We start from the raw sequence: 72,089 nt of genomic DNA, 5'->3' as shown, positions 1-72,089 counted from the left end.
TCCAGCATTTTGGATTTGAGATCAAATGTTTCATATGAGGCGACAGTACAGAATATTACCTTTTTTTATGGTTATTTTCATAGATATCTGTTTTACCATTTAGAAATGAAAGCACTTTATGCATCTAGTCCCCCCATTTGAAGGTGTTACTGTATAAGTATTTGGACAAACTCACTTATAGTGTATTAAAGTAGTGAAAAGTTTAGTATTTAGTCCCAAATTCCAACACACAATGACTACATCACGCTTGTGACCCTAGAAATGTGTTTTGGATTATGTTGTGCCCAATAAAAATGAATGATAAATAATGTAATGTGCCGTTTTGGAGTCACTTTTATTGTAAATAAGAATATAACATTTTTCTCTTTGCTTCAACATTATTGTGAATCCTACCATGATTACAGATAATCATGAATGAATCGTGATCAATGATCAGTGATCAAAGTAACAGAGGCAGAAAGATCATATCCCCAAAACATGCTAACCTAGCATTTTTTTGGCGTGTATGATACTTATGCCTCTGAAACTTTCACACTCCCCATTATTTATGATTCATTCACGATTATCCATAATCATAATTATCCATAATCATGGTAGCATCCACATGAATATAGAAGTGTTCAGAAACATAGAAGTGTTCAGAAACATTTATATTCTTATTTATAACAAAAGTGACATTTTCTCTCCTTGTGAATATGCCAATATCCTCTGTTATGTCTTCAACACTGCGGGTTACCCATTCGACAATAGCACACAGTCTTGAAGAGGCGGCAGTGGCAGAAAGCGCAGTGCTCACAACACACATTATCGGGGGTTTTGCAGCTTCCCCACAATGGCACGCAGTTGGGGGGAGGAGGTGGACGCTTGTTTTTGATGCTGAATTTGTTCTGCGGAAGAAGGTTGACGATTTAGCCTCGGCCTGCACACTATGGGTACACCAATTAACATTAATAAATGCTATAGTTAACTAATTATGAATGACATACAGCACTTTATAAAGCCTTACTAAGGGCACTCCTTAGCAAAGGAGGAAAGGTGCCAACAAAACAAGCCATTTGAAGCCATTTTCACCTCTTTATATGTGTCATCATGAATATGTCTTTAGTAATAGTCTTGTCAATATAAGAATATAAATTGCTTTGTAAATGCATTAATTAATGATGCATGAATTCATGTTAACTCCTGCATTTACTCATGTTAATTAATGTACCCTAGTACCCACATGTTAATAAAAGTGTTACCACCTCACTCTCATACTTATCATCATGGTGTCTGCACATGCGCTGAAATGGTTTTTTCATTCAATATACCTTTTTAAACTATTGGCTATGTGTATTTTAGACTTTAAATATGTCCACTAACTTAACAATATGATACAAACATGAATAATGTAGGCTAGACACTTATTTTTACAGCATAGTTTACCTTTCTTGGTTTCTTGTTTTTTTTCTTCTTTGCGGTTTTGGGTAACTCTGAAAAATAAATAGATTTGACATGTGTTTAAGGTATATAAATATGTCTATTACATATATTTATATTTGGTATATAATGTAGCAGCTTATCAAGATTGGTGTTACGGTCATATTGTCGGTTTGGGTTTTGAAGTCAACCTTGGAATACTTAAATATACCTGAGCAAAATGTATCCTGTATCCAACAACAAAATGACACAATATAGCAGCGCATATCAAGGAATGCAGTGATAGTTTTTCTAGAAAACATCTAGCAATTTTTTTTATTCCAAATACTGATTATATGCCAAACCTAAGGATTAACTGACCTACAATGACGATGGGTGGTGCATCTGACAGGCTCCCATGCTGTAGAACCGAGGAAGAAGACGTATTGGTGTAGAGCTTTTCCTCCAGTATCATGTGTGAGTACACTATAAGATACCAGGTGGAGCTTAGACAGCTCAGGAGAAACAGGGAATTCATCACAGTGCTTTTCTGTCAGCAAGGTGGGCCTGAGGACTGTAGTGAGGACAGAGTGTTACAAGACTATAAGAGCCCATTGTGACTGTAATGTGGTTGCATACATAGTCATAACAGATATGGAATTTGAATGTCACATAATTTACACAGCAGTTCAAGATTGTTATTGTATAGAAACTGAACTATACTTGGCACAAAACTGACTACACTAGCACATGCACAGCAAATCCATGCAATAAGATTCACATCTAATAATATCCAGTACAAACATTTATAAAAAATAATAAAATAATTTATAAGGAGATTTGATTTATTTATTTTTATTTAACCTTTATTTAACTAGGCAAGTCAGTTAAGAACAAATTATTATTTACAATGACGGCCTACCAAACGGAAAAAGGCCTGCAGGGAAGGGGGCTGGGATTAAAAATAAAATATAAATATAGGACAAAAGACAAGAGAGGCAACACAACACTACATAAAGAGAGACCTAAGACAACAACATAGCAAGGCAGCAGCACATGACAACACAGCATGGTAGCAACACAACATAACAACATGGTAGCAACACAACATGGTACAAACATTATTGGGCACAGACAACAGCACAAAGGGCAAGAAGGTAGAAACAACAATAGATCACACAAAGAAGCCAAAAACGGTCAATAAGTGTGAATATATATAGCCTACAAACAAATGTCATGGTCAAACCAACTTAGTTTTCTTGCTATTATTCCACCCAGCACATATCCACTTCTTATATAAAGCTTTACATTGATGTTTAAAGATAGATATCTAGACCGACTCTGTAATTGTATCCAACATGCAGTTGCTAAAACAGTGCAACAACGGGAACATTTTGAAAACAATCTCAGGTCTTTGATTGCTTTGACTGTACAGCATGTCCTCAGCATAACTTCACTGTACGGTTTTTTTCAGATTGGATGAAGCTTTCTGTGGGAGCCTCTGCCTAGTCAAGCAGAGCTGCTTCTTATTTATAAAATTAGATGAAAACTGTACGAATGGAAGTCGTCTCCATAATAGTCTTCAAATAGACATCTAGGGGCTGTTTCCTGGACACAGACTAAGCCTAGTCCTGGACTGAAAATCCAACCCAAATATAGAATCTGTCTGGAAAACCACCCCTTAAAGTGTTTCTAAAAATGTGTAAAGCTAGAATTATTTAATGATTGAAAATCTGTATGAATTCCTCTAAATGTCTCTAGTTTAGTTTATTATTATATATAAATAAATGTATATAAATAAATGTGAAATCGTAATACCTAGTTATAATGAAATTTACAACAAGAATGTGAGGTTAACCATTACAGGAAATGTATGGAAATACATTTAATACTGGCAGCTTGTTTGCAAATACAATAACTATAACCACATTTTTGTTAGGATGACATGGTGGATTTTCACCCTGTGTGGGTAGGATTTTCAGTCTGATATTATGGAGGGAATATTCAACGTATATTCCAAAATGTAATACTTATACATAAATCAAAACAAAGCTGACTATCTAACATAAATTAATCTAAAAGGGAGGTACTTTTTAAATAACTTCTATGAATTGTATTGCCATTAACTTTAAGAAAATATAGCATTGACAAAATATTTTAACTTACTATATGTCCAAGTGTAAGTAATGTGCTCAATTTAAGATGTTTGTTGGTTGATATTATCTTTACTCCACAAATAATTTTAATTGTTTGCCCATATTTTTTTCTTTATTTAATTCTTAATTGAACCTTTATTTAACTAGGCATATGCTGGGTTACTGAGACAGATCTTTAAAAATATGCTAAACAAATCTATGTTAGTCAGGATTGAATTGAATGTAATGTTATTGCAACTGTTATAATGCATGTATTGATTTGGGTAACTTTTAAAAGAAAGTAACACATGCAAAGCCTTTTGCTTTGTATAAGCATAATAATCCAATGCATAGATGGCTTCCACCCTACAAAAAAACAACTTTTAATCCATTCATAATGTGTTGAAAACTTTTAAAGAGATGTCTTTATTTCAGAGATATATTAGCATTTATGGGGCAGTATTAACTTGACAAAAGTGCTAAATTGGTTCGGTGTCACATGTCAATGCAACATTTACTCATTTCGCAGTCAGTATCCACTCTAGTTTTATTCGTCCCATTAAAAATGAACGTTTTTGCTTTTGTATGTCCACCTAAATAAAGTCAATTCTCTCTCAGAGACTAATCTTCAGCCTCTAAAAAAAGTAGAGACACTGTGCTGTTTCAGTTTTCACCAAAATGTTTTGCTGGTTGATTTGTCTTCCACAGCCTTCAAAGATGGAAAAGCTATTAAAGCTTCCAGACTTACTTACCCTCTGTAGTTTCTGATTGTCAGGATCAACGTTTATCTCCCCCTTTTTCCTGCAAACTTCAAAGCTGCTCCTCACTTGTTGCCTGCTAATCGACAGAGAAATATCAACCAGATCATGTGGTCGGGCAATGTTTAAGATATGGAATCAGGCAGGGGCGGATCCACATCTTTCGAAAAAAGTCTAAAAGAAGTCCACCAAGCAGGCCAGCCCTTTTGGGACGATGCATGGCTACGCGCTGAAGAGCAGTGAAAATCCATTGTCCTCATTCGAAGGAACCTTTGGGAATACTGGGCCAAGCCATGCATGCCAACACCATGATTTTACATATGTGCCGGAGGAGTTGCAGGATCTGACGTTTACAACTACAGGTTATGACCTTATGGGGACGCCTGGGCTTCATTATGTAAAACCTTGTGAGGAGTCACATAATGAACATAATGAGCGGTCACACAAAGCTAATCCTATGTTTTCCTGTGAAATAATAATATGATCAAACTGTATTTACCCACCAAATGTACCGCCAGAGGTACAAACGGTGAAGTTACTGATAGGCCTCAAAATCATGCTATTTCCATTGAACATGCATCATATTCTGCATCCTATTCTACAGTACATGGAAAAAACCTTGCATTTGGTTTTCATTTACAGCAATTTGAATTGTTTTATGTTGTTTGTACCCTGCAGATGATGCAAAAAAGGTGGTGCCAAGAGCCTTTGCTAAAGAAAGACATTTGCTATACTGTACCTAAAATAATCAACATTTGCAAAAAGCACCATAGAAAACTGTTAAATGAGTTCTGGACATCCTCACAATGCTAAGCCAAGTAAAGTGTGCAACAGAGTATCACACAATCCAGTCAATTATTTGTACCAGCCTATTTAATAGGCCCTAAATCCTGGTTGAAAGAGTTACAGAGGGTATTTTGGCATCAGGAAGTCTTTAACCCAAGGGTGTCAAACATACGGCCCACAAAATCCAGCCCACGTGTGGTTTGAGTAAACCTCAATTTATTTTAAAATGACTAAAATCAAATCGAAACTGTATAGAAATGTTAATGGACCTACTACATTTATACAGTTTATTGACTGTGTCCAACTTGCTAATGATCAGCTAAATTTAAGCTAGACAGTCAGAGACAAGGCCGGCTTACCAAACGGGTACGCAGGGGACAAGCCCCGAGGTCCCCGACCTCCATGAGGCCACCAAAATCCCAAAATATTATATGATTGCATATGATAGCAATATCTGTAGAATCACAGGAAATTATACTGAACAACAATATAAACGCTCCATGCAAGAATTTCAATGATTTTACTGAGTTTCAGTTTATATATAGAAATCAGTCTATTTAAATAAATGAATTAGGCCCTAATCTATAGATTTCACATGACCTGGTAGTATCGCAGCATAGGCACACCCACTTGGGAGCCAGGTCCAGCCAATCAGAATGAGTTTTTCCCCACAACAGGTCTTAATTACAGACAGAAATACTCCTCAGTTTCATCAGCTGTCTCGGTGGCTGGTCTCAGGTTCTGGGCTGGTGTCGTTACACGTGGTCTGAGGTTGTGAAGCCGGTTGGACGTACTGCCAAATTCTCTAAATTTTGGAGGCGGCTTATGGTAGAGAAATTAACATTCAAATTATCTGCCAACAGTTCTGGTGTACATTCCTGCAGTCAGCATGCCAATTGCACCCTCCCTCAAAACCTGAGACATATGTGGCGTTGTGTTGTGTGACAAAACTGCACATTTTAGAGTGACTTTTTATTGTCCCCAGGACAAGGTGCAACCGTGTAATGATCATGCTGTTTAATCAGCTTCTTGATATGCCACGCCTGTAAGGTGGATGGATGATCTTGATTTAGGATAAATATTCACAACAGGGATGTAAACAAATTTGTGCAATAAAGTTGAGAGAAATATGCTTTTTGTGCATATGGAACCTTTCTGGGATATTTTATTTCAACTCATGAAACATGGGACCAACACTTTACATGTTATTTTATATTTTTGTTCAGTACAGCTTTAAAACAGCAACATTTCCCCTCAGTCTCATGGCAAAATGTGAACAAAATCCTGAGATTAGCAAAAAAACAGCAAAATCCTCATGGCAAGGAGTGTACACTTGCAGGAAATTAGCTTCAAAATTACGACATTTTATCTAAGCCTATGACAACGTGTAAATAGAAATATAAAACTCACTGGGCCCCAGTGGTAGTCCGGCGCCGGTCAGGGAGTAACGATGGATAGAGAAGTACTGTACATTCTGCAAATTTTGACTGCGAGGAAATATCAGTGCAGCCCTCCGGACCTCGTTGAATACCGAATGCGGTCCCCGAATACTCAATGAGGGGCAAAATGAGTTTCACCCCTGCTTTAACCTCAGAGAAACCTAATAACTTTACGGATCCAAGCCCACAACTAAGCTAAGTTAGCTATAGCTTTACACAATGTCAATTGAATGGCCATCCAGTGTCCTAACTAACACAGCTGAGTGGTACAGGTAAATCAATGGAGATAAATGGACCCCCTGCCTCTTCTCTCCACTGATGGAAAAAGGAGAGTTTCATGCTCAAACAACTGGCGTAGAGGTATAATGTTAAGTAATTGAATGATGCATCAGACGTAGAGGTGTGACACTCTCCATTATATAAAAATATGTCAATATATAAAAAATAAAAAAAGCCATATAGTGATAAATGATCATTTATTGAACATTTTCCGAGAGACGGTTGTAAGTAAAAATCCAATACTCTGTAAACATGCTCACTGAGGTGTAAACAACAGGATATCACTTTGAGGTTGGACCCCACACACTCCAAGGGCAGCAAGCCATGATAAATTGTTTTATGCTGATATAAAGTCATGAGGGAAAATGCCAATGAGGCATTGATTGACTCTGGTTTTCCCATCTCTTTTCCACCGGTTTAGCCTCCTCGGAAAATAACAACTTATGTGAAAGTATTGAATTTAACCGAGGAAATAAGCAACACTTTTCTGTTGCAGTTGTGTCAAGGCTTGCCATGGTCGAACATGACTGACTTGAGCTGTCTCGAGCAATCAAGGAGACCCACGTGCTCTGCATCGGCATCATAGTGGACAAGAATGAATAGCAGAGTTGCCAGCAGTAGGACAATGTACAATGGCACCAAGGCTTGTTATGTAAACATACAAGTGTTCTTAAGTTTCTTTTGCACAGATGCCAAATGCTGTTCTTCACAGACCATCACAAACTCTGCTCTGAGCATCATGGCCAGCAGCTGCAATTTGGTTAATGTGAAATTGACCTAAATCCATTCCAGAACCGGCAGTAAATTTAAAAGCCCAATTAAGTTGCCTTTTACTTTTTTTTCGAGGCTTTCAAAATCAAAATAAATCTGTGAGTGTAATCTGTGCATGCCTTTGTCCTGGCGAATGTGTGCATGTTTCTGTGTGCTCTCGTGTGTGTGTGTGTGTGTGTGTTTCAGGGAAATAATATTTGCAGTAGTTAAAAGAAAATACCATTTGAATATTAAAGACCTTACTAATAGGCTTACTCCAGGGGCATATTTTCTTAGCTCTCAAAAGTCACCCTGCACTGCCTTTTCTATTAATCTACAATATGTAACTTTTTGTGCAACCTGACCAAATTCACAAAGAAGTGTGACTTATCAATCTTTCATTCTCATTGAATGCTATTCAAGGAGGCATTAGATATGTTCTATGTGCTTCCTGTTCTAATATTTTGTTTTTGCATTTTTTTACTTTAGGTTTAGTACACCACCTTCAAACAGCTGAAATATAATATGTTTGGTTATGGAAAATATATTTCACAGAGGTTTAGATGGTACAATGATTCTCTACACTATACTTCCTTGTTTTGTCACATCATCTGAATTTACGAACTGTTTGAATTTTAGCAATCTGGAGCAATTTCTGCATAGAGATTTCTGCATAGTGCGTCTTTAAGTTTCTATGCAATTGTTTGAGCTCGAAGACCATTGCTCTCTGGGCTGGATTATTTTCTTCCACAAAAAATGTGCTTCTTGGAAAGCTAATGATCCATTTAGAAGAATGACAATTGACTCTACTATAGCCTGGAAATATAGACAATAGCAAAACATAATCCTTGATAATTGTCAGATTAATTGAGGGGATCAAATTAAGAAATAGTTTTGAAATATTTCCATAAATTCCCTGCCGGTTTCTCTGTTTTTGAACAATCAATGTAGGATGGCGTGTTGATTTCGTGTTGTTTGTTTCTTGCCGTGTTTATGTAGGCCTTGTAGGCCTAACGAACTACAAAAATCTCTGAAACTGGAAACACTTATATCCCTCACTAGCTTTAAGCACCAGCTGTCAGAGCAGTTTACAGATTACTGCACCTGTACATAGCCAATCTATAATTTAGCCCAAACAACTACCTCTTTCCCTACTTTATTTATTTTGCTCCTTTGCACCCCATTATTTATATCTCTACTTTGCACGTTCTTCCACTGCAAATCTACCATTCCAGTGTTTTACTTGCTATATTGTATTTACTTCGCCACCATGGCCTTTTTTTGTGTTTTTTTTGCCTTTACCTCCCTTATCTCACCTCATTTGCTCAGATTGTCTATAGACTTATTTCTCTACTCTATTATTGACTGTATGTTTGTTTTACTCCATGTGTAAATCTGTGGCCAGGTCGCAATTGTAAATGAGAACTTGTTCTCAACTTGCCTACCTGGTTAAATAAATGTGAAATAAATCAAATAAAAAATAAATAACTTGTGAGCTATGGAAAGAATTTACTCTTGAAGGACCAATCAACATAATCCATCAATCCCCAGGTTGTTGCTGTAAATGAGAATGTGTTCTCAGTCAACTTACCTGGTACAATAAGGGTTAACAGTAACAACAACAACAAAAAACAATCAACAAATCAGTTAATAAAAACATATAATGAAAGTTAGAGCTGCATAGAACTGTCTTTACCGTTAACCCCACTATTGCCCTACTATTGCAATATAAATTCCATAATTTATAACTTAAATATGAGATGGTTCCTCACTCTGAATGTAGTCTATTCACCAGGAGAAACTGTAAACCATGGTTTAGATTTCATTTAACAAATACTACGAACTTCACCTAACTTTAGCTACCGCAAGCTAAAAAGCAATGGGAGTAACTGTGCAGATTTGAACATGTCACATCAACTGAAATCAACTCAACAACTGGCTTTGACATTACGTATAGGAACGTGATTTGGTCAAACAGTTTGAACATGTCAAATCAACTGAAATCAACTCAACAACTGGCTTTGACATTACCTATAGGAACGTGATTTGGTCAAACAGTTTGAACATGTCAAATCAACTGAAATCAACTCAACAACTGGCTTTGACATTACCTATAGGAATGTGATTTGGTCAAACAGTTTGAACATGTCAAATCAACTGAAATCAACTCAACAACTGGCTTTGACATTACCTATAGGAACGTGATTTAGTCAAACAGTTTGAACATTGCACAGTTGCACCATCAGTCCCATTGATTTGTAGTTAACATTTGCTAAAACTGAATTTTGTATCTTAGTGGCCGTTTAACAAAACATGGATTAAAGTTTATCTTGGCTGATAGATTAAGTCTTGCACTTACAGAATTGCATTGAAACAGAGACACATATTGCATAAAGTGTGTATTATTTCAGTGAGCCTTTTCAAATATAATAATATATATAATATATTATTATATATAATAAATATATATAAGCTCCATATTTAATTCAGTTGTCTAATGGTACTGCTAACATCTTAACATTGATGGTGTCATTAATGACATGGTGGTGTTGACACACTATAATTCACTATATGGCAGTCCGCAGTGACAATCAGTCGTCCAGCAAACTAAAGGTCGTCTCACAGTCAAATTATTTCCTCATGACACTTCCACCTCTGTTCTTTGATGATGATCCTCAGATAAGAGAGAAATATTGCCCTGTGACAGCAAAACTGGTTCCAGTTTTCTTTATAATGATCCACAGCTTAAATAAATTCTATAAAGCACATGGAACTTTATATATGTGTTTTTGAAAGAAACCACCACATTTTGCCAGATAGTTTACTTGTCCGAACGCATACTAGCAGTTGAGGTTGAAATATACATGTGTTCTCTCAAGGGATTGCAAATATCATACTGCCTTAAATTAACTGACAAAAAACTTTCATACAGTTTGCATATGTTTCCATTTTAAGGTAATAGGTGATGGGCATTATGTAGTTTTGTAGATAAAGGGAGGAAAAATGTAGTCCAAAGGTATGGAAATATTGATTTCAAACCTACTTTAGAGATACTGTAAGCAAGAAAGATTATATTCATCGCAATGGATCGTTCCTTTCAATGTTACGCCTATGTGCTTCTATTACTTATTTGTTTATTTTGTGTATTTGTCCTTGACAAATACAACACAGTACACAAAAGAATAAAGCTTGTTTTCTGGTTGCATGCATCAATCATTGGAGCAAATCAGAGTTGGTTATCTTGGTTCAAGGACATTCCCCCAGACATCCATGTCCTACTTTGAGACAAGGCACAAACAATTCAAAGTCTGTATGCCAATGCATGTTTGTGTACCGTAAGTAAAAACAGATGAGCAGCTTGACAGCTCACTGTGGTCTACAGATAAATTGAAGGAAGTATTGTCACTTGAAGCACGTCACATAGTAGGAACGGTAGATATGGCTACATTTGGCTGTGTCTACACAGGCAGCCCAATTGTGATCTGTTTTTATGATAGAGCATTTTTAGGGATGCATCTAGATGAAGGTCAATGTAGCAGAATCCCGAGTGGCACAGCGGTCTAAGACACTGCATCTCAGTGCTAGAGGTGTCACTACAGACAACCTGGTTTGAATCCAGGCTGAATCACAACTGGCCGTGCGTCGTCAGGGTTTGGCTGGTGTAGGCCTTCGTTGTAAATAAGAATTTGTTTTTAACTGACTTGCCTAGTTAAATAAAGGTTAAATAAATAAGAAAACTATCAAACTATCTTTCTACAATGTGCAAGCCAATTTTATAACATAGAGAACATGTCTGATACTGTCATGTTCTGACCTTAGTTCCTTTATTATGTCTTTGTGTTAGTTTGGTCAGGGCGTGAGTTGGGGTGGGTAGTTTATGTTCTTTTTTCTATGTTGTGTTTATGTGTTTGGCCTGGTATGGTTCTCAGTCAGAGGCAGGTGTCGTTCGTTGTCTCTGAATGAGAACCATACTTAGGTAGCCTGTTTTTCCTACTTGAGTTGTGGGTGATTGTTTTCTGTTTTATGCGTCTTCACCATACAGAATTGTTTCGTTTTCGTTTCGTTATTTCACATTGTTTTTTGTATTTTCGTGTTCTTTTCATAAAAAATGACGAACACTTACCACCCTGCACATTGGTCAGATCTGTCATACTCCTCGTCAGAGCAAGACAAATTTCATTACAGAATCACCCACCACCAGAAGACCAAGCAGCATGGTGAGGCGCAGCAGAGCTATCTGGAGAAATGGACATGGGAGGAGATACTGGAAGGCAAGGGGCCCTGGGCACAGGCTGCGGAGTATCTCCGTCCACAGGAGGAACTGGAGGCAGCTAAGGCTGAGCGGTACGGCTGGCAAGGAAGCCCGAGAGGCAGCCCCCAAAATGTCTTGGGGGGTGGCACTCGGGGAGTGTGGCAGTCAGGAGTCAGACCTGAGCCAACTCCCCGTGCTTATCGTAAGGAGCCAAGGTTGGAACCAGAGCCGGTCAGGTCAAAATTGGAGGTGAGCGACGGAAGCAAAGCAGAGACAGTGAAGGAGTTAATGGGGAGATTGGAGGAGAGAGTAATGAGGGAGTTTCTGTGTTGGTGCATGAGGCACGACATCCGCCCGACGGAGCGTGTCTGGGATTTGATGTCACCTGAGTCAGCTCTCCATACTCGTCCTGAGGTGCGTGCTAACCGTCTGGTGAAAACTGTGCCAGCCCCATTCACCAGGCCTCCTGTGCGCCTCCCTAGCCCTGCACGTCCTGTGCCAGCTCGACGCTACAGTTCTCCAAGACGTGCTTACCATGGCGGGAATCGTACTGGTCAGGCACCGTGTTATGCGGTGGAGCGTACAGTGTCTCCAGTACGTGTTCTTAGCCCGATGCGCTACATCCCAGGCTCCCCGCAACAGCCGGGCTAGGGTGAGGATCCAGCCAGGACGGATGGTGCCAGCCCTGCTCTCCAGACCTCCAGTGCGTCTCCTCGGGCCAGGATATCCTGCCCAAGGATATCCTGTGTCTCCCATGTGTCTGCACAGCCCAGTGCGTCCTGTACCTGCGCCCCGCACGTGCCGGGTGAAAATCGCCATCCAGCCAGGACGGGTTGTGCAGACCCTTAGTTCGAGACCTCCAGTGCGCCTCCACGGCCCGGTTTATCCTGTGCCTCCTCCAAGGACCAGGCTGTCTCTCCGTCTCCTTCCTCCAGCCCGGAGCTGCCAGAGTCTCCCTCCAGCCTGGAGCTGCCAGTCTCCCTCCAGCCCGGAGCTGCCAGACTTCTATGTTCTTTTTTCTATGTTTTTGTATTTCTTCGTTTTTGGCCGGGTATGGTTCTCAATCAGGGACAGCTGTCTGTCGTTGTCTCTGATTGAGGACCATACTTAGGTAGCTCTTGCCCACATGGGTTTTGTGGGTAGTTATTTTCTGTTTAGTGTGTTTTGCACCTGACGGAGCTGTTTCGGTTGTTTCTTTTGTTCCTTGTTGTATTTAGTGTTCAGTTTATTAAAATAATGATGAGCACTTACCACGCTGCATCTTGGTCCTCACCTTCTTCCACCAACGGTCGTTACAGATACCATGGAAGTTATTACATTTCCTTTTAGTACTTATTCACTATGTACTTATAGTATCTCTGGGAAGCTTTAACTTTTTACTGCAGTGGGCTAAATCACGGTCCCAGTGATTCTTGGTAGTCTTAAACAAATCTACTTTGAAACAAAAGTATACATCTCACATGTGGTTATGGGCTTTTAAAAAAGAAGACAACTGTACCATATCAGATATAGAGTTGAAATGTATTCAATTTTGAGTTTGCATCCCAATATTGCACTTAATATACAGTACCAGTCAAAAGTTGACATACCTTCTCATTTAAGGTTTTTCTTTATTTTTACTATTTTCTACATTGTAGAATAATAGCAAAGACATCAACACTTTGAAATAACACATATGGAGTCATGTCGTAACCAGAAAAAGTGTTAAGCAAATCAAAATGTATTTTAGATGTTAGATTCTTCAAAGTAGCCGCCCTTTGCCTTGAAGACAGTTTTGCACAATCTTGGCATTCTCTCAACAAGTTTCATGAGGAATGCTTTTCCAACAGTCTTGAAGGAGTTCCCATATATGCAGTTGTTGGTTGCTTTTCCTACACTCTGCGGTCCAACTCATCCCAATTGGGTTGAGGACGGGTGATTGTGGCCAGGTTATCTGAAGCAGCACGCCATCTCTCTCCTTATCACTCAAGATTTGACCAAGATGCAGACACAGGAGGTGGATAGTAAGCAGAATATTTATTATACAAAAGGGGCAAGCAAAGGTTTATAATCCTAGGCAGGGTCAAACATGGGCAGAACGGCAGGCAGGCTCAGGGTCAGGACAGGCAGAAAGGTCAAATCCGGGAGAGTAGAAAAACAAACTCGAGAGCAGGAGAAACACGCTGGTAAGACAAGATGAACTGGCAAAAAAACAAACAGAAAACGCAGGTATAAATACCATCTGTACCATGAGTTGGGCTGTATCCTTGGCTTAGGATAACGTGGGAAGGCAGGTAAAATGGGTGGCTTTGGAAAACCTATCCACCACCGTAAGGATGGTGGTGTTGCCATCAGATGGAGGGAGACCAGTGACAAAGTCCAGGGATATATGGGACCAGGGGTGATGAGGAACAGGGAGTGGTTGTAAGAGGCCGGCTGGAGCTTGCCTCTGAGTCTTATTCTGAGCACACTGCGTGCATGCGGCGGCGAATGTGGAGACATCAGAAACCATAGTGGACTACCAAAACATTGTCGGAGGAAGGCCTGGCCTTTGTCGGGAGGGCAGGTTAGATTAGAGGAATGAGCTCATTCAAGGACCATGGACAAACAACCGGTTAGCCACCCCCCCCGCGCCTTGGGGACCAGGCACTCGATACCCCACATGAGTGTCTCTGCAAGACAGGAGTTAGGGAAGCAACAGAGCTAGGCAAGTGAGAGAGGGTGTCATGCGTCACATTCTATGAGCCAGAGCGGTCGGAGATAGTGAAATTGAAACAAGTGAACAACAGAGCCCAACGAGCCTGCCTGAGTTGAGGCGCTTGGCGATGCAGAGATATTCCAGAATGTTATGGCCGGTCCACTCTAGGAATGGATGTTCTGCCCCTTATAGCCAGTGTCTCCATTCCTCCAGCTCCATCTTGACTGCAAGACGTTCCCGGTTACGTAATAGTTCTTCTCCAATGGACTAAGATGATGGGATAGGAAAGTGCAGGGATGAAGCTTTTGGTCCTGGGCAGAACGCTGGGACAGGACGGCCCCCACTCCAATGTCCGAGGCATCGACCTCCACCACGAACTGACGGGACGGGTCCGGATGGATTAAGATTGGGGCTGTAGTGAACCGATGCTTGAGATCCGAAAACGCCTGGTCAGTAGCTGGGACCACATGAACGAAGGGGAGTGCAGAGAGGGGGGAAGCCAGCGTGCTGTAGCCACGAATGAAGTGGCAGTAGAAATTAGCAAATCCCAGGAAACGTTGCAGCTGCAGTCTGGATGTGGGTTGGGGCCGCTCAACCTTTTCTCTTTCCATCTCCGGATCCATCTGAATGTTCCTGGCAGTGATGATATATCCCAGAAAGGACATAGTGGAGCGATGAAATTCACACTTCTCTGCCTTGACAAACAACTGGTTCTCCAGGAGGCACTGGAGAACTTGTCAGACGTGGAGAACATACTCCTGAACCGAATGGGAAAAGACAAGGATGTCATCGAGGTAGACAAATATGAACCGGTTCAACATTGCGGGAGCGTTGGTCAGAACACTGCGGGAGCGTTGGTCAGTTCGAATGGCATAACCAGATACTCATACTGTCCACTAGCTGTGTTAAAGGCTGTCTTCCATTCGTCTACTTCCCGTGTCCAAACCAGACGGTAGGCATTCCGAATACGGTCGCCCCCTGGAGAGGCTCGAAAGCCAAGGAGAGGAGTGGTAGTGGGTAACGGTTCTTTACCGTGATGTCATTAAGGCCCTGGTCGTCGATACACGGGCGCAGGGTTTTGTCCTTTCTCTCCACAAAGAAGGACCCTGTACCGGCAGGAGAGGAAGAAGAACAAATGAACCCTGCCCCCAGAGAGTCCTCAATGTACCCTTCCATGGTCTTTGTTTCCTGACCAGACAGGGAATAGCGCTGGCCCCGAGGCAGTGTACCAGGGAGGAGATCAATGGCGCAGTTATACGGTCGATGAGGAGGAAGAGATGTGGCGTGGGCTTTGTTGAAACCACCCGGGAGTCCTGATACTCTGCGGGAACATCGGAGAGTTCCAAAGCTTTAACTAAGCCCGCAGGAGGATGTCCAGGGGGTGGGCTGCGCCACCTGATGCAATGCGCGTGACAGAATGGGCTCTAACCCAGGATGGAACTCGCAGTCCAGTCGATCAGGGGGTTGTGCCTCCGGAGCCATGAAAATCCCAAAATCACAGGTGCATGAGGAGATTCAATGAGCAGGAACAGCATGGACTCACTGCGATTCCCTGACACTCGCAGGTTAATATGAAGCATACTATGAATGACCTGACCAAGAGAGTGTCCATCCAATGCTCTGGCGTCCATGGGAGAGGATTTGTGTGGAGATACCCAGCTCCGACACTAGGGTAGTGTCCATAAAGCTGTTGTCAGTCCCAGAGTCCACGAGCACCTAGAGAGATTTAGACCGGTCACCCCACAACAGGATAGCATGGAGAGAAGCATGAGTAATGGGAACTGGGAGACTCCCTGTATGACCCACCAGCGTACTCATACCTACTGATGAGCCTGGGCTTTTTATTGGGCAGGGGATATTAAGTAATGTCCTGAAGTTCCACAATACAGACAGCTTTTAGAGCTCAGTCTGCGTAAACGGTTCTCAGGGGATAATCTAGCCCTGCCCAGTTGCATGAGTGCCGGAGGAGGCGAGTTGACAGTCCTCTATGATTTCTGAGGTAACTTGGGTGACATTGGATTTCCTCGGGAATGCAGGCGTCGCAGATTTCTGGGGTTCTTCGGAGGCAAGAGGAAAACCGTGGATGGGCGTGTGTGCCCGGGATTAGACCTCCTCTCCCTACTGCGTTCCCGTAGTCGCCCATCGATCCTTATGGTCAAGGCTACGAGAGAGTCGAGGTCCAAGGGAAACACCCGTCTCAATGTCAACAGTGAAGAGTTGACTCAAGGATGCTGGCCTTCGAGGCAGAGTTCCTCTGTCCAGTGTCTGTGTTCTTTTGACCATCTTAATCTTTTCTTTTCATTGGCCAGTCTGAGATGTATGTAACTCTGCCTAGAAGGCCAGCATCCCGGAGTCGCCTCTTCGCTGTTGATGTTGAGACTAGTGTTTTGCGGGTGCTATTTAATGAAGCTGCCAATTGAGGACTTGTGAGGTGTCTGTTTCTCAAACTACACTCTGATGTACTTGTCCTCTTGCTCAGTTGTGCACCGGCACCCCACTCCACTTCTATTCTGGTTAAAGCCAGTTTGCGCTCTTCTGTGAAGGGAGTAGTACAGAGCATTATACGAAATCTTCAGTTTCTTGGCAATTTCTCGCATGCAATAGCCTTAATTTCTTAGAACAAGAATAGACCGACGAGTTTCAGAAGAAAGTTCTTTGTTTGTGGCCATTTTGAGCCTGTAATCAAACCCACAAATGCTGATCCTCCAGATACTCAACTAGTCTAAAGAAGGCCAGTTTTATTGTTTCTTTAATCAGGACAACAGTTTTCAGCTGTGCTAACATAATTGCAAATGTTTTTCTAATGATCAATTAGCCTTTTAAAATTATAATCTTGGATTAGCTAACACAACCTGCCATTGGAACACGGAGTAATGGTTGCTGATAATGGGCCTCTGTACGCCTATGTAGATATTCCATAAAAAATCTGCAGTTTCCAGCTACAATAGTCATTGATAACATGAACAATGTCGACACTGTATTTCTGATCAATTTTATGTTATTTTAATGGACAGAAAAATTGCTTTTCTTTCAAAAACAAGGACATTTCTAAGTGACCTAACTTTTGAACGGTAGTGTATATACACAAACAAATCTCAATCTCACTCAGTTTTGTTTTGAATACATTCATATTCACATGTATTCATATACATACAGTATATATACACTACGCAGATTGTTATCTGAAACATTTTGACAATGACTTCATACATGTTCTGTAAGAATGTTGAAAGATTCATCAAACATTTTTAACTCAATTCAATAAAGATAGTGGCTTACCAAAAAGAGGCTTACCAGATGAAATGGAGATACGTAAGAATTGCGACACTGCTTTTGTGAAAGATGTTGAGGAAACTGCAATGACTACTGCAAAGTCTATAAACAACTGAGGACGGGTGGAAAAGGAAGTTTTACAGATTTACTTTAGAACTACAGCATGTGTCTGAGAATGTGTAGTCCCCCAGCTATTTTGAGTAGATTAATGACTGAACAGGGCCCTTCAGCAGCCCTTTAGACCTGTCACCCCACAACAGGATAGCATGGAGAGAAGCATGAGTAATGGGAACTGGGAGACTCCCTGTATGACCCACCAGCGTACTCATACCTACAGACATCTTCTTGATGAGCATGCATATATTACATACATTACAACTGTTTTCTTTTAGATTCAGCCTTACACTTGATAATTTGACAAAAGGATTATAGATATTCTATAAGGACATCATTTGATGTTAAAAATGGGCATGAAAGACAATATATGCCATTCCTACAGGAATGTAATTAAAAAAAATAATCCCCTTAGTCTCGGATTTGCACATTTTGTTTCCAGATATAATTATTGCTTTCAGACTCCTGATGCCCAAAATCAAGCAAGTGCACAAAGTCCCATGATGATATGCTTGATGCTCTGTCAGACTATTAAGTGAATACACGCCCAAAATAGGGACAACAATGAGCAAAATATTGTTATTTTAAGATCTTGTATAGTCATTGTGTGAAAGTTTCAAATTAAATGTATTTGTTTTCATGGTTGACAACAGAATAAAATGGCTTTATATCATAATGGCAGATCGCTTCCAGTCTCCTGATGGCCAAAATCAAGCAAGATATGATGATGTGCTTTGATCCTATGTGAGACTTTAATACATGTCCAAAATAAGGACACCAATGTTCCACCAACATGTTGTTGACCTGAATGTAGGGTTGTGTACACTGAACTATAGTAGGGTGCCGGAGCACATAAAACTACATATCCCACCAGGCCTTTCCCCTACACCTGGGCATGAAATAAATAACCTTTGCGCATGCGCAAACACTACTGCTCGGTAGCTGATGCAAGAAACCCGAAACTGACCAGTGGTTTGGGTGATTAAAACATATACTGCAACGGATTTTCATCGTTATCTGACACAACATAGTCTGGAAACATGTCGGGAGACGACGAGGTAACTAATCCAATTTTCCCATTGTAATTCAAGTTTATAAGAAACATAATTATGGCCTACACACGTGTGACAATGAGGCAGCTAGTTAAGGTCTAACGTTAGCCACCCCATGTTATTGCTGGTTAGATAGCTGCTTCATCTCCTTAAAATTGTCAGTAAAACCCTAGACATGTACTGTAGTTAACTATTTGTCATTGTGCGACCGTGTCCGATTGAATGTAAATATTTTGCTGACTGTTGGTGGATGTCAATTCAGTACCTATCTAATGGTAGTTTTTGATTGTGTGTTGTGTTAGTGCTTCGTCCCCGCTAGCTACGTTACCCAGCTAGTTTGCTTCTTCCCGCAACGAGCCATTTTACAGATGTTTATGCGGAAGCTTCGCAGCCTGGCGTCCTTCATCGACCAATCCTAAACTAACGTTATTCGGGTTCGTCAAAATAACGTTTCCCGTCAACAGAGCCAGAGGCATATCCATTATCTCTAGGAACAATAGTTACGATTCGTTGGGTTGAATGAATGTGTCCTTTTGATATCAGATACGCGTTTGAAACACGTTTTTATCCAGGGTCTCCCATTTTTTTGTCCGCCTGTGGGCTGCCATTGTAGTCCATTCTAGACCACACGGTCCAAGAGAGTAAACTCCCAACTTCTACAGGCGAAAAATGGGAGACCATGGATAAACGCTTATTTGATAGCGAAGGCCACATTAGAGCCCTACCCATGCCCCCGACGTTAAGGCCCTATATCAGGCCCGATTTGCTTCTGCCAAATTTAAGGCCCGGCCCTACTCGAAATCAGAAATAACTTCCTGCGTTAGTAAATCCATTAGCTGTTCTTTTCTTTCAGTCATTGCTCCCTACACACACCTCACTCTGCTCGTGGCAGCTATGAGTGTCTTAAACAACGGCTTAGCTGGGGTTGCTCTGCGCAGTGAGTAGACATGAGAGAGCTGTAAGCTACTTTTCATCACTCTAAACTAAAGGAACATTATTTTATATGTTAAAAAATTCATCCTCTCTTATATTTGGGCTCCCGAGTGGTGGCGCAGCGGTCTATGGCACTGCATCTCAGTGCAAGAAGTGTCGCTACAGTCCCTGGTTCGAATCCAGGCTGTATCACATCCGGCCATGATTGGGAGTCCCATAGGGCGGCGCACAATTGGCCTAGTGTCATTGTGTTGCCATAATTGTAAATAAGAATGTATTCTTCATTGACTTGCCTAAGTAAAAAAATATATGTATATTTTTTAAAGGCTGAAGTATTTCTGACACCATGTTATGATCTTAGTCAGTTATGTTACTGCAGAGCATGAGCAAATGGCTCAGCTTCAAAATGTTAGTGAAGCCCAGCTCGTATCCTAGTTATTGATGTGAAAAAAACAGGCCCTACCCTAACCTGTAGATATTGTCGGGTTCTGTCGGGCAGCAGAGCTCTAGGGCACGTTCAAATAGAGGTCGGACGATTTCAAGTTTTCATAACAACCTGTAATCAGCCTTTTTGGACGCCAATTACATTGCAATCCACGGGGAGACTGCGTGGCAGGCTGATCACCTGTTACGTGAGTGCAGCATCAAAAGGACCTTGTGGCTGCAAGGAGCCAAGGTAAGTTGCTAGCTAGCATTAAACTTATATTATAAAAAACAATCAAATCACTAGTTAACTACACATAGTTTATGATATTACTAGGTTAATTGGCGTTTCCTGCGTTGCATATAATCATTGCGGTGCCAGTTAATTTGTCATCGAATCACAGCCTATTTCAACTTCGCCAAACTGTTGATGATTTAACAAAAACGCAATGGCGAAAAAGCACAATCGTGGCACAAGTGTACCTAAACATCAATGCCTTTCTTAAAATCAACACACAAGTATTTTTTTAACCCTGCATATTTAATTAAAAAAATTCATGTTAGCGGGCAATATTAACAAGGGAAGTTGTAACTTGTCTTAGGTTCAGTGCAAGCAGAGTCAGGGTATATGCAACAGTGTGGGCCGCCTGCCTTGTTGCGAACTGTGTTGAGACCATTTCTTCCTAACAAAAAACATAATTAATTTGCCAGATTTTTACATAATTATGAAGTAACATTGAAGGTTGTGCAATGTAACAGCAATATCTAGAGCTAAGCTTGACGCCCATTCGATAAAATACGGAACGGTTCTGTATTTCACTGAAAGAATAAACGTTTTGTTTTCAAAATTATAGTTTCCGGATTTTACCATATTAATCACCAAAGGCTTTTATTTCTGTGTGTTTATTATAATTTGATAGAGCAGTCTGACTGAGCGATGGTAGGCAGCAGCAGGCTCGTGAGCATTAATTCAAACAGCACATTACTGTGTTTGCCAGCAAGCTCTTAGCAATGCTTGAAGCACAGCGCTGTTTATGACTTCAAGCCTATCAACTCCCGAGATTAGGCTGGCAATACTAGTGCCTATAAGAACATCCAATGGTCAAAAGTATATGAAATATAAATGGTCTAGAGATTGTCGACGCATCAATTATTATAACTACAACCTAAAACTTATCTGGGAATATTGCGAAGTTAAAAGGAACCACCAGCTTTCACATGTTCTGAGCAAGGAACTTAAATGTTAGCTTTTTTACATGGCACATATTGCACTTTTACTTTCTTCTCCAACACTGTTTTTGCATTATTTAAACCAAATTGAACATGTTTCATGGAGACTAAATAGATTTTTATGTATTATATTAAGTTCAAATAAGTGTTCATTGTTCATTCAGTATTGTTCTAATTGTCATTATTACAAATATATAAAAAATATTGGCCGATTTTAATCGGTATCGGCTTTTTTTGGTCCTCCAATAATCGCTATCGCAGTTGAAAAATCCTAATCGGTCGACCTCTACATTCAACCCAACGAATCATAAGTGTTGTTCCTAGAGATATTGGGGTTATGCCTCTGTTGACTGGAAAAATTATTTTGGTGTAACCAAATAGATTAGGTTTAGTAAACAATCACTTGTTGCGGGACGAAGCAAGTTAGCTATATTTGCAAGATTAATGCTGACATCGTCATAGGGGTCAGCCGTTCATAACACGTTCCGTTTGTGCTTTGCAGATGATATTTGATCCCAACATGTCCAAGAAGAAGAAAAAGAAGAAGAAGCCTTTCATGCTAGATGAAGAAGGAGGGGACGGTGCCAGTGAGGACGCTCCACAGCCAGAAGCAAAGGAGGTGGAGGTGGATGGAGGAGAGGACAGAGAGGTGGACTTTGACGAGGATGACGGAAGGAGGAAAGGTGAGGAAGTAGCAGGGCCCTCAGGTGCCTTAACATAATATAAACTAAAAAGGTGGATTTGCATGTGTCTGACTTATTAGATCTTTTGTAAGTAAGACTTTTTGATCTTGGTATTTTTGCCAGAAATCTCTGATGACCTGGATGACTTAAACTTCTTCAACCAGAAGAAGAAGAAAAAGAAAAAGCCAAAGACATTTGACAATGATGTAGAGGAGGGAATAAAGGTACGTTTTGGGTTAAGTGCCCAGATAGCTGGCCAGTGGGCCTTACTTAGCGTGTAGAATGTTGACTTTCTTTTAACATGTTTTCATAGGTGTCTATTAAATTATGGAAATGTTTGATGACTTAACTACAAAAAGGATTCCTGTCAACCTTGTAGGCGGTGGATATGTCTCATAGATGGGGATAAGATGGATCCTTGCTTTTTGTAGCTTTAATTATACACTGAGTGTACAAAACATTAGGATATAGACTGACATGGTGAATCCAGGTAAAAGCTATGATCCTTTATTGATGTCATTTGTTATTAAATCAATCCACTTCAATCAGTGTTGATGAAGGGGGCGAGACAGGTAATAGAAGGGGAAGACGGGTTAAGAAAGATTTTAAGCCAATATAACAGACAACATATAAGGAGAACCGGTTTGTGTCAAGAACTGAAACGCTGATGGGGTTTTCATGCTCAGTTTCCCGTGTGTATCAAGAATGTTCCACCACTAGGCTTGGGCGCAAATAGCCACGGGGTGGTTTTTCGATACCGTTTAAACTTTCAAGTTTTTCAATACATATTAATATTTGCAGATGTTTTAACTAAATACCTGCATTCAACTTGTGTAATGCATTAGGGGATGAAGCACATTGCGTTCTTATTTCACCGGTCACCTTATTTTGCATTTTGAAGCTTACTTAGTTCTCCAGAACAGTTGAGCCAGTCACATGTTTGTAAATAAGACAAGGAGACAAAGCGGGAGCAGGTGAGTCCAGCTGTGTATTGACACGGGTGACGTTTTATATTGAAAATGACTTTTTTGCTTCAATAGAGTGATCAGGGAGGTGCAACTATACTTTTCCTTCACAGAACGTACATCACTGCAACACATTCAGCTGAAAATGAAGTGAAACAGAAGTGCAACGCTATTTGACTTTAATTTTGACTATCTATGTTTACAAAACGCAGCAAGATATTTGAACTTTTTCCCTGTGTGAAAAACATAGAATTACACGTTAACACAAACCCTAGTTTAACTTGCTATCGAAGTGGCTGAATTAATAAGGTGACGGGGTATCATATTGTGTTAGCACTCTACTCTATTTGAGAAGTCAAAGACCTTTGGATTAGTTATCTGTACAGCTGCCGCTGCTATCTTGAGGCGGCAGGTCGACTAGTGGTTAGAGTGTTGGGCCAGTTAGTGAAGGGCTGCTCGGTCGAGTCCCGGAGCTGACAAGGTAAAATCTGCCATTCTGCCCCTGAACAAGGCAGTTAACCCATTGTTCCTAGGCATTTGTTCTTAACTAACTCGCCTAGTTAAATAAAATAAAATCTATATGTCCTTGCGTCCCCCCCCCCTCTTCGTTCTGGCCCATCTGCTCCTCTTCTCAGAGCAGAGCAGGCAGGCCTGTTGCCCTAGCGACTCCAGACTCCACACAGACACAGCTCGTAGACACAGATGGAGTTAGTTAAGGTATATATGCTGCTGGAAAGCCCGTACCGCATGCGTCAACTTTGTTCATATCTCTCCTTCACATTCACTTGTAAATGTCCAAACTCAACAAAAATTACATTTGGTAGCTCCTACATACATATGCGTAACTTTGAGCATATTTAGCTTGCAGCCTCCATTAATATTCACTGTTTTGCATTTTGATAATGGACACCCTTGGGCTTTCTTTTGCGTTTCTGGTACCCCCTTGTGAACTAAACTGGTAATACCATGTATTCCGTGGTGAGAGGACAGTATGACGATATGAAAATCTGGATACCGCCGAACCCTATCTATTACCCAACGGACATCCAGCCAACTTGACACAACTGTGGGAAGCATTGGCGTCAACATGGGCCAACATCCCTGTTCAACACTTCTAACACCTTAGAGTCCAATTGAGGCTGTTCTGAGGGCAAAAAGGGGGTGTACCTCAATATTAGGAAGGTGTTCCTAAAGTTCTTGTACACTCAGTGTACGGTGTATGACTGTCTGTGTTGTGGCTTGATGTGTTAAATTTCTCCTGTGATGGATTTCAGTCATAGGGTTTCTGGAGAGGTCATTTTAGATCCGTACTAAAATATCTCTGGGGGTTTGGACATGACAGCCTAATACAGACATAATCGGTTCTACAAAATATATTCTCAAATTTTATTTTCTCTTGTTACGCTGTGTGCATTGAACAGACATGCTTGATTTTTGATCAAACACCAGTGTTCAGATGAAGGGAATAAAACATTTTTTTGTAATGCGCACCTCAGCCGCGCTCAACTCACAGCGGTGTGTAGCCTACTGTAGCTGCTTGCAAAGTCATTCAAAGCCAGTTATTCTATCACTCAGGATGCATCTTTCCAGTGCTATTATTTTTGCCATGTAATGTTATTAACCTCTCTAGGGTACGTGGGACGCTAGCGTTCCATCTGTCCAACATCCAGTGAGGTTGCAGAGCGCCAAATTCAATTACAGAAATGCTCATTGTAAAAATTCAGAAATCAAAACATATTTTAAATAGGTTTAAAGATTAACTTCTTGTTAAACCAACCAGTGTCATATTTATGGTGGCAATCAGAAGACATCCATTTACTCAATACATGTTCCTTTTGTTCGATGAAGTCTCTTTATATCCAAAAACCTTTTTTGTTAGCTCGTTTTCTTCAGTAATCCACAGGCTCAAAATCAGTCAAAACAGACAAATCCAAATTGTATCCGTAAAGGTCATAGAAACATGTCCAACGATGTTTATATTCAATCCTCAGGTTGTTTTTTAGCCTAAATTATCTATAATATTTCAACCGGACAATAATGTCGTCAATATAAAAGCTAAACAAGAAATGCACATGCGCCTGAAAAAGCTCTGCGACACGTTAGTGTTGGGGTCCACTCGTTCAGCCTGGTCTTGCTCCCTCATTTATAAGAATACTAGCCTGAAACGATTTCTAAAGACTGTTGACATCTAGTGGAAGGCATAGGAACAGCAAATGGAGTCCTAAGTCAATAGATACTGTAATGGCATTGAATAGAGAACTACAAAACCAAAAAAAAACTACTTCCTGAATGGATTTCTCAGGTTTTCGCCTGCTAAATCAGTTCTGTTATACTCACACACTATTTTAACAGTTCTATGCATATCATATCTTCTGGGCTCGAGTAGCAGGCCATTGAATTTGGGCATGCTTTTCATCCAAAATTCCAAATGCTGCCCCCTACCCTCGAGAGGTTAAAACAAAATCTGACAACCCCATGGTAGAATAGTTGACCTATTTACATAGTTGGCTTGTGTTCAATGCCAGATAAATATTCCTCTCAATGCACATTGAAGAGCCGAGAGCAGTAGGAGGGAAACATGTATTCTGACAAGCAGTCAATGCACAACAATTCTGATGCAATCGTGGGGAAAACAACGTTTGAAAGCCGTTTTGGCCTTTGCAACAGAAAAAAAAGGACGATCCCTGTTTTACATTGCTACCACATTCATTTCTGTACTCATTCAATTGTGCGTGGAATCGTTTTTACAAATGCAGTTTTAGAACCAGAGTTTCAAGCATGGTTTAGGCACAGCTGAGCAACAGAGCTCTTAAAGGTGCAATGACATTTTTGTAATAGAGACATAAATTATTCAACCAAATTATATATATTTTTTATTAGACTAATGATAATTCATAATAACAATCAGGATGTTGTCCAAAGGGGCAAGCCACTATGCTTCATCAGTTGGGCTACAGGTGATAATGCTTATTGCTAATAGCACATCTGATAATATGCACCATGCATAGGCTATGCAGTGCATTCCACATTTTGCTACGTTACAGCCGTATTCTAAAATTGTTTTTTTTATCCCCTCAACACACAATACCCCATAATGACATAGCAAAAACATGTTTTTTTTGCGAATGTATTCAAAATAAACACATGTACGTACAGTGGCAAAAGTATGTGAACCCTTTAGAAATACTTGAATTTCTGCATAAATTGGTCATGAAATTTGATCGTATCTTCATCTTGGTCACAAGACAAATGGTCTGCTTAAACTAATAACACAAACAATTAAATGTTTTCATGTCTTTATTGAACACACTGTGTAAACATTCACAGTGCAGGGTGGGAAAAGTATGTGAACCCTTTGATTTAATATCTGGTTGACCCTCCTTTGGCAGCAATAACCTCAACCAAATGTTTTCTGTAGGATCAGATCAGTCATGCCACAGCATCTCAATCAGGTTGAGGTCAGGACTCTGACTGGGCCACTCCAGAAGGAATATGTTCTTCTGTTGATGATTTTCTAATGTGTTTTGGGTCGTTGTCCTTTTGTATCACCCAACTTCTGTTGAGCTTCAATTGGCAGACAGCCTAACATTCTCCTGCAAAATGTCTTGTTAACTTGGGAATTCATTTTGTGCTGTTTTTTTTTCCAGCCTTGTGTGTTCCTTCCAAACAACTCAACTGTAGTTTCATCTGTCCATAGAATATTTTGCCAGTAGCGCTTGGGAACATCCAGTTGCACTTTTGCTAACTTCAGATGTGCAGCAATGTTTTTTGGACAGAAGTGGCTTCTTCCGTGGTGTACTCGCATGAACACCATTCTTGTTTAGTGTGTTACATATCGTAGACTCGTCAGAGATCTTAGCATGTTCCAGAGATTTCTGTAAGTCTATCTGACACTCTAGGATTCTTAACCTTATTGTGCATTCTGTGCTGTGCTCTTGCAGTCATCTTTGCAGGACGGCCACTTTCTAGGGAGAGTAGCAACAGTGCTGACATCAAGGTCTTATGTCTTCTGAGATCTCTTTTGTTTGAGGCATGGTTCACATCAGGCAATGCTTCTTGTGAATAGCAAACTCAAATTTTGTGAGTGTCGTCTACCATGAATGCCATATTGGTGGGAGTGCTGCAGAGAAGGTTGTCCTTCTGGAAGGTTCTCCCATCTCCACAGAGGAACTCTAGATCTGTCAGTAACCATTAGGTTCTTGATCACCTTCCTGGACATGGCCCTTCTCCCCCAATTGCTCAGTTTGTCCGGGCGGCCAGCTTAAGGAAGAGTCCAAACTTCTTCCATTTAAGAATGATGGAGGCCACTGTGTTCTTGGGGACTTTCAATGCTCCAAACTTTGCTTTTAGTACCCTTCCACAGATCTATGCCTCAACACAATCCTGTCTCAGAGGTCTATGGACAATTTCTTCGACCTCATGGCTTGGTTTTTTTCTCTGACATGCACTGTCAACTGTGGGACCTTTTTATAGACAGGTGTGCCTTTCCAAATCATGTCCAATCATTTGAATTTACCACAAGTGGACTCTAATAAAGTTGTAGAAACATCTCAAGAATGAGCAATGAAAACAGGATGCACCTGAGCTCAATTTAGAGTCTCATAGCAAAGGGTCTGAATGTAATTTAAGATATAATTTGCGAACATTTCTAAAAACCTGCTTTCGCTTTGTCATTATGGGGCGTTCTTTGTAGATTGAGGAAATGGTTGTATTTAATCCATTTTAGAATAAGGCTGTAAAGTAACAATGTGGACGAAGTCATGGGGTTTGACATTTTTAAAAGTATGTTATTGGGCCCATTTCTGGAGGTGGAAATTATATTTTAGTGTGTGTCAGCATAATTTTGTCATTCATTTTAGAGTAAATGTCCTTTTAAAAAGTCACCAGAACTGAGCTCAGTGCTATATAAAAGTGTTCCTGGAAGGACCCCCTAAGCAAGGAGAATGGAGTTGGTCAAACTCTGTGTAATACATGTACAAAATGATCCTCTGTCCCTGAAAGTATGATGCTCATGACTTTCTTTACATGAATGTGGGGGTTAACGTGGCCCCTTACATTCGATCTGAGATGGACTTGAGTTTTGGTCATGGGATTATTTGTTAAAATGTTTCAGCCCCTGCGTTTAGTTTGTATTCAGTTGACTTTATTCTATAACTGTCCATACACAGGAGCTGAAAATTGAGACCGAGCCCTCTGAAACCAACGGAGAGGGCGACTTGATGTTAGAACTAGGAAAAAAGAAAAGGAAGCCCAAGGCTGTGAATTTCGACATGGATGACGACATGGAAATCAAAGATGACGGTGAGTGTACTGAATTCACAGGCTGAATAAATGTTGTAAGCCATAATATGTTAAATTAATGCAACCAGCATGCAAACTGACATTTGGCCTTTCTCATACCTTGTGGTTTAAAGCCCAGGAAGACGACGATGGAAAGAACACTGACGACATCACGTTCAGCAGCACACAGTTGGGCCCTGCGTGGGCGGGCTCAGAGAGAGACTACACATATGACGAGGTACAATCTGAGTCAGTAGGTCAAGATACTTCCCTTAAAGCTGCAATATGTAACTTTTTGGGTGACCTGACCAAACATAGAAATGCGAGTTATAGATCTGTCACTAATTGAAAGCAAGTCCAAGAAGTTGTAGATCTGGTCTGTGTGTGCTAATTCTATGCTTACCGTTAAGTGTTTCAGGTCTAACTTTCGGTTTTGTACACCAGCTTCAAACAGTTGAAAATACAATACTTTGGGTTATTGAAAATATATTTCACAGCGGTTTAGATGGTATAATTATTCTCTACACTGCAACATTGCTTGTTTTTTGATATAAATTGAAATTTGGCAAATTATTAGAATTTTAGCAACCAGGAAATGGCAGCGTGATTTCTGCATATTGTACATAAAAAACAAAAACATTATACACCAGAGTATATTACACTAGGCATTTTCATCAGAGACCTAAGCTGTACGACAAGATGTCGGGTCATCATGACCTTAAATAAAGGAATGTTTAGATACATCTTCATTAGAAAATGATTGGTCAAATCCTTTTGAAGCCAATGTCTTTCAGTGGTGTTTCCCAAGTATTTCATTGTACAATCCAGGCTGATTCATCTCCCTCCCTTGTAGCTGCTGAACCGTGTCTTTCAAATCATGCGGGAGAAGAATCCTGACATGGTAGCTGGGGAGAAGCGGAAGTTTGTCATGAAGCCTCCCCAGGTGGTCCGAGTAGGCACCAAGAAGTCATCCTTTGTCAACTTCACCGACATCTGCAAACTGTGAGAATACCATGAGATGCGCTGTTGAAGTTTTTAGAGATGTTGAGGTTTAATGACTTAGTCTCCCTTGTTGAATCACATTATTTTGCATCATTAGTGCCCTTACTGTAATTTTTCTTGACAGGTTGCATCGGCAGCCAAAACATCTCCTGGCCTTCTTGTTGGCTGAGCTTGGAACAAGGTAAGGTTTTGGTCAGCAAGTGAAGGAAAGCATTTATCTGCTACGTTAAACATTTATTTTGATTTTTTATATATTAGAAAATGAATGTGTATGGAGGATATTCATTTATGACTGAAACTATTTTCATTGCAACAGTGGCTCTATAGACGGAACTAATCAGCTCATCATCAAAGGAAGATTCCAGCAGAAACAGATAGAGAATGTCTTACGAAGATATATTAGTAAGTGCTCGTGTTGACAATTGTCCTACCTTTGTACGCATCTCTGAACTCGTGATTTAATTCTGATTTCAGTTAATCACTGCAAATGAGAGGATGACGACAATCTAATGTACTTAACATTTTTTTGTTTAATTAAAATGATAGGGGTCCGACTTTGCAATTTGCTAGCCATGTTCATAACAAGACTTGCTTGGTTGTGAGCTGTTCCTCTAGGATTTAGCGAGGGCGATATGTAATCTTTGCAAAATATACAATTCCGTAAATACTGTTCGAGGGTTTGCAAATTTGACCAGTTACGGCGCTATTTCCACAACAGTTAAATCAGTACAATATTATCGCATAAAACGGATTTATCACCGCAGTACAAAAAGCCAGTTAGCAATTTCAACCAATCACCTGACCTTCACAGCATAATATTGTTAAATCAAACCAGATGCCAACAATTCCCAATCTCATCCAAGTTTTTCTATCCCCTTTTTAGAGGAGTATGTGACGTGCCATACATGTCGCTCCCCCGACACTATCCTCCAGAAGGACACGCGACTCTACTTCCTACAGTGCGAGACCTGCCACTCCCGCTGTTCCGTCGCCAGCATCAAGGCAGGTTTCCAGGCAGTCACAGGCAAGAGGGCTCAGCTCCGCGCCAAAGCCAATTAAAACCACCACCGCTGCCCCCTCTCCCCCATCTGTGCTCTGTTTCTCTCTCAGAAGCGAAGTGGACAGGATGGGGCAGGCTGGACGCTTTTATGGACCGTCTGTGGATTTGTTACCTATTGTAAAGAAATTAATAAATCGTATACCATCTGGGTGATCAGACGCAGTCTATATTTCCTAATTCCATTATCCATCACTATGGTGGACCAGGGTAATTTAATTTAATATAATTTAATATATAAGCATTGTTTATTCGATACTACTAGATAAATCCATTATTTTGTTCAGACCATCCCTCTTTGTGCACCAGGTTCTTAGCTTCCAAAAGTATGAATTCAGTATTATGAATGCCAAATTAAGAGTCCATATTAGGGTATGTTCAAACAGACAAACTGATGTTTGGATAATTTGCTTTGGGGGAGGGGTTACTGTTGTTGCACTGTCAGAAAAGTTGCTAATACAGTTGAAGTGGGAAGTTTACATACACCTTAGCCAAATACATTTAAACTCAGTTTTTCACATCTCCTGACATTTAATCCTAGTGAAAATTCCCTGTCTTGGGTGAGCTAGGATCAACTTTATTTTAAGAATGTGAAATGTCAGAATAGTAGAGCATTTCTTTCAGCTTTTATTTCTTTCATCACATTCCCAGTGGGTCAGAAGTTTACATACACTCAATTAGTATTTGGTAGCATTGCCTTGGGTCAAACGTTTTGGCTAGTCTTCCACAAGCTTCCCACAATAAGTTGGGTGAATTTTGGCCCATTCCTCCTGACGGAGCTGGTGTAACTGAGTCAGGTTTGTGGGCCTCCTTGCTCCCACACGCTTTTTCAGTTCTGCCCGCAAATTTTCTATAGGATTGAGGTCAGGGCTTTGTGATGGCCACGCCAATACCATGACTTTGTTGTCCTTAAGCCATTTTGCCACAACTTTGGAAGTATGCTTGGGGTCATTGTCCATTTGGAAGACCCATTTGCGACCAAGCTTTAACTTCCTGACTGATGTCTTGATGTTGCGTCAATATATTAACATAATTTTCCTTCCTCACGATGCCATTTATTTTTTGAAGTGCACCAGTCCTTCCTGGGGCAGAGCAGCCCCACAACATGATGCTCCCCCCCCCGAGCTTCACGGTTGGGATGGTGTTCTTTGGGATGCAAGCCTCCCCCTTTTCCTCCAAACATAACAATGGTCATTATGGCCAAACGGCTCTATTTTTGTTTCATCAGACCAGAGGACATTTCTCCAAAAAGTACGATCTTTGTCCGCATGTGCAGTTGCAAACCGTAGACTAGCTTTTTTATGGCGGTTTTGGAGCAGTGGCTTCTTCCTTGCTGAGCGGACTTTCAGGTTATGTCGATATATAGGACTCATTTTTACTGTGGATATAGATACTTTTGTACCTGTTTCCTCCAGCATCTTCACAAGGCCCTCTGCTGCTGTTCTGGGATTGATTTGCACTTTTCTCACCAAAGTATGTTCCATCTCTAGGAGACAATGTGTCTCCTTCCTGAGCGGTATGACAGCTGCGTGGTCCCATGGTGTTTATACTTGCATACTATTGTTTGTACAGATGAACGTGGTACCTTCAGGCGTTTGGAAATTGCTCCCAAGGATGAACCAGACTTGTGGAGCTCTACAATTGTTTTCCTGAGGTCTTGGGAAAATCAAAAGAATTCAGCCATGATGTCAAGCAGAGACATTGAGTTTGAAGTCAATTAGCCTATCAGAAGCTTCTAAAGCCAGACATCATTTTCTGGAATTTTCCGAGCTGTTTAAAGGCACAGTCAACTTAGTTTATATAAACTTCTGACCCACTGGAATTTTTATACAGTGAAATAATCTTTCTGTAAACAATTGTTGGAAAAAAGACTTGTCATTCACAAAGTCGATATCCTAACTGACTATAGTTTGAAAAATGAGTTTTAAGGACTCCAACCTAAGTGTAGTTAAACTTCCAACTTCAACTGTATGTATCTATCAAACAATTGGGGATTTAAAAAAACATCTCACCACCACACAGCTGCGTTGGACATATGTTTATGGTTTAAATGCACCATTAAACGTTGTGCAGCAAACCTTTTTTAGGGCTCCTTTTCAGAGGTATCCATATCCTGGGCAGGCCTTGAAGTCGGAGAGGAAAAAAATAAGTATTTTTGCTGAAGATGATAAGATGTGATTTCTGGCCCCAGCATGGTTTTCTCAGCGGGATGCATTTGTTATAAATATGACAACACTAAATATTTTTCTCTTATGTTGACTTTAGATAAGTTGGAAAAGCGTGGATGAGAGACGTATGTTGTACAACATACGTAATTCCATCACTCTGACGTATTTTTGTGAAGTCAGGTGGCAGTCGGATTTCAGTTAAATATTAAAAGTCTAAAAAAACCTTCCATATGTCATTCTAAAGATGTCTCTATTACATTTTCAGTACTGCCATTTTCAACTAAAAGGCCATATTAGCATGAGCTGTGCCATTGAGGGTTTCCAACTTTTTTAATGTTGTCAACTGGGTGGGAATTCCAACTTCATTGCCTGATCCCTCTTGGAGACCCTGTTGGAGTCATGTCCAAACAGATCACCAGGAGGGATCATAGAGGCTATATTGGCACAGATACAAAGATGAGTCCTCTTTTATGGTTTAAAAAACCCATTAACTTTCACAAATAAATGTAATAAACTAGTAGCAGCCTCTTTAATAATTGAGGAAATATGGAGGCAAGGAACGCTAACAAGGTGTGTTATTTATTGTCTTTACGGTCCCTCTAATCGACTCCATATCACACTAAAAGGGGGTGTGTTCACTGGCAGCTGTTGTGACAGGATTCATGAATAGCTTTGTTTTTCTCATGGTTTCATGCACACTAAGGATGTGCTTAATCCAATGATTAAAGGCCCAGTGCTGCTCTCACACAGTCTCCGCAGCAGCATGTGCTCCAATGTGGCCGCTCCTGGTATTATGAAACCAAGATCAATGATATAAAGAATGATGGTAAAAAAAACTTTGCAGTACTTTAAATTATGGGTAGAAAGATTAAATCAGATGGCTTATTCATCACGAAACCATTTGATGCTATTAATTATTTTAATGATTATTTCATTGGCAAACTTAAGCGGGAAATGCCAACAACAAACGGTGAGCAATTATGTTAATGTATAAAAAAAACGAATAATTAAAGAAAAGCATTGCAAATTTGAATTTTGTAAAGTTAGTGGGAGAGGTGGAAAAATGATTGGCTGGTCATTATTGATCGATAACAATGAAATAATCATTAAAATAAGCCATTGACAACTTAGTTGGAAAGCTACTGAGGATGGTAGCTGACACTAGCCACTCCTATCTGTCATTTTTAATCTGAGCCTAGAGGAAAGCCTTTGTCCTCAGGCCTGGAGGGAAGCCAAAATCATTCCACTACCCAAGAGTGGTAAAGCGGCCTTCACTGGTTCTAACAGACCTATAAGCTTGCTGACAGCTCTTAGCGAACTATTGTAACAAATTTGTTTTTGACCAAATACAATGCTATTTTTCTGTGAACAAATTAACAGATGCTTATAGAGAAGGGCCCTCAACATGTACTACACTGACACAAATGACTGATGATTGGTTGAAAAAAAAAGCTAAGAAAATTGTGGGAGCTGTACTGTTAGTCTTCAGTGCAGCCTTTTATATTATTGATCATAACTTGTTGAAAAGACTTGTAATGGCTTTTCAACCTCTGCCATATTGTGGATTCAGAGCTATCTATCTAATAGAACTCAACGGGTTTACTTTAATGGAAGCTTGTCTAATGTCACATGTAAAGTGTGGTGTTCCGCAGGGCAGCTCTCTAGGCCCTCTACTCTTTTCTATTTTTACCAATGACCTGCCACTGGTAGTAAACAAAACATGCGTGTCCATGTATTCTTGTGATTCAATCATATACGCATAAGCAACCACAGCTAAGGAAGTCACTGAAACCCTTAACAAAGAGTTGCAGTCTGTTTTAGAATGGGTGGCCAGTAATAAACTGGTCCTGAACATCAATAAAACTACGAGCATTGTATGTGGTACAAATCATTCCTTAAGTTCTATACCTCAGCTGAATCTGGTAATGAATGGTGTGGCTGTTGAACAAGTTGAGGAGACTAAATTACTTGCCGTTACTTTGTAAACTGTCATGGTCAAAATATACATTCAATGGTTGTAAAGATGGGGAGAGGTCTGGCTGTATTAAAGAGATGCTCTGCTTTTTTGACACCACACTCCAAAAAGCAAGTTCTGCAGGTTCTAGTTTTGCCTAGTCTTCATTATTGTGCAGTCGTGTGGTCCAGTGCTGCAAGGAAAGACTTAGTTAAGCTGCAGCTGGCCCAGAACAGAGCGGCAAGTTTTCTCTTAATTGAAATCGGAGGGCTGATATAAGTACTATGCATGCCAGTCTCTCTTGGCTAAGAGTTGAGGAGAGACTGACCGCATCATTGCATTTTATAAGAAACATTTAGTTGAAAATCCCAAATTGTTTGCATAGTTAACTTACACACAGCTTTGACACACTTATCCCACCAGACATGCCACCAGGGGTCTTTTCACCATCCCCAAATACAGAACAAATTCAAGAAAGCGTACAATATTATATTGAGCCCTAATTGCATAGAATTTCCATCTCATATTGCTCAAATAAACAGTGAACCTGGTTTCAAAAAACAGAAAGCAACACCTCGCAGCACAATGCCTCTCCCTTATTTGACATAGTTTGTGTATACATTGATATGTAAGTTACGTTTGCCTTTTAATTATATATATTTGAATTTCTGTCTGAGCTGTTCTTGTCTTTTGATGTTCTGTATTGTCATTCTGTATTGTTTTGTGTGAACCCCAGGAAGAGTAGCTGCTGCTTTTGCAACAGCCAATGGGGATCCTAATAAAATACCAAATACCTGGTTAACATCACCGCACACTCTGAAACGAGGTGAGACATTCATGAATAAGGAGTGTTTTCTGACCCTGCCAAGGCAGAACAGGACGCTCTTTAAAACTTCCACATATTTCCACATAGTCAAGGGACGGAAATTCTTGGAAAGTGAGGTCCAAAGACTTAAATGTTGGAGAGTTGAAGGATCACTCATCCAAGTCATCTGTAGCTTGAAAGAACATTTAAAGTATTATTACAAGTCAATAATGATAAAATGATATAGCTAGTTGCACAAGACATACTCCCTTTAGTTTGTCTCCGCAAAACATTTAGGCAACCGTTACCTCTGATGTATGCCCAATGAAAATATGTCTTGGCCGAGAAGTAACAGAGCTAAAAGTAGTTAGCGATAGCCCCAGAGCACTGCAGTGCGCCGTGTTCATGATGTGATGGATTACTCTGAACAAGAGTTCATTCCTGGGGGCCTTTCCACGTGCATTCCTAGATGTGTTTAACTAAAGAGAGTGAAATTGTCAGGCATGATCGTGTAGCCAGCATGAACTTCCATAAATGTCCCAGGCTGGTACTGTGATGGCAATCATACCGTAAGCCTATGGGTAATTGGGCTCCTTAAATGAAAAATGAATGTTTTAATGCATAATGTCAGAGAAATTGCGCTGCTATTAACCAAGTATAAAGTATGCCATTACTCAATAGGGCTATATTTCTGACTACAGTTGGAAGAAGAGACTTCTTTGCCCAGGAGAGTTGGTAGGAGGGAATTGGTTAAGCTGTATGGTGCATATGTACAGTTCACGTGTTGATATTTTTTCAGAAGTAGTACATACATAATTAAGATAGTGGTTGTGTAGGAAGTCACACTATGCTTTCCTTAAAGTGTACAGTATGCTAATTGCCTGGGATTGATAAATTACAAGTTAGAATGGGAAAACAATGCTTACCAATTAATTGTTATTTTCTTCAACATTCACTAAAATAACCATTATGTGGCAACCGGAACCAGGAAGTTAGTCACCTGGGAAATACCCAACAAATATCAATGGAAACAGAACTAAAATAAAACATTACTTATTGAACATGCCTAAATAGAGCTTTAGAAATAAAAAAGCAGGCCTGACTAGTGTTTACTTACTAACTTGCTGTCAAACTGGCATTCCATCTGTTCTTTATGTGGGCCAGCCTGTTCCCCATCTACCCAAATACTTTTTGTTCTGCCAATCCTGTTCAGGCGAGGTGAGGTGAGGTTGAACATGGCCTTGATCAGGTGAAAAAGCTAGAACTTCCACGTTTATATTAAACAGATCCAGGACACCTGGATATTTCTCAAAGCATGAGTATTAATGACTTGAGTAAACATTTTGAATCAATCCCATATTCTCCAATAGTTAAAGCAAGTTAATTTGAAACTGGGTCAATCCCAGCAGGAAAAACTGGTAGCAACCAGAAAAATATGTATTTTTTTAGTTGCAATCTGGTTATATGTCCAAAATGTATTTTTGCCATGAAAAATATTTACCTGATTGTAACAGAGACCAGTTGTTTGTAATCTGGTTATATTATGGGCTCTATAAAATATGTATCACTGAAGCTTTACATTTAATAGACATTTCTGATTGAGCTGACATTTGCAGTGTTTACTGTGAATGGAGTCTCCGCTAACGTGGGAACATTGCCTTTAAATGTCAATCACGCTGTAACGCTGAACTTCCATGATAAGAATAAGGCATTTTGTCTTCTTAACCAGAAAAAGACAAGATGTGTTCCACATTTTGCCTGCTGGGAAATATTACTGACCTGTTAACTCTAACCCAGTGGTAAACAGACCAGGAACGTTGTTAATAATTCTCTTTAATGTAAGTTAACTTGCTTCTTCACCCTGCTTCATGAAAACCCTGCCAGATTCTGCAGAGAGATTTGAAAGGATATGTGCAGGCCAAGTCAACAGCTTATTTACATGTGTAAAGATCTCTTTCAGAGGAATAGGCAGTCATTAAAAATAACAGTTGAATCGATCAGTATATAAATAAAAACAAGACTGAAGAGGAGGTAATGGGAAGGATGGACAAGAATGATGGTCAATTGGAGGGATCTGTAGCATTTCTTTCGCTCGTAGCAATCCTCAGTTTGAAATGTTCTGCTTGTTTTGGACGAGTGGGAACCCCATGGTTCTAGACATTTTTTAGAACTTTTAATTCCTGTATTAATTGTCTGGTGGTGTCAGCCAGAGGTGTAGTGGTTTTTTGAGATCTCAGTTTGAAGGGAGCGTCTTCCTCTCTGCTTGACAGTGCTGTCAGTCATCTGTGGCCAGTGTTGTGGGTTTTGACGGCACCCTATGGTTTGAGTGTCTTCCTGTAGAGTCTGTGGTACTAACACAGTTTCCAGTCAACAGTCTTTTCCAGCTCCCCGCTGACTGGACAAGAAAAGGAAGAGCAGTATTAAGATGTGTCTGAACATGGAGAGCACCAGAGCATACTGACCAAAAAAAGAAAAGAAAAACCTCTTGGCTGGATTACTGTCAATCCTCACATGTGTTTTTATTTTTCCTCAGTTGCTTTTTAAAGCCGAATAGCTAACATAAAATATTTTCCCCTTGACTTCAGAGACAAACAAAAGGAGGGAAAATTCCAGGCCACAGCCTAGCAAGAAAAGAGAGAGAACCTGGCTCTGGTACCAAAAACAGTGTTACAAATTAATAGATTTTACGGGTGAAAATACATTTAGAGTGCATCTTCATACTAAGACACAGCACCTGCTTATGGAGCTGAATGGAGGGACAGACTGCTGTAATCGTTAAGGTATGGTCTTGGAATTTATGGCTCTTTGGGGGCATACCCATTACAGCCCAGTCACTGCTGAGTCTGGGGCCTCTAGGGTTAATTGGTAACATAAAGTCATACTTTATGTGTCTAATACTCAAAACTGAGGCAAAAGGAAAATGGCTGCTCCTGCAGAACGCACATGAAAAGACAAGTTGTTCAACACAGTATGAACATTATACTTTCGTTAATGCCGTCAATGCAGTTGGACATTTTCAGATAGGCTCCATTCATACATTAGTTTTAGTTTTGAATAATAAGTAATTGATTGAATTGATACAGCTCTTTCCGAGGTGCCCACAGTGCTTTATATTGCATGGGGGGAACTCACTTCACCCACCGCCATAGTGTACTGTAGCATTCACCCGTGCAACAAACACACGGGACTATTACATAAGGCAATAATATACACAGGTTTAAAACAAAATTATTAGCCTTTCCTGCAAGGGTATAGACAGAACTTTGGGAAATGCTACCAACGGGGCCCTCCAGGGGTACTGGTCCGCAGTATCAGTATTTCCCAGACCATTATGTAGATATAGTGGCCAGCCCTGCTCGGTTGCCCCCCCGCCTCAAAGAGTTTGGTTTCTACACTGGACAAAAAATATAAACATAACAATTTCAAAGATTTTACAGAGTTACAGTTCATATAAGGAAAATCAGTCAATTGATATAAATGAGGCCCTAATCTATGGATTTCACATGACTGGGAATACAGATATGCATCTGTTGGTCACAGATACATAAAAAAAAGTAGGGGTGTGGATCAGAAAACCAGTCAGTATCTAGTGTGACCACCATTTGCCTCATACAGTGCGACACCTCATTTGCATAGAGTTGAAGTTGCTGGATATTGGTGGGAACTGGAATCCGCTGTCGTACACGTCGATCCAGAGCATCCCAAACATGCTCAATGGGTGACATGCCTGCGAGTATGCACGCCATTGAAGAACCGGGACATTTTCAATTCCAGGAATTGTTAACAGATCCCTGCGACAGTGGGCCTTACATTATCATGACGAAACCTGAGGTGATGGCGGAGGATGAATGGCACGACAATGGGCCTCAGGATCGTCAAGGTATCTCTGTGTATTAGCAAACCACTTGCCCACAACGCCATACACGTTGCCTGCCATCCAGCGTGCCTGTGGTCAAGACGATGAGCTTCCCTGAGACTGTTTCTGACATCAGTTTAATCAGTGTATGGATTATCTTGGCAAATTAGAAATGCACACTAACAGGGATGTAAAGAAATTTGTGCTCACACATGTTGCGTTCATATTTTTGTTCAGTATATTTGTTTCAGGTCATTCACTCAGTCCCTGATTAAAGGGGAAGGATGAAAACCAGCAGTGCTGTGGCTCACATCATGATGTACAGGTAACTGCCAAAATAATGGAAATTCAAACGTAAAGTGGCATTGGGACACCACGAGCCGCCAGAACAGCTTCAATGCACCTTGGCATAGATTCTGTGTTCTAAGTGTCTGGGAACTATTGGAAGGATCCGACAACATTCTTCTACAAGAAATTCCATAATCTGCTGTTTTTTTGTTGGTGTTGGAAAACACTGACAGGCGCAGCTACAGAACCAATTGGGTCGAGATCTGGCGACAGACACCCGTCCCATTTAATTCCCTATGCTCCTTGTCACTGAGATATCTTCTTCTCGCCATGGTAGCCAAACTAATGGGCAACTGGGCATTTTTATACATGACCCTAAGCATGATGTGATGTTAACTGCTTAATGAATTCAGGAATCGCAACTGTGTGGAAGCACATGCATTCAATATACTTTGTATCCCTCATTTACTCAAGTGTTTCCTTTATTTTAGTTACCTGTATGTTCAAATTTTATTTCTATAAAGGCTCAGATGTGAATCTCCCCATTTTACTGTATGAAAACAACCCCTCCTCAAGGGTCTGATTCAGTGTGGGAGCCGAATGGTCCAATACAAACACTCTCTGAGCGTCAACGTGTAGATAAATAAATGCATGTGTCCGTCGGGAAGCAGCCTGACGAACTGGGGAAATTGGTGTCCTGCTCTGCGTTCATTTGGCTTGGGTCTCCTGGGCCACACTGGGTGTTTGCTCAGAGGAGAAATGGGGAAATGTGATTGGCTGGGGATCGCTGCCACACCAAGGAGCCACACAAACACTGCAGAGCTCCATAAACAGCATACAGTGAAATCAAAAACTGATTACTGACGCTGTGGCGTGTTTGTCTTCTGAAAGCCTTGAAATATTGCAGTGGCTGATGTGGTTGAAACGCAATAAAGACTTTGCCTTTTCACCTTGAATACCAGATTAGAGAAAACAATCAGTATAATTTCCCTGATTTTGTTAACTTTTCCCACCTGGGTCAAGATTAATGCGGACAATTTCCCACTAAATATCTGTAACTGACACTGTGGCTTAGAGCCAAGTAAGACAGAAGTTGTTTTTAACTTTACTATAGTAAATGGGGGATTTGATACATTTTATCTTGAATCTTTGCTAGTACTGATGGATAGCAGGTTTTCCAGTAAGTATTATTGAGTTCTGGTGGATTTCTAGGTATGTATTCATACATTATCTACAGAACTCTCAGACAAATTCTGACAAAGAAAACGGATTAATCTTCAATTAAAATTAAATCTGCAAGCATAGTATATTTCATTGAATATTGTGCTGATCTTCAATTAAAAATTAGGCCTGCAAGCATAGTATATTTTATTCAATATAACTTCAGGTACAATAGTACTATTCCAAGAATAGTCCCTGTATCTACTTGATATATTCTTGTGTTGATAAATAAGTGGCTGGTTCTCCATGTTTTTCCAAGTATTATTGCTCATCCACCTAATTAAAAAAGACCTACATTGCAAGCTACCCAGACGTTATCCATGTGAGTGCTATAGCATTTATCCATGTTTCCAAACAAGTGAATAAAGCACTTTACCAGCTATACTTTTTTTTGCTGGGATTTATATAATGATTGACTAGCTAACACCATGATGTTTGGATCAGGCTGTCCAAGTAGTACACTGTGAATGTGCATCAGAGTAGTTCTGTTCTGACATATTTACCAATGCCCGGTGGCCATGCACATTTCCTGACAATCCAAACGGACACAGGTTCTTTACTTCACTTGAGTATTTTGACATTCAGAACAACTTGCCTTTTATTGCAGGATGGAGTCCATTTCTGAAAGGTGCTTGTTTTCCTGGGAAAAGACGTGAGGAGAAATGTAAGTGCCTACTGAGAGAATTTTATGTAATATCATGCGATATAATATATGGTTGGAGCAAACATTCATTCAGACAAGGAGTGGCGTTAGTACAATACTGTGCTGCAGCCAAAACACACGTCATCTGTGACCTCAAACACCCAAACACACTCCAACACCTCCGTCCACATCCATACTCCCTTCAGGATAATGCAGAGTTGCTGACTTGTAATTCCGAGTTGGATGACCGTTCAAAACAATTTTTCCCCAGTCGCAGCACGTTTTTCCCCCGAGTTCCAGGTTGTCTTGATCGTCTGTAACCCTACCCAGTGACCTTTCACTACAGCGGAGTGTTGTTTTAGGTTAACATTAGCCTAGTAGCTAGCATTTGGAACAACATATTTGGAGTAAACTTGAGTTGACCGTAAGCGTGTATCAATTGAAGAGTCACCTGAGAGGAATGAACGGGAGATAGCTAGGCTACTCATGATGATGTGTTGCTTGTTTTTGCTTTGGATGTGCTTTGAGAATGTTATGAAAAGCACTATAGAAATGAAATGTAATAGTATTATTATTATTATTATTATTATACCAAAGATGGTTTATTTAGTTTAGTAGAGCAAAAAGCTCAGAAGAACGCTAAGAGGCAAACACCTAAGCTTCAATAAAAAAGTGATAATAGTGAGCAGTGTGCAGGTTTCTTTTTTCTTTCAACTTATCTAGCTGTTACCATGCACCTGCAACAAGATAGGTCAGATGTGCAAGTGCATTTTTTTTATGTTGAAATGGGAAAGTAAAACACACCAACAGTAGATTTACCAATATCATATATATATATATATATATTACATACAAAAAAACACTTTTCAACGAGAACAGAATTCCACTTTGGGTTTAAACAAAGGACTTCACCAAAAACAGTACAAAATACATACAAAATGCATAAAACTACTTAATCATGGCCTCTAAAATGGCCATAAGGCATGCCTCCCTTGCATTCACCTTCTCCAACTTCCACATCTGGACCCTTCTGGAAGGGAGAGCAGCCCACAGCTGCACCTAGGGAGGATGAGGAGATGATAACCGGTGTGTTGATGGAGTGGCAGCCCCCCAGCACCTCATCAATCACCGCATACCACTCCCAGGATGTGGCTGTGGCCTCCCTTACCTTCGGTGCTGACTCCGGTGGAGGGAGCTTTTAACTCCTAAAAAATATGGAAAAGGATAGCTTTCAGCATCAAACATACTACATGTAAATACCTGTAAAAGGTAGTATGCCAATTGCAGTAAATTTTGTCTGGAACACGTGCACCTTTCTAACATGTATATCTTCACACTTACATGAATGTGCTGGTGAAGCATAGGAAATAGATGGGAAAGTGTTGTTGCTCTCAAAGAAAAATTTATTAGCCAAGTACAGCACAGCAATAAATGCCAAGATAACATACAGTAGCATACAGTGTATCTTTGGTTCTCCCACTTCTGATTCATCCATGCAGGTCACCAGGGAGATCATTCAAGATTGACGTCGAAATTGTCCCAAAGACATCAGGAAATGCCTTCAAAACCAGCCACTAGGGGCAATCAAGAGCACTTTTATCATCAAGTAGGCTTGGGTTTTGTTAGTGTTGTGGTGGATGGGCAAATGTTCAATCCCAGTCATGGACGTTGGTTAGATGTTTTTTGTTTTAACCCTATTGCAAACCCTAACCCTTACCTTAACCATTCGGAATGTGTGCCTAAACTTAAATCTTAACTTTGACGTTTGGAGTAACAGAACGATACAGAGTAGTAGGAGCAACAAAAACACTTAGAAATGTGACATTTGGAGAACGTGGATGAACGTCTAATTCTGCAGTGAGACTAAACACTTGTTGAGGTGACAGCTAGCTGCCCCTCTAGCTCACACTCGTTCAGGTAGATCCTGAAAAGACATAAGATGAAGCACAACATTAACCAAAACAATGAGTAAAGTAGAATTGTGTGAACTTTCTGTAGATAGCTAGGACTGCCACCTACTTTGTCGAATTGGAGTGTGAAGGTGAAACATTAATGAGTGCAGCTTACCATGACTTTCACTATAACAGGTCATGTGCAATAAAACTAGCTAGACCCATTCCTGCTGTAACCGTTCAGGTAGAAACTAATATTGCATAGCATGTGGCGAACATTACAATCAGCTCAACACAAATAAAATCGATGTGACAAATCAGAACTATATAGAAGAAAAGAGAAGTGGTGGGACCAGCACCGCCGTGGAAAATAGAAATGTAGGCTACCGCGTTACTAACATTAGGTACAGCTAGTGGCAGTGCATTGTGCAGTGGCAAGAAAGCTAACTATGGCCACATGACATGAAGCATTTATCCTGTTGTGTTCGCCACTGAATTAAATGAATTAATTACCTGGTATTGTCATCAGACCCCTCAATAGTTTGAACACAAGCCCTGGTATTTACAACAAGTAGCTAGGCTAATGTTAAAAAAAGTTGTCGCTCAACAGCAAGCAAGAAACCTTGTAGCTAACATTACTGTTTGAACAGTTCTAACTTCAATTTCTACTAAAGTGCGTAGCTAGGTAAAGGCACAGCAAGCTACTGATCAGATAGAACTGGTCAGACGTCCACACAGAACATCAGGAAAAAGGTTTGCCCACACAGAGTCAACCCTACCCCGCTCACACAGAACGGTCCGACAACTATTACCTAGTGATCCCATAACAAAATACTCACACAGAGTAACCCAGGGCATACCTGGCTAGCACATTTAAAATAATTGGAATTCACCACATCTGAGGGTCACTTAGACAAATCACACAGATACACAGAATGAGGTCCTTCTTCCAATAGGGCTTCACCAAGTACCGTGTTTCACCTAGAACACACAGTCCCCCTGGCCCCTCACCCCGACAGACCTCACCAAATCCCCACTGTGATCAATTCAGTGTCAGGAGGGCTCTTGGTCAATCGCAACCGGACAGTGCAGAGTATCTTTTGAGTCCACAAAACCCCTAGATTACTCTCCTCTGACTCGGCCCTGCTTACGCCGCCAAGGTGCCTTCACGCTCAGAGTATACGTAACAGGCATAATTAAAAAACTTGACTTCAAATCTGTGTGTGGTTCGCTCACCTTTTTCTTTAAAAATAAATCAGTTTGAGATGTGGTATCCACTCGGCTCGCTTCCTCTTAGATCAAAGGTTGGTCCATCTGCTTCATTCCCGAAGTGTGGTTCTCCCTGAGATCCCAAGTTTAGGGGATCCCTCATGCACGATTTATTTACCTAGATCGTAGGAACGATCACCGAGTGAAGATTCACATCCCCTCCTCGTCACCAAATGTCGTGGAAATTTCCTCTATTTTCCAAATCATGAGCGCAAACCACACACAAGTCAGAGTTAGTTATCAAAGTCCATCTTTAATTATATCAGCTCTATCACAATCTTGTGACTCTCAGATCAATTCAGTGTCTATCAATGAATTCTCTGAGAGTCCCTTCCACATTGCAATAGCATTTTGACTTTCAACAGTTCTAATCTCTAATGAAAAGTTGAGAGTCCCAACATAATGGCAAATGGGATCCTTTATAGCAAAGATACACAGGATAAGACAGCATCGGCATAATTCATTGTTCAGCTTTGTCTCCTTTCTCAAACTCAGAACCATAAACCAACCCTCCATATCAACAGGCATATATCAAATTGTCATTTAGATACAACCAATTCTAAATACAACCAATACTGGACAAACTCACGGAGAGCATAGAATGATTCCAGACACTGCCATCCTCCTTTCCCCGATGGGAAAAGTAGGGAGTGACTGGCACACCGACACAGTGGAGCAAAAGATATGTTTACACATGATGACACTTTGACCTCTCCCCTCTGCGGCCCATGCAACTTAGTCTTGACATAGAACAGATAACTGCAACCTCGCCACAGTATTATACAAAAACAAATTCTATGAGAGAAGTAACTTACAAGCATATGATGAATATAAAACATCTTATCTATGTTACCCACCAATTCTGATTATTCCCCAACAATTGCTGCGGCTGCAGAAAAAGAAGTTTTTCCTCCAGGTCTGCCCTGGTTCAGGGCCCTAACCTGGGTATCGGCAGTTTGCTGCGTTGTCTGGGGTTTAGGTCCCGTAAAGCCAGCATGTTGCCCCCTCCCCACTGTGAAGCTGGAATGATTAGCTGCAGAAACCAACGGGCTGCCCTTTACCAGGCCCGGGTCTGTGGGGCAGACAGAAGTATAAGGCTTACGCTGTGTGCACACAGCTTGCATCAACACGTTGCCGTATGGTAAATTGTACGCAATTGTCTCAATCCATGCTCCGCATCTTCACAGTCAAGATAACACAAAAACATAGCGAATAATTTTGTCCGTGTACCCTGCGATATTCAATATAACTTCTGATGTATACCATGAACAGAATTCCACAAATACAGCATGGTAATTTGCTGCAGCACACGTTAAGATGCCAAATTGGTTAATAGGCGATAAAATTAAGATAACGTTAGCTTGCCGTGTTGCCAAGTCTAGCTAGCCACAAGCTATGGTGTGTGTGTGTGTGTGTGTGTGTGTGTGTGTGTGTTTGTGTGTGTGTGTGTGTGTGTGTGCGTGCGTGCGTGCGTGCGTGAAAAATAGAGAGAGAAGTGCTTAAGGTAATTCATTTTTTTGGTCACTTTGTAGAAGATTAAGCATTTAGTAACCAAATACGGATACCTAAAGGAGAAAAGGCAGAGAAGCAAAGAAAGAGGACTGAGGCTGTAGCTAGCAACCACTGTTCTTGCCGTTTCTTGACCCATTTGTAAAATCACATCCCACAAGTGGGAATATGATAGCCAGGTGCAGGGACAAGACAGGACAGGAAGAGGGAGAGGAAGATGTTGGTATATGTTGTATTATGTATATGTTGTTTAATTGTTAGATATTACTTGTTAGATATTAATGCACTGGCGGAGCTAGAAACAAGCATTTTGCGACAACCGCAATAACATCTGCTAAACACTTGTATGTGACCAATACAGTTTGATTTGATGAGAACAACCAGCTAGAAGAGGACAGGGGAACGCTTGAGGTTGCTGTCTGGGAAGAGCCTAAGTCCACAGGAGGACATCCTGATGCCGACCCTGAGCACCACTCAAGCTACCAGACATCTGAAGCAAAGCACCTTTCAAGTCACCCACCACCCTAGACCACGTACCCGGAAACACCTTTCAGACACCTCTGACATCACTCCTTTCCAGCATCGCATCCTGACTGAATCGAATCAGATAACTTGTTCATTCCACCACCAGCTCCACTTACTGCATTGTCACTCAAAAAAAAAATGTCGTCCAACTCACCAGCTGCTCTATGATGCATCATTTAATTGGACATTTTATACATTGACACACACGAATATCATTATTATTCTCAAATGTAAAGTGGTGTTGTGTATGTACAGTGGGGAGAACAAGTATTTGATAACCTGCAAAATCGGCAGTGTTTCCTACGTACAAAGCATATAGAGGTCTGTCATTTTTTATCATAGGTACACTTCAACTGCAAATTAATTACTTAAAAATCATACAATGTATTTTCTGGATTTTTGTTTTAGATTCCGTCTCTCGCAGTTGAAGTGTACCTATGATAAAAATGACAGACCTCTACATACACTGTACGTAGGAAAACCTGCTAATACTTGTTCTCCCCACTGTATATACAGTGCCTTGCGAAAGTATTCAGCCCCCTTGAACTTTGCGACCTTTTGCCACATTTCAGGCTTCAAACATAAAGATTTAAAACTGTATTTTTTTGTGAAGAATCAACAACAAGTGGGAGACAATCATGAAGTGGAAATAAATACAATCCACCTGTGTGTAATCAAGTCTCCGTATAAATGCACCTGCACTGTGATAGTCTCAGAGGTCCGTTAAAAGCGCAGAGAGCATCATGAAGAACAAGGAACACACCAGACAGGTCCGAGATACTGTTGTGAAGAAGTTTAAAGCCGGATTTGGATACAAAAATATTTCCTAGCTTTAAACATCCCAAGGAGCACTGTGCAAGCAATAATATTGAAATGGAAGGAGTATCAGACCACTGCAAATCTACCAAGACCTGGCCGTCCCTCTAAACTTTCAGCTCATACAAGGAGAAGACTGATCAGAGATGCAGCCAAGAGGCCCATGATCACTCTGGATGAACTGCAGAGATCTACAGCTGAGGTGGGAGACTCTGTCCATAGGACAACAATCAGTCGTATATTGCACAAATCTGGCCTTTATGGAAGAGTGGCAAGAAGAAAGCCATTTCTTAAAGATATCCATAAAAAGTAAAATCCATAAAAATGTATACGGAGACTTGATTACACACAGGTGGATTGTATTTATCATCATTAGTCATTTATTAGTCATTGGATCATTCAGAGATCCTCACTGAACTTCTGGAGAGAGTTTGCTGCACTGAAAGTAAAGGGGCTGAATAATTTTGCACGCCCAATTTTTCAGTTTTTGATTTGTTAAAAAAGTTTGAAATATCCAATAAATGTCGTTCCACTTCATGATTGTGTCCCACTTGTTGTTGATTCTTCACAAAATAATACAGTTTTATATCTTTATGTTTGAATCCTGAAATGTGGCAAAAGGTCGCAAAGTTCAAGGGGGCCGAATACTTTCGCAAGGCACTGTATATATTTTACACTACCTTTCAAAAGTTTTGAAAGAAAATCAATTGTTTTGTCCATTACCATAACATCAATTTGATCAGAAATACGGTGCAGACTGTTACGGCTTTCTAGGTGCGAAGGAGAGTCGGACCAAAATGCGGCGTGTAGATTACGATCCATGTTTAATAAACAAACGTAAAACACGAATCAATTACAAACACTACAAAACAAAGAACTTAACGAAAAACGAAACAGCCTATACTGGTGTAAATAAACACAGAACAAGGACATCAGGACACTAAGGACAATCACCCACGAAACACTCAAAGAATATGGCTGCCATTTTATGGTTCCCAATCAGAGACAATGATAAACACCTGCCTCTGATTGAGAACCACTTCAGACAGCCATAGACTCAACTAGAACACTCCACTAAGCTACAATCCCAATACAAACACACCACATACAAAAACCCATGCCACACCCTGGCCTGACCAAAGAAATGAAGACAAACACAAAATACTTCGACCAGGGCGTGACAGAACCCCCCCCCAAGGTGCGGACTCCCAGACGCACACCAAACACCATAGGGGAGGGTCCGGGTGGGCGTCTGTCTATGGTGGCGGCTCCGGCGCGGGACGTGGACCCCACCCTATCAAAGTCTTAGTCCCTCCTCCTCGCGTCCTTGGACAGTCCACCCTAACCGCCGACCATGGCCTAGTAGTCCTCACCCTGAACCCCACTGGACTGAGGGGCAGCTCGGGACTGAGGGACAGCTCGGGATTGAGGGACAGCTCAGCACTGAGAGGAAGCTCAGCACTGAGAGGAAGCTCAGGCAGGTAGTTGGATCTGGCAGATCCTGGCGGGCTGGCGGTTCTGGCAGATCCTGGCTGACTGGCGGATCTGGAAGAGTCTGGCTGACTGGCAGATCTGGAAGAGTCTGGCTGACTGGCAGATCTGGAAGAGTCTGGCTGACTGGCAGATCTGGAAGAGTCTGGCTGACTGGCGGATCTGGAACGGATCTGGCTGCTCCATGCTGACTGGCGGATCTGGCTGCTCCATGCTGAGCGGCTCTGGCTATTCCATGCTGACTGGCTGTTCCATGCTGACTCTGCTGAACTGACGGCTCTGGCTGCTCCATGCAGACTGGACTGGCGGATCCTGCAGACTGGCGGATCTGGCTGCTCAATGCTGACTGGCGGCTCTGGCTGCTCTGGCAGCTCTGGCAGCTCCATGCAGACTGCCAGCTCTGGCGGCTCTGGACTATTCCATGCTGCAGACTGGCAGCTCCTTGCAGACTGGCTGTTCCATGCATACTGACAGCTCTGGCTGCTCCTGGCAGCTCTGGCTGCTCCATGCAGACTGGACTGACTGCTCCATGCGACTGACAGCTCTGGCTGTTCCATGCAGACTGGCAGCTCTGGCGGCTTCTTGCAGACTGGCAGCTCTGGCGGCTTCTTGCAGACTGGCGGCTCTGGCTGCTCTGGCTGGCAGCTCTGGCTGCTCCAGACTGGCAGCTCTGGCAGCTCCATGCAGACTGGCAGCAGCCCTTGCAGACTGGCAGCCCCTTGCAGACTAGCAGCTCCTTGCAGACTGACAGCTCTAGCTGCTCCATGCATACTGACATCTCTGGCTGCTCCATGCAGACCGACAGCTCTGGCTGCTCCATGCAGACCGACAGCTCTGGCTGCTCCATGCAGACTGACAGCTCTGGCTGCTCCATGCAGACCGACAGCTCTGGCTGTTCCATGCAGACTGACAGCTCTGGCTGCTCCATGCAGACTGACAGCTCCATGCAGACTGACAGCTCTGGCTGCTCCATGCAGACTGACAGCTCTGGCTGCTCCATGCAGACTGGCAGCTCTGGCTGCTCCATGCAGACTGACAGCTCTGGCTGCTCCATGCAGACTGGCAGTTCTTGCTGCGCTGAACAGGCAGGAGACTCCAGCAGCGCTGTAGAGGAGGAAGGCTCTGCCCGGTCTCTCTAGCCCCCCAGTAACCACAGGAAGTTGGCGTAGGTCTCCTACCTAACGTCCCCATACTCCCTGTGAGGCCCCCCCCAATAAACTTTTGGGGCTGACTCTCGGGCTTCCATCTGCGTCGCAGTGCTGCCTCTTCATACCAGCGCCTCTCCACTTCTACCGCCTCCAGTTCTTCCTCCTCACGTCTTTCTCCGTTTAGGATTTCCTCCCAAGTCCAGAAATCCTTATTATGTACCTCCTGCTGCTGCTGCCTGTTGACACGCCGCTTGGTTCTGTTGTGGTGGGTGATTCTGTTACTGCTTTCTAGGTGCGAAGGAGAGTCGGACCAAAATGCGCCATGTAGATTACGATCCATGTTTAATAAACAAACGTAAAACACGAATCAATTACAAACACTACAAAACAAAGAACTTAACGAAAACCGAAACAGCCTATACTGGTGTAAATAAACACAGAACAAGGACATCAGGACACTAAGGACAATCACCCACGAAACACTCAAAGAATATGGCTGCCTAAATATGGTTCCCAATCAGAGACAACGATAAACACCTGCCTCTGATTGAGAACCACTTCAGACAGCCATAGACTTAACTAGAACACCCCACTAAGCTACAATCCCAATACAAACACACCACATACAAAAACCCATGCCACACCCTGGCCTGACCAAATAAATGAAGACAAACACAAAATTCTTCGACCAGGGCGTGACACAGACATTGTTAATGTTGTAAATGACTATTGTAGCTGGAAATGGCAGGTTTTTTATTGGTGCAGCGTATATCCCGCTAGCTGAATATCTATGTCATCATTCAGCCACGATTCCATGAAACATAGGATATTACAGTTTTCGATGTCCCGTTGGTAGGATATTCGTGATCGTATCTCGTCAAATTTATTGTCCAATGATTGCACGTTGGTGAGTTGTATTGATGGTAACGGCAGCTTTCCCAGTTGCCTTCTCCGGGTCCTGACCACACGTCCGGCTCTATGTCCTCTGTACATGCGCAGCTTCCTCTTGCAAATAATGGGGATGTCGGTCCTGTGGGGTGTTTGGAGAATGTCTTGTGCGTCGTCTTTGTTGTGGAAAAAATATTTGTCTAATCCGAGGTGAGCGATCCTGATATCCAGAAGCTCTTTTTTGCCATAAGATACAGTTGCAGAAACATTATGAACAAAATAAGTTACAAATAACGCAAAAAACCCCCCACATAATAGCGAAATTGGTTGGGCGCCTGTAAAACTGCTGTCATTTCTTCCAACTTCATTTCACCTACCAATCCCTCCTGTCTCCCTGTAGCGCTGTCTTAGGGGTCTCACAGTATGGACATTGCAATTTATTGCCTTGGCTACATCTGCAGTCCTCATGCCTCCTTGCAGCATGTCTAAGGCACGCTCATGCAGAAGAGCAGGGACCCTGCTCATCTTTCTTTTGGTGTTTTCAGAGTCAGTAGAAAGGCCTTTTTTGTGTCCTACGTTTTCATAACTGTGACTTTAATTGCCTACCGTCTGTAAGCTGTTAGTGTCTTAACGATTGTTCCACAGGTGCATGTTCATTAATTGTTTATGGTTCATTGAATAAGCATGGGGAAACAGTGTTTGAACCCTTTACAATGAAGATCTGTGAAGTTATTTCGATTTTTTTTTAAATGATCTCTTAAAGACAGGGTCCTGAAAAAGGGCTGTTTCTATTTTTGCTGAGATATATACACACATTTTCCTTGTACTTTTTATCCCTTTTTCGTGATATCCAATTGGTAGTTACAGTCTTGTCCTATTGCTGCAACTCCCATACGGACTCGGGAGAGGTGAAGGTTGAGAGCCATGCGTCCTCCAAAACATGACCCTGCCAAGCCGCACTGCTTCTTGACACACTGTTCACTTAACCTGGAAGCCAACCGCAACCAATGGGTCATAGGAAACACTGTACAACTGGTGACCGATGTCAGCGTGCATGCGCCCGACCCACCACAAGTAGTCGCTAGAGCACGATGGGACAAGGATATCCAGGCGGGCCAAACCCTCACGACGCTGTGCCAATTAAGCTCCGCCCTCATGCTTCTCCCAGTTGCCTGCGACACAGACTGGGGTCGAACCCAGATCTGTAGTGACGCCTCTAGCGCTGTGATGCAATCCAGGTTAAAGCAATAAACCCTTATTGATGTAACTTGTTAAATCCATTTTAAATCAGTGTAGATGAAGGGGAGGATACAGGTTACAGAAGGATGTTTTTTTCCTTGAGCCAAATCGGAATTTGTGCCATTCAGAGGGTGAATGGGCAAGACAAAATATTTATGTGCCTTTGAATGGGATATGGTAGTATTTTATTTAACTAGGTAGTAGGTGCAAGGAGCACTGTTTTTTGTCAAGAACTTCAATGCTGCTGGGTTTCTGTGTATATAAAGAATGGTTCACCACCCGAAGGACATCAAACCAATTTGACACAACTGCGGGAAGCATTGGAGTCAACATGGGCCAGCATCTCTGTAGAACACTCAAAACCTTGTAGAGTCCATGCCCGACAAAATTGAGGCTGTACTGAGGGCAAAAAGGTTTTTCAAAACATTAAGAACCCTGCCCTACACACTATACACGGGTGGAGATCTGATATGATATAATTGGTATAAGGAATATGGTGGAACTTCCATCTAGGGGGACAAGGAGAACCTATCAAATCGTCCACAAGTTCATAGGGTATATAGACATGCAATCTTCATAGACAAACATTGGCAGTAGAATGGCCTTATTGAAGAGCTCAGTGACATTCAACGTGGCACCGTCATTGGGCGCCACCTTTCCAACAAGTCAGTTTGACAAATTTCTGCCCTGCTAGAGCTGCCCCGGTCAACTGTAACTGCTTTTATTGTGAAGTGGAAACGTCTAGGAGCAACAATGGCTCAGCATGACAATGCCCCTGTGCACCAAGGGGGGTCCTTACAGAAATGGTTTGTCAAGATCGGTGTGGAAGAACTTGACTGCACTGCACAGAGCCCTGATTTCAACCCAATCGAAAACCTTTGGAATGAATTGGAATGCTGACAGCGAACCAGGCCTAATTGGCCAAAATCAGTGCCCGACCTCACTAATTATTTTGTGGCTGAATGGAAGCAAGTCCCCACAGCAATGTTCCAACATCTAGTGGAAAGCCTTCCCAGAAGAGTGGAGACTGTTATAGCAGCAAAGGGGGACCAACTCCATATTAATGCCCATTATTTTGGAATGAGTTGTTTGATGAGCAGCTGTCCACATACTTTTGGTCATGTGGGGTAGTTAGCTGCCACGTCATGTTCTTGTCAAACTGTCAACAGAGTAGCTAGCAAGCAACAACACATGCCAAATAAAAGTATAAAAAAACACTTGAGTGCAAATAAATCAGATTTGACCGTTCAGAGACAAGTCGCATTCCCAGGAATCAGGTTTGTAACTTATTTAAAACCACCTACAAAGGTGGCAATATCCAATTCCATGTACCTTTTGGCTGTTCTGACTGCAGGAAAAGAACAGATTCAAATCGGATATGCACAAAAAAATGTATTTCAGTCACTTCAAACTGACAAGTCACTATTTCAGGGCCAGGGTGTTCTCTGCCTCCCTCTGTGTTTCTCTTTTTGTCTGTCCTAGTTAACAGGTTGTTAGACTTGGTCTTAGCTGGTGAAACCTGATTCTCTGAGAATCTTTGTTAACAGGATCTTTGTTTACCTGGCTCTACATCTCTGAAACAACACACTCCCAATGCTATTGTGTATGTTTATGCATTTAGATTCTCTACTCTATTAAACTTTTAAATGGATGATTTTGTCTGATTTAATTTGCATGATCTAGATCCATCAAACTCAACTCTCGACCTTGAAGCCAGTTCCACTGCATTTTTTCATTGTTTCCTACTAACCAGGGACGGACTAAAACTGGAAAATATACTAGTGAAACTGTCACTGTTTATTCTCAAATTAAAACTCTGTATACATGTGGCTACAACATAATTTGGATGCAGCCATAACAGGTGATGAATAAATTGTGTGTGATTTTTTGGAAATGGTGTAGGAATTCATACCCAGTCTCTCTTATACATATTTATCTTTTACCTGAGTCGTGAAGTGTAATAACACTTCAATGACAGGTAATATAGCCTACAGCAATGCTTCCAAACACTCTCAGGGACCACCAGGAATGTCACATTTTTTGCATCCGTAAACTGGCACACCTGATTCAATTAGTCAACTATCACCAAGCCCTTCCTTGACTAATTGTCAGTTCAGTGCTTCAACAAATATGTTAAATGTCTGGTGGTACCCAAGGAGAGGGTTGGAAAGCAATGCCCTACAGTGTAATCTATATGTCCTTTCATAGTAGTGTTATTGTAAGTCTTTAAAATCAGTTGTGGTAATATTTTTGATGTCTTATTTTTTCACCCAAGTCGGTTTCTTTTTTTAAATGCAACCCCCCCAAAAAAACTGAAATATCACACCTACATAAGTATTCAGACCCTTTACTCAGTACTTTGTTGAAGCACCCTTACCAGCAATTACTGCCTTGAATTGTCTTCGGTATGACACAAGCTTGGCACAAGTGTTGTTGGGGAGTTTCTCCCATTCTTCTCTACAGATCCTCTCAAGCTCTGTCAGGTTGGATGGGGAGCGTTGCTGCACAGCTATTTTCAGGTCTCTCCAGAGATGTTAGATCGGGATCAAGTCCGGACCCTGGCTGGGCCACTCAAGGACATTCAGAAACTTGTCCCAAAGCCACTCCTGTGTTGTCTTGGCTGTGTGCTTAGGGTCGTTGTCCCGATGGAAGGCGAACCTTCGCCCCAGTTGGAGGTCCTGAGTGCTCTGGAGCAGGTTTTCATCAAGGATCTCTCTGTACTTTGCTTCATTCATCTTTCCCTCAAACCTAACTAGTCTCCCAGTCCCTGCTGCTGAAAAACATCCCCACAGCATGATGCTGCCACCACAATACTTCATCGTAGGTATGGTGCCAGGTTTCCTCCAGACGTGATGCTTGGCATTCAGGCCAAAGAGTTTTATCTTGGTTTCATCAGACCAGAGAATCTTGTTTCTCATGGTCTGAGAGTCTTTAGGTGCCTTTTGGTAAACTCCTAGCGGGCTGTCATCTGCCTTTTTACTGAGGAGTGGCTTTCGTCTGGCCACTCTATCATAAAGGCCTGATTGGTTGAGAGCTGCAGAGATGGTTGTCCTTCAGGAAGGTTCTCCCATCTCCACAGAGGAACTCTGGAGCTCTGTCAGAGTGACCATCGGGTTCTTGGTCACCTCCCTGACCAAGACCCTTCTCCCCCGAGTGACTCAGTTTGGCTGGGTGGCCAGCTCTAGGAAGAGTCTTGGTGGTTCCACACTACTTCCATTTAAGAATGATGGAGGCCACTGTGTTCTTGGGGAACTTGAATGGGGTCCCGAGTGGCGCAGCAGTCTAAGGCACTGCATCTCAGTGCAAGAGGCGTCACTACAGTCCCTGGTTCAGATCCAGGCTGTAACACATCCGGCCTTGTTTGGGAGTCCCATAGGGCGGCACTCAATTGGCCCAGCGTTGTCCAGGTTTGGTCAGGGTAGGCCGTCATCGTAAATAATACTTTTTTTCTTAACTGACTTGCCTTGTTAAATAAAGGTTTAAAAAAGTATAATATATCATAATAATAATATAAAAAATGGAGCAGACATATTTTGGTACCCTTCCCCCTCGACACAATCCCGTCTCGGAGCTCTATGGACAATTCCTTCAACCTCGTGGCTTGGTTTTTGCTCTGACATGCACTGCCAACTGTGGGACCTTATATACAGGTGTGTTCCTTTCCAAATCATGTCCAATCAATTGAATTTACCACAAGTGGACTCAAATCAAGTTGTCAAAATGTCAGGGACGATCAATGGAAACAGGATGCACCTTAGCTCAATTTCGAGTCTCATAGCAAAGGATCTGAATGTACTTATGTAAATATGGTATGTTTATTTTTTGAATACATTTACAAAAATGTAAATGTAACGTAGCAAAATGTGGAAAAAGTCGAGGGGTCTGATTAATAGTACAGCAGATGAGTCGCAGATTAAATTCCATTGAAATGAATGGACTTCCACCAGAACACATAAAGTTTAATAAAAGCTGTGTGCATGCTGTGTTAGCCTTCTGTTTTACGCATGTTACACTTCTGCCGCATGGCGGCGACTTTTGGCTAGTGGTCGTTGGCTATTGATAATGCAACCCAGTAGAAAATGGGGGATTTCATAGCAAACTGAAGTTTGTATCCCCTTGTAATAGTAGACAGCACTTAGGCAGTAACTGTGAAAGCGTGTTAATTCTCTGCTATGAGAAAGAACTGGTGATTTGCGCTCACCTGAGGTAGTGTGGTGGCACCCTCTGGTGGCGTCAGAGAGCCATTTTTATCGAATTAACATGGCCCTGTGCCCCTAGTTTCAAGGGGACAAAGAGTGATATATATACTGAACAGAAATATAAATGTAACATATAAAGTGTTGGTTTCATGAGCTGAAATAAAAGATGCCAGAATTCTATACGCACAAAAAGCTTCTCAAATCTTGTGCACAAATTTGTTTACATCCCTGTTAGTGAGCATTTCTCCTTTGCCGAGATAATCCACAATCCAGGTATGGCATATCAAGAAGCTGATGAAACAGCAAGATCATTACACAGGTGCACCTTGTGCTAGGGACAATAAAAGGCCACTAAAATGTGCAGTTGTCACACAATACAATGCCACAGATGTCTCACGTTTCGAGGGAGCGTGCAATTGGCATGCTGACTGCAGGAATATCCTTTAGAGCTGTTGCCAGAGAATTTAATGTTATTTTCTCTACCATAGCAGCACGTCCAACCAGCCTCAACCGTGAGCGGTTTGGATAGCTGAAGTGAGCACAGTGTATGAATGCTATAGCTGTGAGGCTAGTGTAGGCATTAGCTAGTTAGCAAGCACCTCGTTAGGCTAGGGTAAGTTTTAGCTAGCACAGTGCTAGGCGAAGGGTGCGTTGTTCGACTTCGGTTTAAAGTCTCCCACGACCGTAATGAAATGAGGCTAAACTGGTCAGTCAAATCAAACGCATGAACGTAGGTTGAACTAAACGAGAGAATGGAACTTGCCATACTACTGTCTGGGCAGGTAGGCAACTCGTTTCTTAGTTATCTAGCCTTTCTTATGCAACTGTATGTGCAGGTAGGAATGCTCGTGTGATTAGCAACACTATCGAACAGGAGCAGAGGTCCTACATTTGGCAATGTTAACCTCACGGTTCCCCTGAGAACAGTTCAGTAGGAAGACAGCCATTTAGTTTTGTTGAGGAGACCTTCAGGAGAGTAGTGATCTCTTCCACAAGGAAGATGTGAGAATGACCAGAGGAGGGGGTAGTGGTGCCTTATAAGGAGGCGAGGGGCTCACCTCATTCGCTCACTCAACTGGTCTGCCTCCAACAGATGATGTGTGATTGGTTCTTCGAGCCGTCAGTGATATGCTGAGCAAATCCCGTAGTGAGACAATGATATGTGTATTTGAATTAGTACCCTGAGAAAGTAAAGCCATTCTAGAAAACCCAGAACCTTCTCAAACCCCACATTCGCCTTAAACCTCTGGGGCTAATTTTGTAGGTTGTACATTAAACATTTCATGTGCTAAAGTCATGAAACCAGTGAGTCAAGTGAACAAAAATCTGTTTCTGGCATATTTTCTCCACTGTTTCGCAATGTGATTTGATGGGTCCCAAAAAAGCTTGACGTATTGCATCTGCTCTCAATGGAACACTTTAACTAGGTACTATTTGTCCAGACACATCATTGACAAGTCTACTTGAAAACCAAAAGTGTGGTACACACAGCAGATTAATAACTGAGAAACATACATATGATTAGTTAGGACTGATCCAAGGTTAGTTGTGTTTCACATCTATACGGTTTGGCTTAAAAATTTAGGAAGGGAATACTGATCCTAAATCTCTGGTTAGAGGCCACGCCTGGTCAGAGACAGAGGAGCACTGAATTTATGACCTGTGTGTGTGTGTGTGTGTTTGAGAGAGAAAGAGAGGAGTACAGCTGGCCCAGCCTACAGGGCCATAAACCCAGTGCGAATGACAGTTCATATAACAGGTCTTCGTCCCAAATGGAACCCTATTTCCAATGGTCTCTGGTCAAAGGTAGTGCCTTATATGGTGCCATTTGGGATGCAGACCAGGACCTCGCTGACTCGCACCTTTACAGTGTTTGACCCTCACTGTTAACAAAATATGATCTGTGGAGGGTCATTTTATTTAGAAAAAGGGCTTATAAAGGTGTCTCACATTATATGAAAAATAATGCGGGGGCTGTTGGTGCAATAAAGTAGTCTGTGACCAGGAAACAGGAGAGAGAAAATAGATTTTCTTCTTTGGTCACACCAAGGAGATAATCAATGGCTGATTGTGTCATTCTGCCACCTACTGGACAGTGGCCATTAAGGGAGAGTGGGAAACTATACAATCTGCATACCAGAGGCAGCCTTGTAATAATAACTCAAATTAATTAATATTACACTAATTAAGGTTATTGACTCAGTCTGATTTTCTTGGCTGCTTCTGTAAGAGTTTATATTGGGCCTATCTTGGCCCTTTTTGTTTTTTGGGGTTGATTAAGCTGTATTAAACTGTACTCAACTCACACTTCAAGTTCTATTTGGCTGCAAGGACCTGCCATTTTTCACAGTGTTGGGGGTTCAATTGAGTTCTCTACCCTACTGTCTCTATCCTCCTGTAAAGGTGTTTTCACATAATTGTTTTACCTTTTGTTGACTCCACCCTGATAAAGAGTGCTCTCTGTAAAGTTGTAGTCTGTAGAGTTATATTTTTATTGTGGCCTGATGGAGATGGAACTCACCCGCGGCAAAGTGTTTGTCTTCTGTGATCTGTTCCACTCGGCCGAGCAGCGCACCAATGTTGAACTTGATCTGAGTCAGCTCTGATTTGATTGCCTGTAGCTCGTTGGATTTTTCCGCTGAGCTCACCGTAACAGACAACACCAGAATAGAGATATAAAAAGAGAGAAGGGGGACAGCAAAGAAGAGTCATTTAAGTTTGAGATCCACCCAGTTCATTGCAGCATGGAACCGAATCAAGAGAAGACTGCTGTATATGGTAACAACACTGCAAAGCGCGATTGCTCAAAACAATAACATGTACTCGTCCCAACAAATGATATCCATTCATCTTAGAATTTGCTGTTTAAAAGCAAATATAAAATTGTAGATGAAAAGAGATTGCTATGGATTCGTTCAAGTTCAACCGAGCCATTTTAGTTCAGAGCTTTGCTTAAAGACATCTTATTGGGTAAATTGTTGATATAAAGTGCCTGCAGGAACTTACACGTCTGCTTGATGCTGCTAGGGAGGAGTGATGTGCGTGCCAACAGCTTGGCGGGCAAATAGTTGACCTGACGCACCAGGGGCATGGCCATGTGAGGCCACTTAACTGGCACTATGCGAGGCACTGGCGACACTCTGCCCCTGTACTCAAACAGCCTACAGAGGGAAAGAGAGAGGGTACACAGCCTTTGGTGGATGGATATTGATAATGTACATTTCTGTATTGAGTTATGACAGTACAGAGGTAATAGTCCTTAATTTAAAAAAAGGTGTTTTTGGGGGTTCTAAATTGATATTGAATTGTTTTTAGATGGTTATACTATAGATTTAGAATTCCTTTTAGGTATCCAAAAAATATTTGATAAAATATTGAATTTGGCCTTTACCACAGACCAGAGAAACACATTGAATAACACATTCATAAATGGCAAAAAAGACAGTCAAGAAATTAAAAACAAGGTTTTGAAGTGTTTGTCCTATATCTACGAGATATAAGAAAGTTCGGGAAATATAAATCTAGATTTTTTTGCATGTATTTAATCCCTTGCATGTATTTAATCCCTAGGCACAAAACTACCTTCATACTTCCATTCATTTTTTAAAACGGTGCCGGTTACCTTCAGATGGGCTCCGTGACATTTGTGATGGTCATAAAGCCAAACAGAGAAGTTTTGACAAACTTCCCTTTCCACATTGGGGTCACATTAGTTTAGCTCAAATGGTTTGGATGCTACAAACAGAAGTTGGCACATTGACGGTACCGACTTCAGACAAGTCCACTGACACTTGTGAAGTTTGTAATGCAAAATGGAGACCACCTTGGTGTTCATGAGAGTCTCCACTTTCCATAATAGTTTTTTTAGGTCAAACTCTTCGGACGCTACAGGCGTTTTCAAGAGAAAGACTGATTTTCGGGATGTCTCATGGTATGACAAACACCGCTATAGCTCTGCCATCTTTCACCATAGATGCGGAAATGCAACATTGGCGGATAAGGTGGATTGAGACGCATTCAATGCAAAAAAAATATCTCTAGCTTGAACTGACGGATTTTGATGGGGATTTTTTATTATGTTAACTAGATTGATGCACCAGTGCACCAATCGACTCGAGGGTGTTAAAAAGGTATTGACATGCCTGAAACATTGAAAGGGCCAACTGAGGTAAAGCACTACCTTCTTACACGTATCTACAGTACACCATATTGTATCTACAGTATCATGGACTGTGGGTGTTGAATACATCTTATGGAGTTTGAGATAATTATATTGCCTTTAAGGGGTATGTGTGTCCATTGTTCAGTAGAAAAATAAACCTACCTCTGAAAAGGATTTAGAGGAAACTATTCTGCTTTCTCTGGTGTGTTGTGAATGAAATAAAGTAAGAGGCTGAGGCTATTGCCTCGGCTTCAAAGCGATATCTGCCGTCCAGACAGAGAGCAAGTTCGTTGGTTGCGTCAGCGGCTCCATGAAGACTAGGGGTTTTGAAGATCACTTGAAAGCAGAAGGGCGATTAAATTATTGGGTGTATCTCTCTGTAATATATTGATCCCAGTCAAAGGCAGCCTCTGACAGCCGTAACTCAGATTTGGACATCACAGAGAGGGTATAAATAAACTCCTCTGGATGGCTGAAATGTGTTCCTCATCTGGATATTATGTTCAGACATCTGCGAACACAGGCATCCAGCGGAGAGCACCAGCGGGGCTTCTATAGCCACTGAAATGGGGACGGCCAAGAGAGGAGGCGGACACTGCCAAAGTTTGCTCGGCACAGGCCATGTTGTGAAACAAAAGCTTGACTTAACAGCTGGGTGAGCGTTACTTATGGGAACAAGTTTTGACATCTTTCAGTAATGATGGGTTGAGAATAAAAGGCAACAACATCTTCCACAGCTCAGAAAAAAAGTCCCATGAAAGTAAATATATAGTTTATAGTCTTTGATCAATGACATTAATGGTTTGCACCCTCACAAAATACATTAATTGTGTCTGTATGACTGCATTATAATGCCATCACTGACTGATTTTTTTGGAGATTGCAAAATGATTAATGTCACTGATGAAAGAATATGATCTCTTTATTTACTTTACTGTGAATGTTTGCCATTGCAAAATCATTCTCTCTTTCTCATTGCTGGATGATGTGCAATGTAGAGTTACACCGAAAGTGTATTTACAGGCGTAATCCACTCACCTGTCATAGAATTCATGTCTGTAGTAGTCATTATCAAAGTCATAGCCACTGAAAGAAACCAAAAAATATCTAAACAACATTATAATGTTCTGGAATGACATTGAGCATCAATAGTCTCTTCAGTTCCCAAATTCCTCTCCCTCATGTGCACTGACCTCAGAAAAAAAGACAGGTCAAAAATCCCACTATCAAGATCTATCAGATCGGTGTAGAAGAAGTATAGGAAATGAGTAAAGGAATTATCAGCAACTATTGAGACTTGAGATTGACCACTTATTCCTGCCCCCTTTCCATGAAGTCTTAATAGTCCAAATGTGTATTCATACGTACAGCAGTGTTCTAGAATATTGAACCGTTGGCTTTCATACTTTTCAAATTCTCAGCGCAGCTCAAGCAATTTCTTCAACTGTCAACACATTCAAATGAATAGAGCTGCATTGGTTGGGAATTGTGGGGGGGTATACAGAGCCACATAGCTATGTCACAACAGAATGCCGGACTATTGCGGCTCTGAGTCTGTGCACATGATTTACGCTTTACACCTTATAGAGTACACTCAGAAAAAAAGGTGCAATCTAGAACCCAAAAGGGTTCTTCAACTGTCCAAATTTGAGATCCCTTTGAAGAACACTTGTTGGTTCTGTTTTGGGTTTGTGTAGAACACTTTCCACAGAGGGTTCTACATGGAACCCAAAATGGTTCTACATGGAACCAAAAAGGGTTTTTACCTGGAACCAAAAAGGGTTCTCCTATGTACCTGTAGAGACCAGCGGCAGACCTCTTCCGTCCTCTGGGTCTGTTGGGCTTGGGCTCCCCCGCAATGTTGATGTCTGAGGTAGAACAAAGAATGTTACAGAGAAATTTAGAGAAATTGACTAAAAAGGGGAAGGTGTCACAAGTTTCATCTATATCAACCTTGCCCTCTGGGCTGTTGGGCTTGGGCTCCCCCGCCATGTTGATGTCTGAGGTAGAACAAAGAATGTTACAGAATAATTGAGAGAAATTGACTAAAAAGGGGAAAGTGTCACAAGTTTCATCTATATCAACCTTGCCCTCTGGGTCTGTTGGGCTTGGGCTCCTCCGCCATGTTGATGTCTGAGGAGGAGTGGAGAAAGGGGGTGTTACAGAGAAATAGAGAGAGATGCTTTAAAAAAAATCAATCTCTCAATAATCTAACGCTCACTTCACTTAAAATATACAGTGCATTTGGAAAGTATTCAGACCTCTTGAATTTTGTGACGTTAACGCCTTATTCTAAAACGTTATTAAGTACCCCATCATGACAAAGCAGAAACAGGTTAACTAATTTTAGCACATTTATAAAAAATACTGAAATATTACAATTATGTAAATATTCAGACAGGGCAAGGAAACCCATATTTAGAAACCCATTTTTAGTTAGTAAATATGGGTTTCCTTACCCTGTAAGCAGTCTATGGACAACATAAGACAAAGCAGTGGTTTTGTTTACCTGGACACGATCTCCAAATGCTTATTTTTTAGCATTTGTGGAACAAATCCAATACAAGCCCTGATATTAGCTTTTGGAGACAGTTGTCAGATAAACAAACTCAAAGCATTGATTGCTGTCATACCTTGTCTATAGACTGCTTACAGAAACCAATATGTCATTTTGTAATTTGGGTGAACTTTAATATTACATCAAACATAGACAATATGAGAAGGATATGAGGTTTCTGTTACAGGTGTTACTGCTGCAGTATTATGTCTGACATTCGGGGGTCAGGTAAAGGTGATTCAACATAAAGGGCCCAATGGAAACACACCACATAACAAGAATATCTGGACCACACCCTTTGATTGCTGCATTGAACCTAGCCATAACACAAAAGGAGCCCATGGGGGAGGGGAAGCTGATTCTAGATCTGTCCAGTACCAAGCCACAACAGGGAAAAATGAAAGCCTGACAACAACCCTAATGTTTGTGCAGACCTACCATCTCCACCAGAGGGAGGTGTGAAACCATGACACGCCTCTCTCTGCCCCTCTGCCTTCTGAACGTATTCTCTTTTTCCACATTTTGTCATGTTACAGCCTGAATTTAAAATACGTTATATTTAGATGTGTCACTGGCTCACACATAATACCCCATAATGTCAAAGTGGAATTATGTTTGTAGACATACGTAGAAACATTTTTACAAATTAATTAAAAATGAAAAGCTGAAATGTCTTTAAGTGAAAAAGTATTCAACCTCTTTGTTATGGAAAGCCTAAATAAGTTCAGGAGTAAACATATGCTTAACAAGCCACATGAGTTGCATGGACTCTGTGTGCAATAGTGTTTTAACGTGATTTTTTAATGACTACCTCAGCTCTGTTCCCAACATATACAATTATCTGTCAGTCAAGCAAGGACTGAAATAATACATTTACATAAATATTCAGACTCTTTACTCAGTACTTTGAATAAGCACTTTGGCAGCGATTTCAGCCTCGAGTCTTCTTTAATATGACGCTACAAGCTTGGCACACCTGTATTTGGGGAATTTCTCCCATTCTCCTCTGCAGATCCTCTCAAGCTCTATAAGGTTGTGTAACCGCTGTGAAATTGCTAGCTAGTTAGCGGGGTGCGCGCTAATAGTGCTTCAATCGGTGACGTCACTCGCTCTGAGACCTTGAAGTAGTTGTTCCCCTTGCTATGCAAGGGCCGCAGCTTTTGTGGAGCGATTGGTAACGATGCTTCGTGGGAGGTAGATGTTGATGTGTGCAGAGGGTCCCTGGATTGAGCCCAGGTTGTGGCGAGGAGAAGGACGGAAGCTACACTTTTGCAGTTGGATGGGGAGCGTTGCTGCACAGCCATTTTTAGGTCTCTGCAGAGATATTGGATCGGGTTCTAGTCTGGGCTCTGGCTGGGCCACACAAGGACATTCAGAGACCTGTCCCGAAGCCGCTCCTGCTTTGTCTAGGCTGTGTGCTTAGGGTCGTTGTCCTGTCGGAAGGTGAACCTTTATCACAATCTGAGGTCCAGAGCGCTCTGAAACAGGTTTTCATCGAGGATCTCTGTGTACTTCGCTCCGTTCATCTTTTCCTCATCCTGATTAGTCTCCCAGTCCCTGCTGCTGAAAAACATCCCCAGAGTATGATGCTGCCACCACCATGTTTCACCGTTTGGGAGGCTGCCAGGTTTCCTCAAGACATGTCGCTTGGCATTTAGGCCAAAGAGTTCAATCTTGGTTTCATCAGACCAGATAATCTTGATTCACATGGTCTGAGAGTCTTTAGGTTCCTTTTGTCAAGCTCCAAGCAGGTTGTCTTATGCCTTTTACTGAGGAGCGGCTTTTGTCTGGCCACTCCACCATAAAGGCCTGATTGGTGGAGTGCTGCAGAGATAGTTGTCCTTCTGGAAGGTTCTCCCATCTCTACAGAGGAACAGTGGAGCTCTGTCAGAGTGACCGTTGGGTTCTTGGTCACCTCCCTGACCAAGGCCCTTCTTCCCTGATTGCTCAGTTTGGCCGACCGGTCAGCTCTAGGAAGAGTCTTGGTGGTTCCAACCTTCTTCCATTTAAGAATGATGGAGGCCACTGTGTTCTTGGGGACCTTCAATCCTGCAGAAATATTTTGGTGCCCTTTCCCACAATTCCTCCAACCTCATGGCTTGGTTTTTGCTCTGACATCTGCTGTCAACTGTGGGACCTTATATAGAGAGTTGTGCCTTTCCAAATCATGTCCAATCAATTGAATTTATAACAGGTGGACTCCAATCAACTTGTAGAAACATCTCAATGATGATCAATGGAAACAGGATGCACCTGAGCTCAATTTTGAGTCTCATAGCAAAGGATCTGAATACTTATGTAAATAAGGTATCTGTTTTTATATATAAATACATTTGCAAACATTTCTAAAATCCTATTTTTGCATTATTGGGTATTGTGTGTAGATTGATGAGGAAAAAATATAACTGAATCAATTTTAGAATAAGGCTGTAACGTAACAAAATGTGGAAAAAGTCAAAGGGTCTGAATACTTTCCAAATGCGCTGTACAGGCATCTCTCCTGACTCAGTTGCCGGAGAGGAAGGAAACTGCTCAGGGATTTCACCATGAGATCAATGGTGACTTTAAAACAGTTTAATGGGATGGATCAACAACATTGTAGGACTCACAATTACTAACCAAATGACAGTGAAAAAAGGAAGCCTGTAGAGAATTAAAAAAATAAATATATATATATATATATATATATATATCCTGTTTGCAATAAGACACTAAAGTAAAACTGCCAAAAAGGTTGCAAAGAATTTAACTTTACGTCCTGAATACAAAGTGTTATGTTCGGGGCAAAGCCAACACATCACCTAGCACCACTCTTCCTATTTCAAATCCAACACATCACCTACTGTAGTACCACTGTTCATATTTTGAATCACGTTTGTGGCTGCATCATGTTATGGATATGCTTATCATCGGCAAGGACTACAGAGGTTATTTGGATTTAAAAAAATGGAATAGAGCAAAGCACAGGCAAAATCCTAGGGGAAAACCTGGTTCAGTCTGCTTTCCACCACTGGGAGACAAATTCACCTTTCAGCAGGACAATAACCTAAAACACAAAGCCAAAAATACACTGGAGTTGCTTACCAAGATGACATTGAATGTTCCTGAGTGGACTAGTTACAGTTTGAATTAAAATTGTCTTAAACATCAATGATCAACAACCAACTTGACAGAGCTTGAATAATATTTTTCATAATAATGTGTAAACAATGTTATGTTCTGCTATGCAAAGCTCTTAGAGAGACTTACCCAGAAGGACTCACAGCTGTAATCGTTGTTTAAAGGTCATTAACATGTATACATATGTTAATACTTATTCATGTAAATGAGCCATTTCTGAATTTCATTTTCAATAAATGTGCAAATATTTTTTTTAACGTGTTCACTTTGTCATTTTGGTGTATTGTGTGTAGATCATGCGTGAGAAACAAAATATACTTAATACATTTTAAATTCAGGCTGTAACAACAAAATGTGGAGTAAGTCAGGGATATGAATACCTTCTGAAGGCACTGTAGCTAATGCTAGCATCAGTGCTCTAAGTCTTAGCTGTCACTGTCTCTGGAGCCTATGGACACTGTCACCTCCAGTTTGAGCACCAAGCCTCCTGTTTGTGTTCTCTGGGCACGCCCACTGTGGGTGCTTAGGGCTGAGGCAGTGAGGAGTACGCTAGGGCATCGCTCCACACTGAAAGCCTATTAACTTGAGCATGACGTGAAAGAGCTTTGTGTATTTTTCCCCCTGTTTAAATAAAGGTGTGTGTTTATGAGTAGGTGTGTGCCTACTCATAAACATAAAAGGCACACCAGTAAGTGTATATGTTTTACATTTTCAGTCATTTGGCAGATGCTTTTATCCAGAGCAACTTGTGAGTGCATACATTTCTCTCAGTGGTCCCCCATGGGAATTGAATCCACAACCCTGGCACTGCAAACACCATGCTCTCCTAACTGAGCCACACAGGAGACCATGACAAGTTAAAGACTTAATTTGTGGTCTTGAGTGGTCTCAAGACTAAGACCACTTGATCAAGAGGCCATGGGCCGTTTCTTCAATTGTATAAAACTCAAGTAGAGTAAACTTGAGCACAGTACAGTAAAGTGAATTACAGTATAGCACATTATAGATCTCTATGTAGTGGCCAAATGGATGTAAATGTTTGGAATATTGGAGGATTGGAGCCCCCCTGCTGGCTATGCATCTCAATACTACACTTTTTCCTGAAGTGTACACTTGTCTACTACCCACATGGTGGTCCTTTGTAGCTCAGTTGGTAAAGCTTGCAACTTTAAAATGTCGCTGCTTGTCCTGTAACAGATGCCATGATAGCCAGAAACAAAGATGAGACCTCATATATATTCGTGTCAATTGTTTTGGTTGTGATCGTTTCTGTTTGGACTTTAAAGAATCCCCAGAACTAACATATGGCTGGCTCTTTTTCATTTGGCCAGATGTACACCCCAGCAAAACATATTTTAGTCCCAAAAGCATACTTTACATATTAGGAGTTTCGTAGTGACACTTAAAAATACATGAAGATTTACCAACTTGCTACACACCATGCTGCAAAGCAGGAGAGGGGTGCAATCCATCACCTGGTGATATTTGTAGGGGTGTGTCTTAAGGCACATTCATTCTACAGTCTATTGTTTGTAATTATTTTTTTCTCTCACCCTTTTACATGATATTACAATCTTGTCTCATCAGTGCAACTCCCCAATGGGCTCGGGAGAAGTGAAGTGAAGGTCAAGTCATGTGTCCTCTGAAACATGACCCGCCAAATCACGCTTCTTAACACCTGCTCGCTTAACCCGGAGCCAGCCGGTCAAATGTGTCAGACGAAACACCATTTAACTGACAACCGAAGTCAGCCTGCAGGCACCCGGCCTGCCACAAGGAGTCGCTAGAGCAATGAGCCAAGTAAAACCCCCCAAACTCTCCCCTTACCCAGACAACGCTGGGCCAATTGCGCGACGCCCTATGGGACTCCCGGTTGGCTGTGATTACCTGTCCTGGCCAGGATCGAACCCTAGTCTATAGTGATGCTGCCTTATACCGCTGCGCCACTTGGGAGGCCCATTCTACAGTCGTTTAGTGTGTGTTTCCGTGGTGTACATCAAAAGATGGTACAGCATTCTTTTGAGTACGATGTTTGAAAATAAACAACTACTAATTAGATTAGTATATTTCGATGTAATTATAGAAAAAGATTTTCTCTTGAAATAATATTGGTAAAAAAGACAAAAATCATGAATTGCTTTATTTTGCACACTTCTGTAGAATCACCCATATAGGAAAATGCTTTTCGGGCTCTAGTTCCCTGACACTGACAGAGTCCAGTTGGGGCTCTGTGTAATGGGGGATGAAGTTGTACCAGACGACCAGTGTTGAATGATGCTCAGTGCAGTGCGGCCAGCGTTGTTATGAATACGAGTTGGAAGGAGGTTAATCTCTGAGTTTCATTGAGGTTAATGCTTTGATAACAAGCACCACTCTTTAAAGGGCTGATAAGGACTACAGGGAGTGCTGTAATAGTGGTTCAGATACACACTGCTCTTAGCAAAGGCCCAGCAGGTCTCTCTGCTCTCTCCCAGAGGCACACAGTGGTGGAAAAAGTATCCAATTTTCATACTTGAGTAAAAGTAAAAGATACCTTAATAGAAAATGACTCAATTAAAAGTGAAAGTCACCCAGTAAAATACTACTTCAGTAAAAGTCTAAAAGTATTTGGTTTTAAATATACTTAAGTATCAAACGTAAATGTAATTTCTAAAATATACTTAAGTAACAAAAGTAAAAGTGTAAATCATTTAAAATTCCTAATATAAAGCAAACCAAATGGTATTATAAAAAAATGGATAGCCTGGGGCATTGTCCAACATTCAGAAATAATTTAAAAACAAAGCATGTGTTTAGGGAGTTCACCAGATCAGATGCAGTAGGTTTGACCAGGAATGTTCTCTTGATAAGTGTGTGAATTAGACAATTTCCCTTGTCCTGTCAAAATGTAAGGAGTACTGTTGTGTGTAATGGAAAATATATGGAGTAAAAAGTATATATATTTTTTTAGGAATGTAGCGAAGTAAAAGTTTGTAAAAATATAAATAGTAAAGTACAGATACCCCCGCAAAAACAACTTAAGTAGTACTTTAAATTATTTTTACACCACTGGAGGCACATTGTGCAAGACCAAAATAAAACAGGGCCAACCCGTTTAGTCATGGCTGCTGCATTCTACATGGGGTACATACTGTATCATAAGGTCAAGAGTGGTTACTTGATTGATCAACGCATGTGTGGTTCCCACCGTGAAGCATGGAGGAGGTGATGTGATGGTGCTTTGCAGGTGACACTGTCGGCACACTTAACCAGCATGGCTACCACAGCATTCTGCAGCGATACACCATCCCATCTGGTTTGTGCTTAGTGGGACTATCATTTGTTTTTTCAATAGGACAATGACCCAAAACACACCTCTATGCTGTGTAAGGGCTATTTGACCAAGGAGAGTGATTAAGTGCTGCATCAGATGACCTGCATTCCACAATCACCCGACCCCAACACAATTGAGATGGTTTGATATGTGGGATATGTGGGAACTCCTTCAAGACTGTTGGAAAAGCATTCCTCATGAAGCTGGTTGAGAGAATACCAAGAGTGTGCAAAGCTGTCAAAGGCAGTGGATACTTTGAAGATTTGTTTGACAAATCTAAATATTTTGGTTACATGATTCCTTGTGTTATTTCATAGTTTTGATGTCTTCACTATTATTCTACAAAACAATAAAGGAAAACCCTTGAATGATTAGGTGTGTCCAAACTTTTGACTGGTACTGTATGTGCTGTATGTCAAAAGCTGAGTTCCACGGCATTTGTTGTGTATGTTAGATGGTGCCAATCTTTCCCATTCATGTGCAATTAAGACCTGCAGATTTCTAAATAACAGATGCCTTGAAATATGTTCTAATCGACTTCAGATCCCTTTTAAGGTCTGAAAACTTGTGACGAACTTTGGGGTAAACTATTTTAGGGTAAACTATTTTATTAATTATCCCTCGACAGTGTCTGTTGATATATGCTGATCTGTTATTATCATGACATTATCATCATCATTACACTGAAATGTAATGGTAACACTTGCTACAGCTGAAACAAAAACATGGCCCTAGTATTCACTATTGAGATGAACGACAGAAGAACCCAAATAGGACTCACCCAGAGTCTGTCCCGCCAGCACTCATCCATTCTCCCCTATAACAGACCCACGGGCATGCCTCTCACTGGCATACTGGACAAAGGCGTAGCCCTTGTGCACAGAGCAGCCCAGCACGTGGCCATATTTCAAGAAAATACTCTCCACATCCAACTTCTTCACCACGGCTGTGTTGAGGTTACCGATGAACACGCATGAGTTGATGGACTTGGGGTCATTCTTGTTGGTGACATTGCTGGTGTGAACCTTCAGAGACATCTTGGTTATGAACCTCAAAATATAACCTCAAAATATCTGCGAGGAGGGGGAAAAAGCATGATAAACATACATTTTGTAAGTTCCTTTTCTTGGGATGATTACCCACTAGGCACACCATGTAATTTCAACGTGGACAATTGGGTAAGTTGGACAATTGGAGCAGTTGATCAATGAGATTACAACCTACAGGTAACTGCCAAAATAAAGGAAACACTTTATTAAATGTAAATGAGGGCAACAAAGTATATTGAAAACAGGTGAGATTACAGGTGTGATTCCTTAGTTAATTAAACAATTAACATCCCATCATGCTTAGGGTCATGTGGAAAAATGCCCAGCTTCCTATTACTTTGGCTCCCATGGCTATTTCATAATTTGGGAAGAGATACCAGTTACTTTGAAAGAGGGGTCTCAAAGGACCATAGGGGGTTTAATATATAGTGAGTCCCGAAAGAATTGGGTCGGTGACACGTGCATCTGTAACTTTCTAAATCATCATTATTCACGATTCAATTAGGATTATCTGTAATCATGGTAGCATCCATATTAATGTAGAAGTGTTTAGAAACATATTCTATCCAAATTTCCAATAAAAGTTACTCTAAAATAACACAATACATTATTTACCATAAACTTTTATTGAGCACAAAATAATCTGAAACACAACCAAGAAATTTATAGATTCAGAAGCTTGATGTTATCATTGCGTGATATGAATATTGGACCAAGTACTTAACTTTTTACTACTTTAATACACATATAAGTGAATTAGTCCCAACACCTTTGGTCCCCTAAAATTGGGGGCTATGTACAAAAAGTGCTGTAATTTCCAAACGGTTCTCCTGATATCGATGAAAATACCCTCAAATTAAAGCTGACAGTCTGCACTTTAAACTCATTGTCATTGTATAATTTCAAATCCAAAGTGCTGGAGTAAAAAACAAAACGTAACAAACAAAACGTTACACGGTCCCAATACTTTTGGAGCTCATTGTAAGTGTGTGTGTGTGTGTGTCACAGTCACCAGATCTCAACTAAATTGAACACTTATGGGAGATTCTTGAGCAGCGCCTGAGACAGCCTTTTTGACCACCTTAAAACAAAACACCAACTTATGGAATTTCTTGTGAAAGAATCCCTACAATAGAGTTCCAGACACTTGTAGAATCAATGATAAGGCATTCTGACGGTTGGTGGTGGCCCAACGCCCTATTAAAGGTCCAATGTAGCCATTTTTATCTCAGTATCAACAATGAGGTACCTTACTGTGATTGTTTTCAATTCAAATGGCAAAAAATTAACATTCTCAAACAATAATGTCGCTAGAACTGTCTGGGAGTGGTCTGAGTGGGCAAGGGAAAACCCGATAACTAGCCTTTATTAGCAGAGAGGTTTGGAACTCTTTCTTATTGGTCTATTAATACTTCAAAGCCTAAGCCAATGGGGTGGGGGGGGGGGTGTCATAGAGTCCTGTGAAACGAACAAAACCATCGTGTTCATGAG

General features: G+C 41.3%; 2 protein-coding genes and 1 pseudogene across 2 annotated transcripts; 1 reads left to right on the top strand and 2 right to left on the bottom strand.

Annotated features, from left to right (window-relative positions):
- Positions 1 to 719: 719 nt before the first annotated feature.
- Positions 720 to 2,495, bottom strand: LOC135541170 (agouti-signaling protein-like; the record flags this gene model as incomplete). Its single annotated transcript, XM_064967282.1, has 4 exons — positions 720 to 887; positions 1,426 to 1,472; positions 1,780 to 1,884; positions 2,453 to 2,495. Coding segments are annotated over 4 exons (363 nt in total), but the record flags the coding sequence as incomplete, so codon positions are not given.
- A 16,285-nt stretch (positions 2,496 to 18,780) lies between these two features.
- Positions 18,781 to 35,277, top strand: LOC135542371 (eukaryotic translation initiation factor 2 subunit 2-like). Its single transcript, XM_064969298.1, has 9 exons — positions 18,781 to 18,919; positions 22,002 to 22,182; positions 22,306 to 22,406; positions 28,316 to 28,448; positions 28,562 to 28,665; positions 29,281 to 29,429; positions 29,554 to 29,610; positions 29,746 to 29,831; positions 30,313 to 35,277. The coding sequence occupies exons 1-9, from the start codon at positions 18,902 to 18,904 to the stop codon at positions 30,486 to 30,488; spliced, it is 1,005 nt and encodes a 334-aa protein (XP_064825370.1). The 5' UTR covers positions 18,781 to 18,901; the 3' UTR covers positions 30,489 to 35,277.
- A 2,487-nt stretch (positions 35,278 to 37,764) lies between these two features.
- On the bottom strand, positions 37,765 to 70,586 carry LOC135541644 (RNA-binding protein Raly-like; annotated as a pseudogene).
- Positions 70,587 to 72,089: the final 1,503 nt, after the last annotated feature.

Source organism: Oncorhynchus masou, chromosome 6 (assembly GCF_036934945.1).
Source record: "Oncorhynchus masou masou isolate Uvic2021 chromosome 6, UVic_Omas_1.1, whole genome shotgun sequence".
In the NCBI taxonomy this organism is placed as follows: Eukaryota; Metazoa; Chordata; class Actinopteri; order Salmoniformes; family Salmonidae; genus Oncorhynchus; species Oncorhynchus masou.
Note: the sequence above shows the minus strand (reverse complement) of the source record. Positions and strands in the feature narration are given on the sequence as shown.

What these genes read in the sequence shown, in the direction of transcription:
- LOC135542371 (XM_064969298.1), top strand. An exon ending in GGATGACGGAAGGAGGAAAG is followed by an intron (nt 22,183 to 22,305) that starts GTGAGGAAGTAG and finishes TATTTTTGCCAG; the next exon opens with AAATCTCTGATGACCTGGAT. An exon ending in TTCACCGACATCTGCAAACT is followed by an intron (nt 29,430 to 29,553) that starts GTGAGAATACCA and finishes TTTTCTTGACAG; the next exon opens with GTTGCATCGGCAGCCAAAAC.